This window comes from Rutidosis leptorrhynchoides, chromosome 4, assembly GCF_046630445.1.
Source record: "Rutidosis leptorrhynchoides isolate AG116_Rl617_1_P2 chromosome 4, CSIRO_AGI_Rlap_v1, whole genome shotgun sequence".
Classification (NCBI taxonomy): domain Eukaryota; kingdom Viridiplantae; phylum Streptophyta; class Magnoliopsida; order Asterales; family Asteraceae; genus Rutidosis; species Rutidosis leptorrhynchoides.
The window spans coordinates 444,826,469-444,898,557 of record NC_092336.1 but is presented as its reverse complement, the minus strand read 5'-3'; positions in this window follow the sequence as shown (position 1 = coordinate 444,898,557).

Here is a 72,089-nt window from a genome sequence, read left to right as displayed (position 1 = left end):
ACCTCAATATACTGATTCATAGAGATGATGTTTACGAGAGTGTCGCAATTAGCCGTGAAATATTGAGAGTAGAAACCTACCTAGTGCCTTTCCTAAAATGAGGTGACCACTGAGTATACCTCAGAAAACTGATTTATCGGCCCACGTTTTTGTCATGTCTAACCTTAAAAGGAACATTTTATGAGCGCAAAGACTCCCTAACAAATTTTATAAAACTGCCATCCAAAGTGGCTCAAGAGTTTTTAACAAAGATCTTAATGGTAAGTTTCATCCTTAACGGAGGGCGAGAAGGAGTGGTCCATACATGGTGTAGTCTAATACGAACACCTTTAATAAAATCAACCAAGAAAGTTTTGAAAAACCTTTAAACGTTTGATGTGACAACATAAACAAAACGAAGTTCTTTGTAAATTTTGAAGTATGTACACGTGTACCATTTTGCACAAAACTATTTGTCTTAAGTTAAACAACTCAATAAAGGAGCGATTTTTAAATAATTTGAAGGTATAACTTAGTACGTACTAACCAAAATAAGTAAAGGTAAATTTATTAGCTTAACTATATACATACATATATGATTTTATAAATCGCATAAGTGACAGAAAAATTTTATTACTTTCATTTGTCCAAAACTCTTGTGAGGACCGCACAAATAAACAACGTGTAAAAATTTTGATAAACATAGTTTTTCACGAGTTGAAAAAAATGATCGAGTGAAAAATCTTCCAATCGGGTGACATATCACTAGGTAATGAAACTTGTGAATTAAATGTAGTTTTGATAATTATCAGGACCTAAGTCTTTAGGTCAAAAATGTTCACGTGTGAAGCCGTCGCTAAAAAGTGAGGTATGAAGGATAGAGCATGAGGACGAGAAGTTAATCGCTTCTTGACTTTGCATGCCAAACAGGTTATGGCTAATATTAAAGTCGGAATACTGATGGTGTTAATATCACTAAATGAGAATCTCTTGGAATAAGTCAGGACATAGAGTTATGTAAGAAAGAGCATTGTTCCAACAGGTCTGGCAAATAAGATCATTGGGGTAACGCAATAATTTTGAATGGTTTAAGTGTTAGTGGATGCCCGAAGGCTCTGTGTGACGCCCCGTACAAAACCATCGTGTATGATTTGTCAACAACAGGATATTTACACGGTCAAGTACTACATGCTGTTTGAAAACCAGTTTGCATTCATAAAAACATAGTGTTTACAAAAGATAACGTGACACAGAGGTCATTACAAAGCCATTATTCAAATAACATAAGTCGCGAATGCAAAATAAAAGTTTCATGATTGAGACATCTCTAAGTTATGCAGCGGTTATCTAACACAGCAGGTCCTTAACATCAAGTCTAACAGCATGACAGCAAGTCTAACAACGGAAGCAACGAACCTCTAAACACCTGAGAAAACATGCTTAAAAACGTCAACAATAATGTTGGTGAGCTATAGTTTAAATTGTAACAGTAATATGAAATTGACCACGAGATTTCAATGTTTCAAAACAGTATGAAAAGCATATGTATAACTGTGGGCATATGGTAACTAGACTTAACGTAAATATAAATATCACCTCCTGAAAGTACACCTGGCGAGTGCGTATGTCCTCGAAGTATTAAACACCCATTAAATACTAGCGCGACTAGCCCGAGTGGGGATGTCAAACCCTATGGATCCATATCTAATATTCGCATCTACCGGTTCAAAAGCCAATAGTTAAACGTTACCGTGCTAAGGGGAATGTTTATGCCGTTGTATAACCCACACATATGTAAAGTTTAAGTACTCATGTCAAGTAAGTAAAACATAAAAAACACATGTATTCTCAGTCCCAAAAATAGTATAAGTAAAAAGGGATGCTATAACTCACAGTGATAAAAGCGGTAAAGTTGGTAATGAAAGTGTGCAAGTAGTAAGTCGGTCCGCAAGGTCGTCAACCTAAATCAAAGGTTACTAGGTCAGTAGGTTGTCTTTATAAGTTCTAATAGTGCATAAAATAAGTTTAAGTGTCACCATCATCATCATTCATCATCATAAAAGCTAAGTAAGTTTGACAAGAATAGAGATCGAAACAATAGGCTGAATTCGGTCAGATGTTACGACCTCTACGTAAATCGAAAACATGCGTAATCAGTGGCTATGGCTCCGTATGTGAGTCCCCTAGTTTCTGACCAATTTACAGAACTAAACTAGTCTTCGTTTGACCGTGGCGACGGTTTAAGTGCGAGTAGGTCAGAAATTTCAGCACAACGTTAATAGGGTGTAACGACTTTCGGAAGGCCATAAATCTTAAACCGTAACTTGGATTAAGACTAGGTCTAAACGGAAAATCATCTACTCGAACCGAAATAACTGAAAATCAAATTTCCAGTAGCCCAGCTTACAGATCAGATCCTAAAAAATAGTGAACAAGTGCTCCGGTGGGGTTCTTGGTGCTTGATGCTCATCACGGTTCTCATCCTTGATGCTTGTAGCTTCAAGTGTACAACTCGTTGATGGTTTAGCATCAATTTTGACCAAGATTCTACCATCAATACACAATATGTTAAGACCAAGTAATTACACAACTCATTTAAGAGTCTTAGATGAATGATGAACCAAGGTTACATCATATCCTTAGTCTTAACACAAATACAAGTCCTATTTACAAACAAAGTTACAAACTTTACATCAATCAAACAAGTATGAACATGATCTAAGTCAAATGAAGTGATGGAACCCTAAGCTAGAGAGATTGGATCCCTTTCACACAAGTTATAAGGTCACAAAGCTAGAAAGCTTGAACCTTTAGTGTTCTTGAAGATCTTGAAGCATAAAGCTTAGATCTTTAAGTTACATGAAGACCATAAACACAAGTTTTGATCTTTATAAAAAATTAATGAGATCATAAGTTAGAAAACTTAGATCCAATAAAAGATATGAAGATCCAAGCTAGAAAGCTTGCATCTTGATTGTTCTTGAAGATCTTGAAGCATAAAGCTTGGATCTTTAAGTTACATGAAGATTACAAACACAAGTTTGAACCTTTATAATAAAATAGCAAGATTAAAGTAAGAAAATATAGATCTACAAAGTAGGTGAAGATTCAAAGTTAAAAAGCTTGAATCTTCCATGTTCTTGAAAGATTCAAATCCATGTTTGAATCTATAAGATGTAATCAAGATCAAAAGCTAAAAAGCTTGATCTTCTAAAGAATGATGATGATGGTTCGAAAATGATGAAGAAAAGATCAAAAACTTACAAGTTTTAGAGTGAGAAAGACTAGAGAGAAGATAGGAGAATAAGTGTGTGTGAAATACAAATGAGAGCAAGTGTAAAATGAGATGCATAAGGCTAGTATTTATAGGGAAATGAGGGAGGGGATGGTGGTGGTGGTCGAAAATTTGAGGGGGGACAAGGGGGGACAAAAAGTTGCTTTTTGGTTAATGATTGTCTAAAGTTGGTGCTTATGTTGGGATCCCATGTAACATTAAGGATAATACTTGACATAAATGCTAGCATGTTCTCTCTAATAAATGGGCATTTGTCTTACTTATTATTGGGTCACTAGTAATTAATTAGTGGGCTAAATAAATGGGCTACTAGCTAGAGTAGGGTGGGCTTAAGTCCAATAAGGTAGAAAGTCCAACAAGACTAACTAGTTAGCATAATTAAATTACTACGCATAATTAAGCATCCATAAACCCAAATAATTATTATTATGAAATAATAATTAATATTACATAGTCATAATATTCCGATTACGACAAAGTTAAACGTGCGCGCAGTTCGCGGTTTAATCGAAACGTTAAGTGACACTAACGGTCATAAAGCATCCGGTGATCAAGTTAAGTATCCTACGTACTCTAAGGCACATTTTAACATATAAATGAAAGTAAACCATGTATATAAAGGTTCCAGAGTATAAAGTAGCACAGTACGCACAAATACGCAATTTCGTGAAAACACAAAGCACAAAAGCAAGTCGAAAAAGTCGGGTCGTTACATTACCCACCTGTTAATGGAAATTTCGTCCCAAAATTTAAGCTGAGATAGGTGTTGAAGTCGGGAAGAGGTGAGGATACTTTTGCATCATTTGATCCTCTCGTTCTCAAGTAAACTCAGGTCCTCGTTTGGCATTCCATTGAACTCGGAAGATCAGAATCTTGTTGTGTTTCAAAGTTTTGAGCTCACGGTCCATAATTTCGACAGATTCTTCCACAAAGTGGAGTTTGTCATCAATCATAAGTTCCTCCAGGGGTATGATAAGTTCCGGTGGAGCAAGACACTTCTTCAAATTTGATACGTGGAAGGTAGGATGAACTGCGCTCAATTGAGTTGGAAGATCTAGACGGTAAGCTACGGGTCCAACACGTTCCAAAATTTCAAACGGACCAATGTATCACGGGTTTAACTTTCCGCGCTTTCCAAATCGGATTACACCTTTCCAAGGTGCGAATTTCAACATCACACGGTCACCCACGTTGAATTCGAAGTCTTTACGTTTAAGATCAGCATAACTCTTTTGGCGATCACGGGCCGTCTTAACTCTCGCTTGAATCTGGGCAATCTTCTCCGTCGTTTCATAGACTATCTCGGGTCCGGTGATTTGCACTTCGCCTAACTCGGCCCAACAAATTGGAGAACGGCGCTTGCGGCCACACAACGCTTCAAAAGGTGCGGCATTAATACTCAAGTGATAACTGTTGTTGTAAGAGAATTCGGCTAATGGCAAATGCCTTTCCCAAGACTTTCCGAAGTTAATAACACAGGAACGCAACATGTCCTCTAAAGTCTGAATCGTTCGTTCGCTCTGACCGTCAGTCTGTGGGTGATATGCAGTGCTCATGTCGAGACGAGTTCCCAAGGCTTCTTGCAAAGTACGCCAGAATCTGGAAGTAAAATGGGGATCGCGATCTGAGATAATTGATAGAAGTACACCATGACGAGACACAACCTCTTTGATGTATAGTTGGGTGAGTCTCTCCATCGTATCCGTTTCCTTCATGGCTAAGAAATGTGCAGATTTGGTAAGTCGGTCAATGATAACCCAGATGGTTTCATAACCGCCTACCGTCTTTGGTAGCTTTGTGATAAAGTCCATCGTTATCCTTTCCCACTTCCATTGCGGGATTTCCGGTTGTTGTAGTAATCCAGATGGCCTTTGATGTTCGGCCTTAACTTTCGAGCAAGTCAAACACTTACCAACGTAAGTTGCAACATCCTTCTTAAGATTAGGCCACCAATACTATTCCTTGAGATCGTGGTACATTTTACCGGCTCCTGGATGAATCGAATATCTCTACTTGTGGGCTTCATCTAGTATAAGGCTCCGTAGATCTCCATAACTAGGTACCCAAATTCTTCCGACATAACATCAGAGTCCAGACTCCTTAACCTCGATTTTAGAGACGAGAATGTTCAAGTATTCACGGGATATGTTCTTCTTTTTGAGAGCCTCTTCTTGGGCTACTCGGATCTGGATGTTGAGGTTTGAATGAATGGTGATGTTCAGAGCCCGAACACGAAGAGGTACCGTTCTCTCCTTTCGACTCAGAGCGTCGGCTACAACATTGGCTTTGCCAGGATGGTAACAGAGTTCACAATCATAGTCATTCAGCATCTCGATCCATCGATGTTGTCTCATATTCAGCTGCTTCTGATCAAAGATGTGCTAGAGGCTTTTGTGATCGGTGAATATGGTACTCTTTGTCCTATAAATATAGTGTCTCCATAACTTCAAAGCGAAGACAACGGCTCCAAGTTCGAGATCATGGGTAGTGTAGTTTTGCTCGTGTATCTTCAGTTGACGAGAAGCATAAGCAATGACCTTCATTCTTTGCATCAATACGCAACTAAAACCATTTTTCAAAGCATCGCAGTACACAACGAAGTCGTTACTACCTTCAAGAAGCGACAAGATAGGTGCGGTGGTTAACTTCTGCTTCAGGGTTTGAAATGCCGATTCTTGTTCGTTCTCCCAAACGAACTTCTTCCCTTTGTGAGTTAGTGCGGTCAAAGGACGCGCAATCAACAAAAAACCTTCAATAAATCTCCGGTAATACCCGGCAAGGCCTAGAAATTGGCCAGTGTGAGTTGGAGTAGTGGGTGTCTCCCACTTGCTGATAGCCTCGATCTTTGCGGGATCAACTTTGATACCTTGATCACTCACAATATGACCCAGAAATTGGACTTCCTTCAACCAAAATTCACACTTGGAGAATTTGGCATAAAGTTGCTCCTGTCTCAAGAGTTCAAGCACTAGTCGGAGATGTTGCTCATGTTCTTCTTCGCTCTTGGAGTAGATGATAATATCATCTATGAAGATGATAACGAACTTATCCAGGTATGGCTTGCATACACGATTCATGAGATCCATAAATACGGCAGGTGCGTTGGTTAAACCGAACGACATCACGAGAAACTCATAATGACCATAGCGGATTCTGAACGCAGTCTTCATCACATCACTCCCCGTCACCCTCAACTGGTGATAACCAGATCGCAAATTTATCTTAGAGTAAATGCTTGATCCTTGCAGCTGATCAAAAAGATCGTCAATTCGGGGAAGAGGATATCGATTCTTGATCGTCAATTTGTTGAGTTCGCGGTAGTCGATACACATGCGAAAGGATCCGTCCTTCTTCTTCACGAATAAAATAGGTGCGCCCCAAGGCGATGAGCTCGGTTGGATAAACCCTCGGTCGAGCAATTCCTACAGTTGACTCTGCAACTCTTACAGTTCGGAAGGTTCTAGTCGATAAGGTGCGCGAGCTACGGGTGCAGCTCCCGGCACTAGATCGATCTTGAACTCCACGGCTCTCGGTGGAGGTAATCCAGGCAGTTCCTCCGAAAAGACATCGGGAAATTCGTTCACGATTCGCACATCATTCACGCTCTTCTCTTATGTCTCTAAAGCCTTCACGTGTGCTAAAACAGCAAGGCATCCTTTCTTCATGATCTTCTGTTCTTTCATACAACTAATGAGGTTCAGCTTCGAACTACATCTCTCTTCGTATATAACCAGTGGCTCACCATCTCCTTGTGGTATACGAAGAGCTTTATCTCCACAGATAACGTCGGCCCTCACTTTGGTCAACTAGTCCATGCCGACAATCAAGTCAAAGCTTCCCAATTTGATGGGTATCAAGTCAATTGCGAAATCCACACCAGCTATGTTGATAATAGCTCCTCGGCCAATTTGGTCGACTTTCTCAAGTTTCCCATTAGCTACCTCAACTAGCATACTCTCCTCTAAAGGCACTAACGACCAATCTATCTTAGAGCAAAAGTGTCTACAAACATAGCTCCTATCGGCACCAGTATCAAATAGGACAGAAGCTAATAGATTGTTGATAGTGAATATACCTATAACCAAGTCGGGGTTCTCACGGGCATCCCTTGCATTTACATTAAAAGCTCTTCCACGCGGGGGTCCGCCATCCTTTCGCTTGTTGGGACACTCATTCCTGAAGTGGCCCTGTTATCCACACTCATAACACTTTCTTGGTCCATTGGGGTTGGTCCTCACAGCTGGGATGGGAATCTTGCAGTCCTTGCCAATATGCCCGGTCCTTTTGCACTTTTCACAGACCACATTACAGTACTCGGTATGGTGCTTGTAGACCTCTTGCACTGCGGTAGAGTACCCTTGTAGTTGGGGTTCGAGCTAGGGGTCAGGTTGGGGTTCCTTCCGTCGTTATGCCTCTTAGAGGGGGTTTGATCATAGACTCTCCCCTTATTGTTGTCCCACTTACACTTCTCACCACTGGCTCCCGATTCGGATTTTGCCTTTTCCTATTCCTTGCTGATAATTTGGTTCATAAGGGTTTGCGCCATGCGCATAGCTGCCGGGACGTTGGGTGGATTAGAAGAGGTGACATTTCCTTGAATGGACTTGGGAAGTCCCCACAAGTATCGCTCCATTCTCTTAAATTCCGAAGTAACTATCGTGGGACACATCAGCGCTAATTCCAGATACTTACGGTTGTAACCATCAAGATCGTTTCCCACAACCTTCAACTCCCAGAACTCAGCCTCCATTTTCTGTATCTCTGCTCTGGGGCAGTACTCTTCGATCAGGGCTCCCTTAAATTCTTCCCACGTAGTGGCATAAGCCTCGTCAATACCCTTAGCTTGAGCCAGTATGTTCCACCAGGTTAGGGCGCCATCTGACAGCGTACATGAAGCATACTTGGTTTTGTTCTCCTCTGAGCAGTTGCTTACACGGAACACAGCTTCTAGTTTCTCAAACCACCTAGTCAGACAAACTGGCCCCTCAGTACCGCTAAAGTTGTGGGGCTTGCAGCTTTGAAACTCTTTGTATGTGCACCCGTTACGAATGGGCTGGTTAACTGGTGGAGCTTGTGGGTTGATTTCTGCAATAGCTGCAGCTACTCTCTCAGCGATCATTTCCTCAATCTGTGCTGCTGTGGGTGCTGCTCGTCCGTTTGCCATTGCTCTTCTAAACAGAAATTTTGACATAAGTCAAAATCCAGCATTTAATAAATAGTAATATAGTATATAGCAACCAACATGGAACCAAAGCAACACATGTTAACTAAGCAATGCAACCAGATATAGATACCACAGAAACAACATACAGTAACATAAGTAGAACACCTTACAAAAAGTAAACAACACTAAGTTCCATTCATTAATAATAAGTTGCATACATCCGCATAAGTTCGCACAATACATGAGTAAAACATGAAACTACAAACGAGAATACATAATGAAATCTACTACAATGCCCTATGGTGACGGTGGGTAAAGGATGTCCATTACGTGGGACATCTGGTCCTCAAGCTCAGTTACCCGAGCATGGAGGATCTCCACTTCCCTCGTCAGTTCCTTGACAAAGGGAGATGGTGGGGCAGGCGGTGCAGTCGGCACAGGTGGTACAGGTGGTCCAGATGGTCCAGCGCCAGAAGTAGATGCTGCATAGCGGTAAGGCTTACACACAAATGGATCCGCAGGGTAAGGCACAACCCACTTACGGGCGGTGACCCTAGTCCTCAGTCCATGTGTGCTAACGAATGGTCGACCTCCATTAACCACTGGAATAACGGTACCATCGAAACGATACCGCTTCTTCGGCGGGGTAGAGGGTGGCTGCATGGGCGTCTCCTCAGGGTCCTCGTCGGAATCATAATCACTGGAATCGTCGGAGGATGAGTCGTCGGATGATAAGTCATCGTAAACAGCTGGAGGTGGCGGCTCTCGGCGGCCTGTATTCATAATCCAGTATCTGAAAGGTGGGATCGGTATGACACGTCCATCAGGAAGGCGTCGGCACCAATGGTTATGCTCATTACGGAACGGAACGTCCCCGTATTCCATGGGAATCACAGCACCACCAGGATGAGGCTGTGGCTCTGGAGGTACTGGGATGAGTGGAGCTGGAACCTCCGGTGGATCCTCATGTTCGTCTGAAATAACCACTGGGTCAGGTACATGGCTACTGGCTCCGGAGGACGAAGCGCCAGGGTCACTAGAGTGTGTCGACGACGGGATCTGAGAATCGGCAACAATGGTAGGTGAGGTGGCGAATGTGTCTGAGTCGCTCTCCAAAATGACAACGGGTGGGATATCCGACATCTGAACAAGGAAAAATAACTTTTTCCGTGTCAGCAAGTCATAAAGCAAGCACGTATTATTCACTACATCAACCTAGGTTGTCTAAAACAGTATACATCATGGAAATAATAACAACGCTAAATAGAAATAACATGTGAAAGCGGATAGTAATCGTGCAATGGCGGAAATAAGCATACAGCAAGTTCGCATGGCAGTAAAGATAAGCAGTAGCATGCAGTAATATCACATAGCAGTAAAAGTAAGCAGCATCATGCAGTAAGTTTCGCAGAAACAAGTAAACTAGCAAGTTGTAGATTAGTTCTATTAGTGAATCCTACTTGGTCCGGTCTAGACTCACTAATGCAACCTAATTCCCTACAACCAATGCTCTGATACCAAATGTGACGCCCCGTACAAAACCATCGTGTACGATTTGTCAACAACAGGATCTTTACACGGTCAAGTACTACATGCTATTTGAAAACCAGTTTGCATTCATAAAAACATAGTGTTTACAAAAGATAACGTGACACAGAGGTCATTACAAAGCCATTATTCAAATAACATAAGTCGCGAATGCAAAATAAAAGTTTCATGATTGAGACATCTCTAAGTTATGCAGCGATTATCTAGCACAGCAGGTCCTTAACAGAAAGTCTAACAGCATGACAGCAAGTATAACAGCGGAAGCAACGAACCTCTAAACACCTGAGAAAACATGCTTAAAAACGTCAACAATAATGTTGGTGAGCTATAGTTTAAATTGTAACAGTAATATGAGATTGACCACGAGATTTCAATGTTTCAAAACAGTATGAAAAGCATATGTATAATCGTGGGCACATGGTAACTAGACTTAACGTAAATATAAATATCACCCCCTGAAAGTACACCTGGCGAGTGCGTATGTCCTCGAAGTATTAAACACCTGTTAAATGCTAGCGCGACTAGCCCGAGTGGGGATGTCAAACCCTATGGATCCATATCTAATATTCGCGTCTACCGGTTCAAAAACCAATAGTTAAACGTTACCGTGCTAAGGGGAATCTTTATACCGTTGTATATCCCACACATATGTAAAGTTTAAGTACTCGTTTCAAGTAAGTAAAACATAAAAAGCGCATGTATTCTCAGTCCCAAAAATAGTATAAGTAAAAAGGGATGCTATAACTCACAGTGATAAAAGCGGTAAAGTCAGTAATGAAAGTGTGCAAGTAGTAAGTCGGTCCGCAAGGTCGTCAACCTAAATCAAAGGTTACTAGGTCAGTAGGTTGTCTTTATAAGTTCTAATAGTGCATAAAATAAGTTTAAGTGTCATCATCATCATCATTCATCATCATAAAAGCTAAGTAAGTTTGACAAGAATAGAGATCGAAACAATAGGCTGACTTCGGTCAGCTGTTACGAACTCTACGTAAATCTAAAAGACGAGTAATCAGTGGCTATGGCTCCGTATGTGAGTGCCCTAGTTGCTGAACAATTTCTAGAACCAAAATCATCTTCATTTGACCATGGCGATAGTTTAAGTGCGAGTAGGTCAGAAATTTCAGCACAACGTTAATAGGGTGTAACGACTTTCGGAAGGCCATAAATCCTAAACCGTAACTCGGATTAAGACGAGGTCTAAATGGAAAATCATCTACTCGAACCGAACTAACTGAAAATTAACTTTACAGTAGCCCAGGTTACTGATAAGAACCCCTAAAACAGTGAACAAATGCTCTTGTGGGGTTCTTGGTGCTTGATGCTCATCACGGTTCTCATCCTTGATGCTTATAGCTTCAAGTGTACAACTCGTTAATGGTTTAGCATCACTTTTGACCAAGATTCTACCATCAATACACAATATGTTAAGACCAAGTAATAACACAACTCATTTAAGAGTCTTAGATGGATGATGAAACAAGGTTACATCATATCCTTAGTCTTAACACATATACAAGTCCTATTTACAAACAAAGTTACAAACTTTACATCAATCAAACAAGTATGAACATGATCTAAGTCAAATGAAGTGATGGAACCCTATGCTAGAGAGCTTATATCCCTTTCACACAAGTTATAAGGTCACAAAGCTAGAAAGCTTGAACCTTTTGTGTTCGTGAAGATCTTAAAGCATAAAGCTTAGATCTTTAAGCTACATGAAGACCATAAACACAAGTTTTAATCTTTATAACAAATTAATGAGATCATAAGTTAGAAAACTTAGATCCAACAAAAGATATGAAGATCTAAGCTAGAAAGCTTGCATCTTGATTGTTCTTGAAGATCTTGAAGCATAAAGCTTGGATCTTTAAGTTACATGAAGATTACAAACATAAGTTTGAATCTTTATAATAAAATAGCAAGATTAAAGTAAGAAAATATAGATCTACAATGTAGGTGAAGATTCAAAGCTAAAAGCTTGAATCTTCCATGTTCTTGAAAGATTCAAATCCATGTTTGAATCTACAAGATGTAATCAAGATTAAAAGCTAAAAAGCTTGATCTTCTAAAGAATGATGATGATAGTTCGAAAATGATGAAGAAAAGAAGAAGAAAAGATCAAAAACTTACAAGTTTTAGAGTGAGAAAGACTAGAGAGAAGATAGGAGAATAAGTGTGTGTGAAATACAAATGAGAGCAAGTGTAAAATGAGATGTATAAGGCTAGTATTTATAGGGAAATGAGGGAGGGGATGGTGGTTGAAATGTCCCGTTCTTATTGATTAAAAACGTTCCATATTAATTGATTTCGTTGCGAGGTTTTGACCTCTATATGAGACGTTTTTCAAAGACTGCATTCATTTTAAAACAAACCATAACCTTTATTTCATCAATAAAGGTTTAAAAAGCTTTACGTAGATTATCAAATAATGATAATCTAAAATATCCTGTTTACACACGACCATTACATAATGGTTTACAATACAAATATGTTACAACAAAATAAGTTTCTTGAATGCAGTTTTTACACAATATCATACAAGCATGGACTCCAAATCTCGTCCTTATTTAAGTATGCGACAGCGGAAGCTCTTAATAATCACCTGAGAATAAACATGCTTAAAACGTCAACAAAAATGTTGGTGAGTTATAGGTTTAACCTATATATATCAAATCATAATAATAGACCACAAGATTTCATATTTCAATATACATCCCATACATAGAGATAAAAATCATTCATATGGTGAACACCTGGTAACCGACATTAACAAGATGCATATATAAGAATATCCCCATCATTCCGGGACACCCTTCGGATATGATATAAATTTCGAAGTACTAAAGCATCCGGTACTTTGGATGGGGCTTGTTGGGCCCGATAGATCTATCTTTAGGATTCGCGTCAATTAGGGTGTCTGTTCCCTAATTCTTAGATTACCAGACTTAATAAAAAGGGGCATATTCGATTTCGATAATTCAACCATAGAATGTAGTTTCACGTACTTGTGTCTATTTTGTAAATCATTTATAAAACCTGCATGTATTCTCATCCCAAAAATATTAGATTTTAAAAGTGGGACTATAACTCACTTTCACGGATTTTTACTTCGTCGGGAAGTAAGACTTGGCCACTGGTTGATTCACGAACCTATAACAATATATACATATATATCAAAGTATGTTCAAAATATATTTACAACACTTTTAATATATTTTGATGTTTTAAGTTTATTAAGTCAGCTGTCCTCGTTAGTAACCTACAACTAGTTGTCCACAATTAGATGTACAGAAATAAATCGATAAATATTATCTTGAATCAATCCACGACCCAGTGTATACGTATCTCAGTATTGATCACAACTTAAACTATATATATTGTCTATGGTTGTTCCGAAATATATATAAATGTGTCGACATGATAGGTCGAAACATTGTATACGTGTCTATGGTATCTCAAGATTACATAATATACAATACAAGTTGATTAAGTTATGGTTGGAATAGATTTGTTACCAATTTTCACGTAGCTAAAATGAGAAAAATTATCCAATCTTGTTTTACCCATAACTTCTTCATTTTAAATCCGTTTTGAGTGAATCAAATTGCTATGGTTTCATATTGAACTCTATTTTATGAATCTAAACAGAAAAAGTATAGGTTTATAGTCGGAAAAATAAGTTACAAGTCGTTTTTGTAAAGGTAGTCATTTCAGTCGAAAGAAAGACGTCTAGATGACCTTTTTAGAAAACATACTTCCACTTTGAGTTTAACCATAATTTTTGGATATAGTTTCATGTTCATAATAAAAATCATTTTCTCAGAATAACAACTTTTAAATCAAAGTTTATCATAGTTTTTAATTAACTAACCCAAAACAGCCCGCGGTGTTACTACGACGGCGTAAATCCGGTTTTACGGTGTTTTTCGTGTTTCCAGGTTTTAAATCATTAAGTTAGCATATCATATAGATATAGAACATGTGTTTAGTTGATTTTAAAAGTCAAGTTAGAAGGATTAACTTTTGTTTGCGAACAAGTTTAGAATTAACTAAACTATGTTCTAGTGATTACAAGTTTAAACCTTCGAATAAGATAGCTTTATATGTATGAATTGAATGATGTTATGAACATCATTACTACCTTAAGTTCCTTGGATAAATCTACTGGAAAAGAAAAAAATGGATCTAGCTTCAACGGATCCTTGGATGGCTCGAAGTTCTTGAAGCAGAATCATGACACGAAAACAAGTTCAAGTATGATCATCACTTGAAATAAGATTGTTATAGTTATAGAAATTGAACCAAAGTTTGAATATGATTATTACCTTGTATTAGAATGATAACCTACTTTAAGAAACAAAGATTTCTTGAGGTTGGATGATCACCTTACAAGATTGGAAGTGAGCTAGCAAACTTGAAAGTATTCTTGATTTTATGTAACTAGAACTTGTAAAATATATGAAGAACACTTAGAACTTGAAGATAGAACTTGAGAGAGATCAATTAGATGAAGAAAATTGAAGAATGAAAGTGTTTATAGGTGTTTTTGGTCGTTGGTGTATGGATTAGATATAAAGGATATGTAATTTTATTTTCATGTAAATAAGTCATGAATGATTACTCATATTTTTGTAATTTTATGAGATATTTCATGCTAGTTGCCAAATGATGGTTCCCACATGTGTTAGGTGACTCACATGGGCTGCTAAGAGCTGATCATTGGAGTGTATATACCAATAGTACATACCTCTAAAAGCTGTGTATTGTACGAGTACGAATACGGGTGCATACGAGTAGAATTGTTGATGAAACTGAACGAGGATGTAATTGTAAGTATTTTTGTTAAGTAGAAGTATTTTGATAAGTGTCTTGAAGTCTTTCAAAAGTGTATGAATACATATTAAAACACTACATGTATATACATTTTAACTGAGTCGTTAAGTCATCGTTAGTCGTTACATGTAAATGTTGTTTTGAAACCTTTAGGTTAACGATCTTGTTGAATGTTGTTAACCCATTGTTTATTATAACAAATGAGATGTTAAATTATTATATTATCATGATATTATGATATATAATATATCTTAGTATGATGTATATACAGTTAAATATCATTACAACGATAATCGTTACATATATGTCTCATTTCGAAATCATTAAGTTAGTAGTCTTATTTTTACATATGTATTTCATTGTTAATACACTTAATAATATATTTACTTATCATTTAACATAATTAACCAAGTGTATCAATATCTTAATATTATTCATATGTACCTAGTAAGACGTTGTTATAACGATAATCGTTATATATATCGTTTTCGAGTTTCTTAAATTAATAGTCTCATTTTTATGTATATAACTCATTGTTAAAATACCTAATGAGATACATACTTATAATAAAAACATGTTAACTATATATATAACCATATATATGTCATCGTATAGTTTTTACAAGTTTTAACGTTCGTGAATCACCGGTCAACTTGGGTGGTCAATTGTCTATATGAAACATATTTCAATTAATCAAGTCTTAACAAGTTTGATTGCTTAACATGTTGGAAACATTTAATCATGCAAATATCAATCTCAATTAATATATATAAACATGGAAAAGTTCGGGTCACTACAGTACCTACCTGTTAAATAAATTTCGTCCCGAAATTTTAAGCTGTTGAAGGTGTTGACGAATCTTCTGGAAATAGATGCGGGTATTTCTTCTTCATCTGATCTTCATGCTCCCAGGTGAACTCGGGTCCTCTACGAGCATTCCATCGAACCTTAACAATTGGTATCTTGTTTTGCTTAAGTCTTTTAACCTCACGATCCATTATTTCGACGGGTTCTTCGATGAATTGAAGTTTTTCGTTGATTTGGATTTCATCTAACGGAATAGTGAGATCTTCTTTAGCAAAACATTTATTCAAATTCGAGACGTGGAAAGTGTTATGTACAGCCACGAGTTGTTGAGGTAAATCAAGTCGGTAAGCTACTGGTCCGACACGATCAATAATCTTGAATGGTCCAATATACCTTGGATTTAATTTCCCTCGTTTACCAAATCGAACAACGCCTTTCCAAGGTGCAACTTTAAGCATGTCCATCTCTCCTATTTCAAATTCTATATCTTTTCTTTTAATGTCAGCGTAGCTCTTTTGTCGACTTTGGGCGGTTTTCAACCGTTGTTGAATTTGGATGATCTTCTCGGTAGTTTCTTGTATAATCTCCGGACCCGTAATCTGTCTATCCCCCACTTCACTCCAATAAATCGGAGACCTGCACTTTCTAACATAAAGTGCTTTAAACGGCGCCATCTCAATGCTTGAATGGTAGCGGTTGTTGTAGGAAAATTCTGCTAACGGTAGATGTCGATCCCAACTGTTTCCGAAATTAATAACACATGCTCGTAGCATGTCTTCAAGCGTTTGTATCGTCCTTTCGCTCTGCCCATCAGTTTGTGGATGATAGGCAGTACTCATGTCTAGACGAGTTCCTAATGCTTGCTGTAATGTCTGCCAGAATCTTGAAATAAATCTGCCATCCCTATCAGAGATAATAGAGATTGGTATTCCATGTCTGGAGACGACTTCCTTCAAAGACAGTCGTGCTAACTTCTCCATCTTGTCATCTTCTCTTATTGGTAGGAAGTGTGTTGATTTGGTGAGACGATCAACTATTACCCAAATAGTATCAAAACCACTTGCAGTCCTTGGCAATTTAGTGATGAAATCCATGGTAATGTTTTCCCATTTCCATTCCGGGATTTCGGGTTGTTGAAGTAGACCTGATGGTTTCTGATGCTCAGCTTTGACCTTAGAACACGTCAAACATTCTCCTACGTATTTAGCAACATCGGCTTTCATACCCGGCCACCAAAAATGTTTCTTGAGATCCTTGTACATCTTCCCCGTTCCAGGATGTATTGAGTATCTGGTTTTATGAGCTTCTCTAAGTACCATTTCTCTCATATCTCCAAATTTTGGTACCCAAATCCTTTCAGCCCTATACCGGGTTCCGTCTGCCCGAATATTAAGATGCTTCTCCGATCCTTTGGGTATTTCATCCTTTAAATTTCCCTCTTTTAAAACTCCTTGTTGCGCCTCCTTTATTTGAGTAGTAAGGTTATTATGAATCATTATATTCATAGATTTTACTCGAATGGGTTCTCTGTCCTTCCTACTCAAGGCATCGGCTACCACATTTGCCTTCCCCGGGTGGTAACGAATCTCAAAGTCGTAATCATTCAACAATTCAATCCACCTACGCTGCCTCATATTCAGTTGTTTCTGATTAAATATGTGTTGAAGACTTTTGTGGTCGGTATATATAATACTTTTGACCCCATATAAGTAGTGCCTCCAAGTCTTTAATGCAAAAACAACCGCTCCTAATTCCAAATCATGCGTCGTATAATTTTGTTCGTGAATCTTCAATTGTCTAGACGCATAAGCAATCACCTTCATTCGTTGCATTAATACACAACCGAGACCTTGCTTTGATGCGTCACAATAAATCACAAAATCATCATTCCCTTCAGGCAATGACAATATAGGTGCCGTAGTTAGCTTTTTCTTCAATAACTGAAACGCTTTCTCTTGTTCATCCTTCCATTCAAATTTCTTCCCTTTATGCGTTAATGCAGTCAAGGGTTTTGCTATTCTGGAAAAGTCTTGGATGAACCTTCTGCAGTAACCATCTAGTCCTAAAAACTGGCGTATGTGTTTCGGAGTTTTCGGGGTTTCCCACTTTTCAACAGTTTCTATCTTTGCCGGATCCACCTTAAAACCTTCTTTGTTCACTATGTGACCGAGGAATTGAACTTCTTCCAACCAAAATGCACACTTTGAAAACTTAGCGTACAATTCTTCCTTCCTCAATACTTCTAACACCTTTCTCAAATGTTCACCGTGTTCTTGATCATTCTTTGAGTAAATAAGTATGTCATCAATGAAAACAATGACAAACTTGTCAAGGTATGGTCCACACACTCGGTTCATAAGGTCCATGAACACAGCTGGTGCATTAGTTAAACCAAACGGCATGACCATAAACTCGTAATGATTGTAACGTGTTCTGAAAGCAGTCTTTGGAATATCATCTTCTTTCACCCGCATTTGATGATACCCGGAACGTAAGTCAATCTTTGAATAAACAGACGAGCCTTGTAGTTGATCAAATAAGACGTCGATTCTCGGTAGTGGGTAGCGGTTCTTGATGGTAAGTTTGTTCAACTCTCGGTAGTCAATACACAACCTGAATGTACCATCTTTCTTCTTGACAAACAAAACAGGAGCTCCCCACGATGATGTACTTGGTCGAATGAAACCACGCTCTAAAAGTTCTTGTAATTGGCTTTGCAGTTCTTTCATCTCGCTGGGTACGAGTCTGTAAGGAGCACGAGCTATTGGTGCAGCTCATGGTACAAGATCTATTTGAAATTCAACGGATCGATGTGGGGGTAATCCCGGTAATTCTTTCGGAAATACATCGGGAAATTCTTTTGCAATGGGAACATCATTGATGCTCTTTTCTTCAGTTTGTACTTTCTCGACGTGTGCTAGAACAGCATAGCAACCTTTTCTTATTAGTTTTTGTGCCTTCAAATTACTAATAAGATGTAGCTTCGTGTTGTCCTTTTCTCCGTACACCATTAAGGGTTTTCCTTTTTCTCGTATAATGCGAATTGCATTTTTGTAACAAACGATCTCTGCTTTCACTTCTTTCAACCAGTCCATACCGATTATCACATCAAAACTCCCTAACTCTACTGGTATCAAATCAATCTTAAATGTTTCGCTAACCAATTTAATTTCTCGATTCCGACATATATTATCTGCTGAAATTAATTTACCATTTGCTAATTCGAGTAAAAATTTACTATCCAAAGGCGTCAATGGACAACTTAATTTAGCACAAAAATCTCTACTCATATAGCTTCTATCCGCACCCGAATCAAATAAAACGTAAGCAGATTTATTGTCAATAAGAAACGTACCCGTAACAAGCTCCGGGTCTTCCTGTGCCTCTGCCGCATTAATATTGAAAACTCTTCCGCGGCCTTGTCCATTGGTGTTCTCCTGGTTCGGGAAATTTCTAATAATGTGGCCCGGTTTTCCACATTTATAACAAACTACATTGGCATAACTTGCTCCGACACTACTTGCTCCGCCATTACTCGTTCCGACACCATTTGTTCCTTTCGTTCTATTAACCCCTGGTCCGTAGACCTCACACTTCGCCGCGCTATGACCATTTCTTTTACACTTGTTGCAAAATTTGGTGCAGAACCCCGAGTGATACTTTTCACACCTTTGGCATAGCTGCTTCTGATTGTTGTTGTTGTTGTTGCGGTTATTATTGTTGTTGGGATGATTGTTGTAGTTGTTGTTGTTGTTGTTGTTGGGCCGTTTGTTGTAGTTGCGATTGATGTTGCAATTGTTGGGATAATTGTTGCGATTATTGTTGTAATTGCTGTTGTTGTTGTATTGGTGATTCTTATCACCGTTTTCCTACCACTTTCTTTTGACTTGCTTCACATTGGCCTCTTCAGCAGTCTGTTCTTTAATTCTTTCTTCAATCTGGTTCACTAGTTTGTGAGCCATTCTACATGCCTGTTGTATGGAGGCGGGCTCGTGTGAACTTATATCTTCTTGGATTATTTTCGGTAATCCTTTCACGAACGCGTCGATCTTCTCTTCCTCATCTTCGAATGCTCCCGGACACAATAGGCAGAATTCTGTGAATCGTCTTTCGTACGTGGTGAGACGACCCGACCCAATCCATAGGGACGAATACAATAACATATGATAACATTGCGAGGTACTTGACCTCTATATGATACATTTTACAAACGTTGCATTTATTCTTAAAAGGCAAACTATCATTACATCAATATTTGACATTTTCGTCTAACATTTCATAATATCCAAATGACCTAATCTGTCATTTACTTATTTATATTCTCTATTGGACTCCAATGACTCGAATGCAACGTCTTTGTATCATGGCTTAAAAGGTCCCAAGTAGTATCCTTAACATGAGCTAATGCACAGCGGAAGACTTAATTCATACCTGAGAATAACATGCTTTAAAACGTCAACATAAAGTTGGTGAGATATATAGGTTTGATGCTAGCAGCGTTATAACAATGGAACACAAGATTTCATATATAAACATTTTAATAAAAATATTCTAAGTGGTTGAGCACTTGGTAACCATACTTAACATTTAATCACGTCGCATATTCCCTTTATTATGAAATCTTACTACACTGTACCAAGTGTAGTCACGAAACGAAGTACTGTGCAACCGTTGAATACTGGTCGTCCAGTCCGGTTGGGGTTGTCAGGCCCGATAGATCTATCAACAGGATTCGCGTTTACAATACCGCTGTAAATATTAGTTACCAAGCTACAGGGAAGTATGCCAGTGGTACAACTCAACGTAGAATATATTTTTCAGTTACTTGTGTCCATAGCGTAAAACATAAAATACATGTATTCTCATCCCGAAATATTTAGAGTTTAAAAGTGGGACTATATACTCACTTTTGTCTTGAAGATATGTAATTTCGACTTGGTCGCCGATTGATATCACGAACCTATCCATATATAATATATCAATACCTTTTCTTTTTAAACAATCGTCACATATATATACTTATAATACTTTTAATACTTTTAATAATTCCTTAGTCCGTAGTTAGCAGTCCGATGTTAGTAATTCAATTTTAATGGTTCATATTTAGTTGTTTAATAAACCCCCAATGAAATAAATAAAACCCCCATCGTATATGTATTGGTCGAGATTAATCTTGACCCATGGTACCGGTGTTGTCAAATGACGTGTTGCGTACATAAAGTACCGGTGTTGTCAAATGACGTGTTGCGTACAATCATGGGATCTTATGATTAATCTTCTCGTATTGTTTACGGGTGATCCTGAACCATATAAAATTAAATTATGAGTACATATATATAAAATATCATGTTATTTTAAAAAAATGTGATTTATATAATTTTTCCCCAATTATTTTCGTGGCTAAACTAGTCTTAGATATCCGATCTCGTTTTGGTCATAGTTTCTTCGTTACAACTCCGTTTTCGTTGGTTCAACTTGCCACTTTCTTGGATCGAGTCCCTCTTTAAGACTATGAACTGTAAATACCTTAGTTTGTATTCGAAATCACAGGTCATAGGTCAAACTTTAGTGAAACTTATGAAGTTAATCATTTTTGTTACAAAAATATCATTTAATAACCATTTTTCTAAAAATACTTATACTTTGAATTAAATCATGAAATTTTTATGTGTTAACATATTCATAAGAAATATCATTTTTCCAGAATATAAACCTCCAATTCAAAGTTCAAGATAGTTTTTAATTATCCAACCCAAAACAGCCCCCGGTTGCACTCCGACGTCGTAAAAACAGTTTTTAAGGTGTTCTTTTGAGAAACCAAGTTATACCTTGTTAAATTAGCATATATTTATGTTATATTACAGGTCTTGAAGTATTTTAAAAGTTAAGTTAGAAGGATCTATTTAGTTTGCAAACAAGTTTGAAAACATTCAAACTATGTTCTTGTTGTTAAAATTGTATACCATACAATAAGATAGCTATATATATATGAATCGAATAAGGTTATGAACAAAGTTACTACCTCAAGTTACTTGGACAAGATTGCTGTAAAAGAGGAGTAAAAACTTAGAACCAAAAGAGTGATGAAATTGGATGAAAGATTGGAAGCAACTTAAGACATAAATTTGAATTGAAAGTTGTATTTTTGTAGTGTTTTTGTTGATCTTTTTATGGTGGTGTTTAAGGTGATTCTTGAGAGGATTTTTGCTGGAGTTCTTAGAGAGACATGAGGCTAGTAAGTGTGTGTGTTTAGCTAGAGAAATGATGTTCCAAAAATTGAAAATGGATGCATGTATTTATGGTGGTGTAAAAGGTGTATAAATTTGTAATTTTGTGAAAAGATCTTTTAATCATGTGAAATTGTCATACTAAATAACAAAAGTAGTTACCTTATACATAAGGCATGAACAAGGGCTGGTTGGTGGTGATTTGATGTGTATATACCAATAGTAAATACGTATAGAAGCTAGGTATGATACGAGTACATATACTCTAGATATACGTATAGAAATCTTGTGAAAAATGGAATGAGGATTCAAATATAGCTATCTTTTGTGAATATACTTATATTGTTTTATGTATTTAAGTCTTTAAAAGTGATTAAATACATTATATATACGATATATGTATAAACATTATAGGTCGTAAGTATTTATGTCAAATAACGTTACGTATAGTTATCGTTTTGAAAGCTTAAGTTAGTAGTTTCAAAATATATTTATAACTTATTGTTATTAATACAAAATGAGATATTTAAACATCCTTAAATCATGTTAAATATGTATATATACATATATATACACAAACGTATAATTAACATATATTGTATAGTTCGTGATATCATCGGTCAAACTAGACGGTTAAACGTTATGTAAAACTCTTTTCAAAATCATAAATCTCAACAATTTAGATTGCTTATCATGTTGGTAAGTTTTAATTTATGTAAATATTAATCTTATAAGTGTAAAACGATCGGAAAAATCCGGGTCGTTACAGTACCCACCCGTTAAAGAAATTTCGTCCCGAAATTTGGTAGAGGTTGTCATAAATAACAATAGGAATGTTTTCATGACGAATATGAGGTATTAATAGAGTTTTATCATTATTGGAAGATATGGATAAAACGATTCGGTCATGTGAAGCGCACGAGTGAAGCTATCACAAAAGAATGAAATGAGTGAATATAGAATTGTTTTAACCGATGTCGAGATTAGGATTGATTTCCAGAATTTAAGGGATTTAAAGAAAATCTTATGTAATAAGATTTGGTTCTTCGATGATTTAGAAAACAGGATCTCCTTTGATTTAATGCGATAATCTGTTTCGATTTCTTTGTCGGATATTTCACTATAAATCCACCTCCTTCCCTTTCTTACTTCCATACCTCACATCTCTTACTCTTCCTCCTCTAATTCATACCTTAAGGTATCCTTTAAAATGCTTCATCCCGTTCTGATTTTTGTTATACTTCTAACTTTCATATCTTTCATTCTTCTCTTTCATCTACCGCTAGAAGAATCTATTCACTTTTATGATTTTCTTGGAATTATAATGTTTCTAATTCTCCCGTGTCTTTACGTCGCCATACGTATTGATACACACGGTTTGTAGTTTCTGGGTGGTTATTAGGTTTGATATCTTTCCTTATATTTCGATGCTCCTGCTTCTGTTTTCCATAATCATTGTCATCCATAGTTAATACTCTCTCCTATTTTCTGTAATCTATACCCCAATTTCTATTTTGGGACTTTGTCCCTTCGTTTCTTCTTCCCGTCCTTGAGTCAAGCGATCAATAGTTCGAAATTCGTAGGTATAAAATTCGGAATGAACATAGCTAATGCTCTAAGAAAGGAATGGTAATGGCACGATTTTGATTTGTCAAATTACCAGAATATCCAGGAAAATAGAACTATCAAGATGATTTGTTCTTAATATGTTTCGGAATTGGATAGAATGTAAAAGTCGTGTAACATGGCACATGATGACGGTACTGTGAATCATCATATTCCATTAGAAACTTAACATGACTTACTGTAATATAATGAAGTTGATCAAGTTTCATTATATTATACTAGTTCATGCATCAGTTCCCAACACTGCTTCAGAACATTCCTATTTTAAACTTGAAGGATTTAGAAACTAACACAGTTTCCTTTATATTGTAACGCAGATATTACAGAGAGATAAATGATTTCAGATAAGGATAGTGGTGAAAATATCTTCAGAAATATTGAGGATATTTATAATGAAAGATATGATAATATCTTGGAATTTCTAATGTCGAAGGATGATGATGAAGATTGACCCGTAAGGGTTTAGATTCAGAAGCAAGGTGTTTGCTACAGAATCGTCATAATTCTTTATGTACAAGTTTAGTCCTTGTAACTTGTTCAGAGTCTCCTTCATGGTTTGTTCAATCCGGTTTTCAGTACCAAATTTTCTATCGAGCGTTCCTAACACTTCCTTCTTTTATCATCAACATTTGGTCATTAAGACCTTCTACAACATGCTGCTTCGTCAGTATTTTCAAAGTTATCGGATCTGGGTCATTGGTTATCAAACCAAGATGGTTTAAGGAGAATTGTATTTTTAGATGATTAAACGCTAATGGTAATATGATGGAATATAAAAGGTTCTCCGGTAACGATGGCGAAAGAACAACGTATATATATATATATATATCGAGATTGTAATAAGAGTAGTCTTACTGAGATATCGAAGTGGAGCTGTGACAAAATTAGTTAATTGAAAAGGAATCGCGTGATTGTTTTTGCTAATGGATGATAAGGAATTCGATGCGGATACGTTTTAACTATAACTTCGAGTTCAAAAATTTTTAGGTGCATAACTGTATGCATAAATCTTTATTCCGTAGACGAGGTGCGGCTGGTTGAACTTCTCGATCGAGATGTTTTCAAGAATCATGAAAAGTTGTGAATGCGAATTGTAATCGTCAAGATACAAATGAGGTTTAAAATAGAATCAAGTGGCAAACTTGAAGGATTGTTTAGTTTCATATGTAATAATCATCATTTTAACTCATTTTTAATTGTCCAAAGTTAGCAGTCCAATAGTCCGATTGTCCAATGGTTCAATAAATTCATATATGAACTAAATATATAATATTCGAATTACTTAATACGTATCGTGACCCGTGTACTGGTCTCGGTGTCGATCACAACTCAAAGTATATATATATTTTGGAATCAACTCCGACCCTGTATAGCCAACTCCCACCTTCACATATAGAGTGTCTATGGTTGTTCCGAAATATATATATAGATGGATCAATATGATAAGTCGAAACCTTGTATACGTGTCCCGTTATTTAAAATGCGTAAAATAAATAAATATATATCATGACCCATTATACAACGTGTTGTCTCAGAATTAATCCGACGTGTTGTTGTACATGTGTCCCGACGGTATGTAAAGTACAGAAATTAAAATTGCAAGAATGTAAATTGCGATAAATTAAATATTAATCAGTTAGCTGGGAACAGTTAGCCGGAACAGTTAGCGTGTATTAATTCATCTGTTTCTAACAATTTTTATTTTGCCAATGTTTCTTCATTATGCCACTTGTTGGATTCGGATAGGTAAAAATCCAAATATGAAATTTAAATGGAAATGGTTAATTTTGGGTGAACGGATACGTATATCGGTAATTGTAAGTAGGATAATAAATGATCGTTGAATCAGATTCGAAGAATGTACAGTGTAACTTGTTAATGTGAATTCTAAATATTCCTTGGGTACTACCCACCCGTTAAAATATTTTCATCATTAACAGTTTGTACGAAAGAAATTTTTAATTACAATCTTTATGAAAATATATTTGCATATATATTTTCTTCGGATGTAACTATGAATTTAATGAGTCAATAAAATATTCAACTCATTTGATTTATCGTTATTACTAGGTTACATAATCTCCAAAACATTAGAGATTACATAATCGTCATGTCGAACGAAGAGCGATACGTAAAGAAGAGGTAATCGGTGTAGAATGATATGTAGAATAAAGATCATATTCGAAGTTCAGATGATGATGTTGAGGTACGTGGTGCGGATGTGATTGTTGGTGGTGGTAATGATACGGTTGGTGTTGATGCTGATGATGCTGTTGACGTCGATGATGCTACTGGTACTTAAGATTGCGAGGTTGATGTTGTTAACGGTACTGGTTATGCTGCTGGTGCTGCTGCTGGTGTTTGTAACCTTCGCACCGTGTTCTCCAAAGCCGTCACACGAGCGCGAAGTTCGTTAATTTCTGCTAGTACACCAGGATGATTGGCGGTTGGAGTGAGCGAATGAACAAGATCCGAAATATGGGATAGGATATAATCGTGACTAGATACTCGAGAAATGAGAGAGAAAATGGTTTCTCGAACAGGTTCGCCGGTAAGTGCTTCAGGTTCGTCGCCAATGGGGCAATTCGGTGGGTGAAAGGGATCACCTTCTTCTTGTCTCCAATAATTTAGTATACTACGAACCCATCCCCAATTCATCCAGAATAGATGATGAGAAATTGGTTGATCCATTCCAGTGACGCTGCCTTCGGAGCCCGAATGGAAATCCATATCAGCGTAGCTGTCGGAGTCGGAGGAATTCGAACTGGACGCGGAGTTCATCTTGTACAGTCGGGGAAATGAATTTTTGGTTTGGAATAGATTATAGGAGTTGGGTTTGGTATTCTTCAATACATAATTTACATATGTATTTATAATACTCAAAATCCCGTGAATTACGGAGAATCTTTGAAATTCGTCAGGCAATGTCTATAGCAACAGATACGCTAGGATACGAATTTTGTCTATACACTATCGATGCACCAAATGCAGTAAGACGTGTCTAGACTTAAGAATACTAAGCAGGCAATTCTTAAGGATGATAAGCAGATGATTTTCGACTAGATATGATAAGCAAAACTTTTGACATGTAGACACGGTCAAAGTCCAGACTCACTAATGCATCCTAACAACTACCAGTTAGACACACTAATGCAAGGCCTGGTTCGCTAAGACCAACGCTCTGATACCACATGAGACGACCCGACCCAATCCATAGGGACGAATACAATAACATATGATAACATTGCGAGGTACTTGACCTCTATATGATACATTTTACAAACGTTGCATTTATTCTTAAAAGGCAAACTATCATTACATCAATATTTGACATTTTCGTCTAACATTTCATAATATCCAAATGACCTAATCTGTCATTTACTTATTTATATTCTCTATTGGACTCCAATGACTCGAATGCAACGTCTTTGTATCATGGCTTAAAAGGTCCCAAGTAGTATCCTTAACATGAGCTAATGCACAGCGGAAGACTTAATTCATACCTGAGAATAACATGCTTTAAAACGTCAACATAAAGTTGGTGAGATATATAGGTTTGATGCTAGCAGCGTTATAACAATGGAACACAAGATTTCATATATAAACATTTTAATAAAAATATTCTAAGTGGTTGAGCACTTGGTAACCATACTTAACATTTAATCACGTCGCATATTCCCTTTATTATGAAATCTTACTACACTGTACCAAGTGTAGTCACGAAACGAAGTACTGTGCAACCGTTGAATACTGGTCGTCCAGTCCGGTTGGGGTTGTCAGGCCCGATAGATCTATCAACAGGATTCGCGTTTACAATACCGCTGTAAATATTAGTTACCAAGCTACAGGGAAGTATGCCAGTGGTACAACTCAACGTAGAATATATTTTTCAGTTACTTGTGTCCATAGCGTAAAACATAAAATACATGTATTCTCATCCCGAAATATTTAGAGTTTAAAAGTGGGACTATATACTCACTTTTGTCTTGAAGATATGTAATTTCGACTTGGTCTCCGATTGATATCACGAACCTATCCATATATAATATATCAATACCTTTTCTTTTTAAACAATCGTCACATATATATACTTATAATACTTTTAATACTTTTAATAATTCCTTAGTCCGTAGTTAGCAGTCCGATGTTAGTAATTCAATTTTAATGGTTCATATTTAGTTGTTTAATAAACCCCCAATGAAATAAATAAAACCCCCATCGTATATGTATTGGTCGAGATTAATCTTGACCCATGGTACCGGTGTTGTCAAATGACGTGTTGCGTACATAAAGTACTGGTGTTGTTAAATGACGTGTTGCGTACAATCATGGGATCTTATGATTAATCTTCTCGTATTGTTTACGGGTGATCCTGAACCATATAAAATTAAATTATAAGTACATATATATAAAATATCATGTTATTTTAAAAAAAATGTGATTTATATAATTTTTCCCCAATTATTTTCGTGGCTAAACTAGTCTTAGATATCCGATCTCGTTTTGGTCATAGTTTCTTCGTTACAACTCCGTTTTCGTTGGTTCAACTTGCCACTTTCTTGGATCGAGTCCCTCTTTAAGACTATGAACTGTAAATACCTTAGTTTGTATTCGAAATCACAGGTTATAGGTCAAACTTTAGTGAAACTTATGAAGTTAATCATTTTTGTTACAAAAATATCATTTAATAACCATTTTTCTAAAAATACTTATACTTTGAATTAAATCATGAAATTTTTATGTGTTAACATATTCATAAGAAATATCATTTTTCCAGAATATAAACCTCCAATTCAAAGTTCAAGATAGTTTTTAATTATCCAACCCAAAACAGCCCCCGGTTGCACTCCGACGTCGTAAAAACAGTTTTTAAGGTGTTCTTTTGAGAAACCAAGTTATACCTTGTTAAATTAGCATATATTTATGTTATATTACAGGTCTTGAAGTATTTTAAAAGTTAAGTTAGAAGGATCTATTTAGTTTGCAAACAAGTTTGAAAACATTCAAACTATGTTCTTGTTGTTAAAATTGTATACCATACAATAAGATAGCTATATATATATGAATCGAATAAGGTTATGAACAAAGTTACTACCTCAAGTTACTTGGACAAGATTGCTGTAAAAGAGGAGTAAAAACTTAGAACCAAAAGAGTGATGAAATTGGATGAAAGATTGGAAGCAACTTAAGACATAAATTTGAATTGAAAGTTGTATTTTTGTAGTGTTTTTGTTGATCTTTTTATGGTGGTGTTTAAGGTGATTCTTGAGAGGATTTTTGCTGGAGTTCTTAGAGAGACATGAGGCTAGTAAGTGTGTGTGTTTAGCTAGAGAAATGATGTTCCAAAAATTGAAAATGGATGCATGTATTTATGGTGGTGTAAAAGGTGTATAAATTTGTAATTTTGTGAAAAGATCTTTTAATCATGTGAAATTGTCATACTAAATAACAAAAGTAGTTACCTTATACATAAGGCATGAACAAGGGCTGGTTGGTGGTGATTTGATGTGTATATACCAATAGTAAATACGTATAGAAGCTAGGTATGATACGAGTACATATACTCTAGATATACGTATAGAAATCTTGTGAAAAATGGAATGAGGATTCAAATATAGCTATCTTTTGTGAATATACTTATATTGTTTTATGTATTTAAGTCTTTAAAAGTGATTAAATACATTATATATACGATATATGTATAAACATTATAGGTCGTAAGTATTTATGTCAAATAACGTTACGTATAGTTATCGTTTTGAAAGCTTAAGTTAGTAGTTTCAAAATATACTTATAACTTATTGTTATTAATACAAAATGAGATATTTAAACATCCTTAAATCATGTTAAATATGTATATACACATATATATACACAAACGTATAATTAACATATATTGTATAGTTCGTGATATCATCGGTCAAACTAGACGGTTAAACGTTATGTAAAACTCTTTTCAAAATCATAAATCTCAACAATTTAGATTGCTTATCATGTTGGTAAGTTTTAATTTATGTAAATATTAATCTTATAAGTGTAAAACGATCGGAAAAATCCGGGTCGTTACACGTGGTAATATCAAATCCTTGGGTTCGTAACCCTCTAAGTTCTGTCTTGAGCTTATTGACCTCGGTTCTGGGACGGTATTTCTCGTTCATCAAGTGCTTGAATGCTGACCACGGTAGTGCATACGCATCGTCTTATCCCACTTGCTCTAGATAGGTATTCCACCATGTTAACGCAGAACCTGTGAAGGTATGCGTAGCGTACTTCACTTTGTCCTCTTCAGTACACTTACTTATGGCAAACACCGATTCGACCTTCTCGGTCCACCGTTTCAATCCGATCGGTCCTTCGGTTCCATCAAATTCCAAAGGTTTGCAGGCAGTGAATTCTTTGTAGGTGCATCCTACACGATTTCCTGTACTGCCAGATCCAAGGTTATTGTTGGTATGTAGCGCAGCCTGTACTGAGGCTATGTTTGAAGCTAGAAAAGTACGGAATTCCTCTTCATTCATATTCACGGTGTGTCGAGTAGTCGGTGCCATTTCCTTCAAAATAGTCAAATGGAACAAGTTAATCATACAGAATATTAAGAGTAGTTAATAGTATTTCGTAGCATAATATGAACTCATTTATAAAAGCTTTTTCTTCATATTAGCGTTTTATAAGTTTAAATTAGGGTAGTACCTACCCGTTAAGTTCATACTTAGTAGCTAATATACAATTCAACTACTACAATTCTATATGAAAAACTGATTGTAATAATATTTCGCGTTCAAACTTTTATACAATATTTTACAAACTTACAATACCGCTTATTTTACATAAAGCATGAAATATAGCACACAATAACTTTGATACAAGATAGTTGTGAAGATAATTCTAGCTAGTACACAAGTCGTTCAGCAAAGGCAATAAAGACATGTAATTCATACGTCCAGAAACAAGTCATGCATTCTGGTTTTACTAGGACTACTTCCCATCCTTGGTCTTGTGGAACATAACCGTTATGGCCATTGATAAGACAGCGTGTTGCAACGTCGTCAAAGGGATGAGGGTTACGTAATGTCCAACAGTCCCGTAACAATCTAAAAACCTCATTTCTTACCCCAATTACCGACTCCGTCACTTGTGGAAACGTCTTGTTTAATAGTTGTAGCCCGATGTTCTTGTTCTCACTTTGGTGAGAAGCGAACATTACTAATCCGTAAGCATAACATGCTTCTTTATGTTGCATGTTAGCCGCTTTTTCTAAATCACGAAGTCCAATATTCGGATATATTGAGTCAAAATAATTTCTTAACCCGTTGCGTAAAATAGCATTTGGGTTCCCCGCAATATATGCGTCAAAGTAAACACATCGTAACTTATGGGTTTCCCAATGTGATATCCCCCATCTTTCAAACGAAAGTCTCTTATAAACCAAGACATTCTTGGAACGTTCTTCGAATGTCTTACAAACTGATCTCGCCTTAAATAGTTGTGCCGAGGAATTCTGACCGACTCTAGACAAGATTTCATCAATCATGTCTCCGGGTAGGTCTCTTAAAATATTGGGTTGTCTATCCATTTTGTGTTTTTAAACTGTAAAATAGACAAGAGTTAGATTCATAAAAAAATACTTATTAATACAAGCAATTTTTTTACATATATCATAAAGCATAAGCACACTATATTACATATATTACACCACACGAATACAACTATCTTATTCCGACTCTCTCGTTTCTTCTTCTTCGGTTTTGGTTTGTTTTGCCAAGTTTCTAGGGATATATGATGTTCCCCTAATACGAGGCATCGTTATCCACATTGGTTTAGAAAAACCGGGTGGTTTAGAGGTTCCCGGGTCATTGTTACAACTTAAGGACTTCGGGGGTTGACGATACATATAAAGTTCATCGGGATTGGAATTAGATTTCTCTATTTTTATGCCCTTTCCCTTATTATTTTCTTTTGCCTTTTTAAATTCAGTTGGGGTAATTTCTATAACATCATCGGAATTCTCGTCGGAATCCGATTCATCGGAGAATTTGTAATCCTCCCAATATTTTGCTTCCTTGGCGGAAACACCATTGACCATAATTAACCTTGGTCGGTTGGTTGAGGATTTTCTTTTACTTAACCGTTTTATTATTTCCCCCACCGGTTCTACTTCTTCATCCGGTTCCGATTCTTCTTCCGGTTCCGATTCTTCTTCCGGTTCCGACTCTTCTTCCGGTTCCTCTTCGGGAACTTGTGAATCAGTCCACGAATCATTCCAATTTACATTTGACTCTTCATTATTATTAGGTGAGTCAATGGGACTTGATCTAGAGGTAGACATCTATCACATAATATCAAACGCGTTAAGAGATTAATATATCACATAATATTCACATGTTAAAAATATATAGTTTCAACAAAATTTGTTAAGCAATCATTTTTCAAGTAAACACGGTCGAAGTCCAGACTCACTAATGCATCCTAAAAAACTCGATAAGACACACTAATGCAAAATTCTGGTTCTCTAAGACCAACGCTCGGATACCAACTGAAATGTCCCGTTCTTATTGATTAAAAACGTTCCATATTAATTGATTTCGTTGCGAGGTTTTGACCTCTATATGAGACGTTTTTCAAAGACTGCATTCATTTTAAAACAAACCATAACCTTTATTTCATCAATAAAGGTTTAAAAAGCTTTACGTAGATTATCAAATAATGATAATCTAAAATATCCTGTTTACACACGACCATTACATAATGGTTTACAATACAAATATGTTACAACAAAATAAGTTTCTTGAATGCAGTTTTTACACAATATCATACAAGCATGGACTCCAAATCTCGTCCTTATTTAAGTATGCGACAGCGGAAGCTCTTAATAATCACCTGAGAATAAACATGCTTAAAACGTCAACAAAAATGTTGGTGAGTTATAGGTTTAACCTATATATATCAAATCATAATAATAGACCACAAGATTTCATATTTCAATATACATCCCATACATAGAGATAAAAATCATTCATATGGTGAACACCTGGTAACCGACATTAACAAGATGCATATATAAGAATATCCCCATCATTCCGGGACACGCTTCGGATATGATATAAATTTCGAAGTACTAAAGCATCCGGTACTTTGGATGGGGCTTGTTGGGCCCGATAGATCTATCTTTAGGATTCGCGTCAATTAGGGTGTCTGTTCCCTAATTCTTAGATTACCAGACTTAATAAAAAGGGGCATATTCGATTTCGATAATTCAACCATAGAATGTAGTTTCACGTACTTGTGTCTATTTTGTAAATCATTTATAAAACCTGCATTTATTCTCATCCCAAAAATATTAGATTTTAAAAGTGGGACTATAACTCACTTTCACGGATTTTTACTTCGTCGGGAAGTAAGACTTGGCCACTGGTTGATTCACGAACCTATAACAATATATACATATATATCAAAGTATGTTCAAAATATATTTACAACACTTTTAATATATTTTGATGTTTTAAGTTTATTAAGTCAGCTGTCCTCGTTAGTAACCTACAACTAGTTGTCCACAATTAGATGTACAGAAATAAATCGATAAATATTATCTTGAATCAATCCACGACCCAGTGTATACGTATCTCAGTATTGATCACAACTCAAACTATATATATTTTGGAATCAACCTCAACCCTGTATAGCTAACTCCAACATTCACATATAGAGTGTCTATGGTTGTTCCGAAATATATATAGATGTGTCGACATGATAGGTCGAAACATTGTATACGTGTCTATGGTATCTCAAGATTACATAATATACAATACAAGTTGATTAAGTTATGGTTGGAATAGATTTGTTACCAATTTTCACGTAGCTAAAATGAGAAAAATTATCCAATCTTGTTTTACCCATAACTTCTTCATTTTAAATCCGTTTTGAGTGAATCAAATTGCTATGGTTTCATATTGAACTCTATTTTATGAATCTAAACAGAAAAAGTATAGGTTTATAGTCAGAAAAATAAGTTACAAGTCGTTTTTGTAAAGGTAGTCATTTCAGTCGAAAGAACGACGTCTAGATGACCTTTTTAGAAAACATACTTCCACTTTGAGTTTAACCATAATTTTTGGATATAGTTTCATGTTCATAATAAAAATCATTTTCTCAGAATAACAACTTTTAAATCAAAGTTTATCATAGTTTTTAATTAACTAACCCAAAACAGCCCGCGGTGTTACTACGACGGCGTAAATCCGGTTTTACGGTGTTTTTCGTGTTTCCAGGTTTTAAATCATTAAGTTAGCATATCATATAGATATAGAACATGTGTTTAGTTGATTTTAAAAGTCAAGTTAGAAGGATTAACTTTTGTTTGCGAACAAGTTTAGAATTAACTAAACTATGTTCTAGTGATTACAAGTTTAAACCTTCGAATAAGATAGCTTTATATGTATGAATCGAATGATGTTATGAACATCATTACTACCTTAAGTTCCTTGGATAAACCTACTGGAAAAGAGAAAAATGGATCTAGCTTCAACGGATCCTTGGATGGCTCGAAGTTCTTGAAGCAGAATCATGACACGAAAACAAGTTCAAGTAAGATCATCACTTGAAATAAGATTGTTATAGTTATAGAAATTGAACCAAAGTTTGAATATGATTATAACCTTGTATTAGAATGATAACCTACTGTAAGAAACAAATATTTCTTGAGGTTGGATGATCACCTTACAAGATTGGAAGTGAGCTAGCAAACTTGAAAGTATTCTTGATTTTATGTAACTAGAACTTGTAAAATATATGAAGAACACTTAGAACTTGAAGATAGAACTTGAGAGAGATCAATTAGATGAAGAAAATTGAAGAATGAAAGTGTTTGTAGGTGTTTTTGGTCGTTGGTGTATGGATTAGATATAAAGGATATGTAATTTTGTTTTCATGTAAATAAGTCATGAATGATTACTCATATTTTTGTAATTTTATTAGATATTTCATGCTAGTTGCCAAATGATGGTTCCCACATGTGTTAGGTGACTCACATGGGCTGCTAAGAGCTGATCATTGGAGTGTATATACCAATAGTACATACCTCTAAAAGCTGTGTATTGTACGAGTACGAATACGGGTGCATACGAGTAGAATTGTTGATGAAACTGAACGAGGATGTAATTGTAAGCATTTTTGTTAAGTAGAAGTATTTTGATAAGTGTCTTGAAGTCTTTCAAAAGTGTATGAATACATATTAAAACACTACATGTATATACATTTTAACTGAGTCGTTAAGTCATCGTTAGTCGTTACATGTAAATGTTGTTTTGAAACCTTTAGGTTAACGATCTTGTTGAATGTTGTTAACCCATTGTTTATTATAACAAATGAGATGTTAAATTATTATATTATCATGATATTATGATATATAATATATCTTAGTATGATGTATATACAGTTAAATGTCGTTACAACGATAATCGTTACATATATGTCTCATTTCGAAATCATTAAGTTAGTAGTCTTATTTTTACATATGTATTTCATTGTTAATACACTTAATAATATATTTACTTATCATTTAACATAATTAACCAAGTGTATCAATATCTTAATATTATTCATATGTACCTAGTAAGACGTTGTTATAACGATAATCGTTATATATATCGTTTTCGAGTTTCTTAAATTAATAGTCTCATTTTTATGTATATAACTCATTGTTAAAATACCTAATGAGATACATACTTATAATAAAAACATGTTAACTATATATATAACCATATATATGTCATCGTATAGTTTTTACAAGTTTTAACGTTCGTGAATCACCGGTCAACTTGGGTGGTCAATTGTCTATATGAAACATATTTCAATTAATCAAGTCTTAACAAGTTTGATTGCTTAACATGTTGGAAACATTTAATCATGCAAATATCAATCTCAATTAATATATATAAACATGGAAAAGTTCGGGTCACTACAGTGGTGGTGGCCGAAAATTTGAGGGGGGACAAGGGGGGACAAAAAGTTGCTTTTTGGTTAATGGTTGTGTAAAGTTGGTGCTTATGTTGGGATCCCATGTAACATTAAGGATAATACTTGACATAAATGCTAGCATGTTTCCTCTAATAAATGGGCATTTGTCTTACTTATTATTGGGTCACTAGTAATTAATTAGTGGGCTAAATAAATGGGCTACTAGCTAGAGTAGGGTGGGCTTAAGTCCAACAAGGTAGAAAGTCCAACAAGACTAACTAGTTAGCATAATTAAATTACTACGCATAATTAAGCATCCATAAACCCAAATAATTATTATTATGAAATAATAATTAATATTACGTAGTCATAATATTCCGATTACGACAAAGTTAAACGTGCGCGCAGTTCGCGGTTTAATCGAAACGTTAAGTGACACTAACGGTCATAAAGCATCCGGTGATCAAGTTAAGTATCCTACGTACTCTAAGGCACGTTTTAACATATAAATGAAAGTAAATCATGTATATAAAGGTTCCAGAGTATAAAGTAGCACAGTACGCACAAATACGCAGTTTCGCGAAAACACAAAGCACAAAAGCAAGTCAAAAAAGTCAGGTCGTTACACTCTGCATGACGTGGTAGTAAGTGCCTTCATCACATACACACACATGAATCTCTCAATTTCAACGGTTGTGAAGTCTTCATATGACTTGGATACGAATAACACGAAAATTTTATATAACAAGCAACACAAATTTTATAGAAATCGTTTAAGGTGACAATGTAAGAAAGGAAACGAAGTTCTTAGTAAACATGTACTATTCTAAGTAAAATATCTTTTGAATAAAAGAATTGATTCGTTAAAGTGAAAGTAAAATTTCATATGTAATAGTCGAAAATAATTAATTATTTACTTTATTATATATAACATATACGGTTTCTAAAATTTGTACGAATGGCAATAAAATAAATTTATTTTTATAAAACTTTGAGAGGATCGCACAGTAAAATAGTATGTGTAAAATTTTGGCAAACAAAATTTTCATATATCGGAGGTTACAAGTTGGAACAAGATTGATGAGGATCGAGTAAAAGATTTTTGAAAATTTCGGGTGATATTTGAGCAAAAATGTTACGAGGTAATGAAACTATTGATTTTAAATGTGGTTGGTGACTATTAGTAGGGCATAAGTCCTTCGACCAAAAATGCTTAAGTGTGAAGTTGTTTCTTATAAGTGAGATACGAATGGGAGAGTATGAGGATGAGAATTAACCACCCATTGATTTTGGAAAATTTCGAACTGGTATGACTAATATTGAAGTAAGAAGGATGATGGTGTGATTATCATCGATTAAGAAATCTCTTGGAATAAGTTAGGATTCAGAGTCGCATAAGAATGAGTATCAAATAAGATTCTTGGGTAGTCTTTAATATAGAATCTGAATTACTGAAGTGACAGGATACAATTTCCTTTATGTATCGTTGTGAAAGTTTATCCATTGCATCGGTTTCTTTCATGGTTAGAAAGTGAGCAGTTTTGGTGAGGCGGCCAACAATAACTGATGTGCTAGCAGAGGAGTAGGAAATACACTATTATTTTTAATACGAAATACCGTACAATTTACACAAGTTTTAATTATTTATATAGATGGAATATACCTAATCCTTGCTACAACACTATAGGTAGTGTACCTAATCGTAGAGTAGTGTAGTTTTTAGTAAGTCCGGTTCGTTCCACAGGGAGCTAGTTGATTACGTACTATATTTTTATACAACTATATTTATACAAAATATATATAATTATATATAGTAATAATATTATATAAAAGGGGGTTTTTACCGTTTAATGACCGGTTTGTCGATTTTAAATAAAGTGTAAAGATAAATGACGGTAATTAAAATGCGCAAAATAAATAACAATATTTAAATGACGTTAAATAAAATTTCGATAATTAAAATTGGGTTAAATAAAATGACGGTAAATAAAGGTACGATAAAATATGAAATAAAAGTATTATGCTTATTTAAACTTCCGTAATCATGACGTTTGACGTTTTGATTTAATTTTTTACTCTGGATTAATTGTCCTTTGTCCTGGATTGTTTGATACGTCTATCTGATTTTTGTCCATAATAGTCCATCATTCATAAATATAAATTGCGAGTATCCTCGTCAAATTACCCTTATACCCGAAGTCAAATAGTCCAACTAATTAAGGATTTAAACTGTGACGCAGTTATCACTTCTGTCAATAATTACACCAGTTATTACTGTATGTAATCTACCCCTGTTTTGATTAGATATGAATATTAATTTACCCACTTGATCAGTTTGAATAATCAATTACCCAACCCGAATAATTAATTAAATGATTATAATAGATTCCTTATGAACGTCACTAAATAGGACAACCATAATCATTATTAATTATTAGGTTTATTAATTTGAAGATAGGTTCGATAGACTCCAATGAGTTGTCACTCAATTATACAATACCCCCCATCTATTAATAGTCCATAGTCCAATGTCCACATGTGTCGGTCTTTTGTCCAAACCCTAATTATGGTCTAAAGTTCAATAACCTCGTCTTAATATTTAGTCCAACATCACGATTACTTCGGCTCAAATAAGCATAATAATAACTTAGTTACGAGACATTAATTTAAAAAGGTTGAACATAACTTACAGTGATTATTTATAGCGTAGCGTTACACGGACAGAGTTTCGACTTTAAAACTCGTAAAACATTTCTTACAATAACCCAATTATTATTAAACTTAAATTAAAATTAAAATTATAATTATATATATATATTACATATAGAGAGGAAGTAAAATAAGAGTGAAGGTGTACATAATTCGTCCGAAAACTGGCCAATTTATAGAACATTTTGTGATCCTGTAGCCCATGCGATCGCATGGGCTTTGTGTGTGATTGCCATGCGATCGCATGGCCAGCCTGGCATGCTCCCATCTTCGATTAAAACGTGGGCTGCTCGATTTATTTAATATATATAATATAATATATATAATTTTATATAATTATATATATATATATATATATTATATTCTTGTGCATAGTTGACTTGTAATTTTAGCTCCGTTGTCTCGTACGTTTACGCCCGGTTTATGTCTCGGTTCTGGATTTTTGAACGTCTTTTTGTGTGCTTAGATATCTTGTACTTTGCTTTTTGCAACTTGTAATTTGCACAAAAATAATTTTCCTTAACTCCCAAAATCCGTGCAAGTCTTTAACTCACTTTTAGTGGCACTTTTGAGTGCACTATGGCTTTAGTGGCACTTTTCCAGCTTTAGTGGCACTTTTTCTTCAATTCTTTAATCTTATTACTTCGTCTTCATATTTATTTATTCAAACTATTACAACTTAAAAATAGAATAATTACAACTAAAAACTTTACATATTGGGATGATATTGCGACTAAATATATGTTCGTTTGGAGAAATATCAATAACCCAGATAGTGTCATAACCGCCTAGCTTCGTGATGAAATCCATTTTTATTCCTTCCCATTTCCATTGTGGGATTTCAGATTGTTGAAGTAACCCAGATGGCCTTTGGCTCACCATTCTCGCGAGTTATACGAATAATCTTCTCACTATAAATAACTTTCGCTTCCATCCTTGAAAGCCAGTCCGTTCCAACTATTTCATCAAAGCTTCCTAACTTGATAAGTATTAGGTTAATCCTAGAGTCCATTCCAACTATTGCATCAAGCTTCCCAAATTGATGGGTGTTAGGTTAATCTTAAGGTTAATTCCAACCAAATCTTATTATACTACCGTGAAAAATTCTATTAATCTCCTCAAATAACATCTGCTTGTGCGTAGGTAACTAATCCTTTCCAACTATTACTTAAAAACTTCCAAGTTTTGTTGACATGAGGTCATCTCCAAATGACCCACCTGTTAATTTTAAGGTACTACCTTAAATTATTCCTCTATTTCTGCCAGCTTACCATTAGCTTGTCCTATAGAATACTTAACTCTCATGGTTGTTAATGGCTTATTAGTCATAACACTAAGGTTCTTAGATATAAGGTTTCTATCGCTCTAGTATTTAAACAATTTCGAGACAATAAAACGTTGTGGCGAAATGTACCCTAACTAAAATCAGGATCCATGCGAGCCTCTATAGCTGAGATAACGATTGCTCTACCAGAAGTAAGTCCAAAGTTTTTCCTATTGAGAACTTTTTCCTTAAGTGTTCAGGGTGTCTATATCTGTAACAAATTTTCAGGTTATCAATTCTGCAATCAAGGCCCTTCTTGTACAATATCTGGGCTAAGTGGTTATTCTTTCCCTACCTCTAACAGACCATAATTCGTATACTCAAGTGGTTCCTACCAAAATTTTCTTTGAATCACTTCATATTCCTTATATAGTAACATTGGGACTTCTGCATGATTTACTTCAATATAATCACGCTGGCCTGGCATCATTATATTGTACTAAATCGTACGTTCATTTCAATATCACTCCATATGGTCAATGTAACGTGATCACTTCAAGTTCTACTCAATTTCATCTAACGGTGCCTTATCTATGCTATCTCAAAACAAAATCTACATAATTAATCTCACGGCTTCTCGGTGTGGGTTCGTAGGTTCCGTAGGTCATGCATCAATGCCTAAATATCCCGAAATTTCTTCTAAATGTCCGGGTTCAGGTAACGTCGTTAGGTTCCTTTCTAGAAATTCAATATGGATCTTGCGTCAAGTTGTACGTGTAGCAAGTAGTAATACGATATGTTTTGAGGTGACACCCAAGTCTTTGGGTATGGCTGAGCATTAGTGGAAGACACTATGACCTTGTGGAAGGAGATGCCTTCCTGACTTCTCCAATGCCTAAGAGTGTTAGGGACCTAAGTCTAGAAGTGTCGTTAGATCGTCGAGCAGTGGTGAAGGATGAAAGAGATAAGTGACGGTCATGAAAGCGTACGGGATACGAGTCAACTTGCGGTAACTGAACAACCTTCAAATGTTCATACATTGTGCGTGGCTAACTAGGGTGAGCTCGGAGGGTGGAGCGAGGTGCGGTTACTCCGACAAGTCTTCACATATCTCCTCCTCCAAGGATCAACTTTAGTGGGTATGTAATCCGAGGGGTACTCTTCCTGGATTGCGTGAAGTAATGTTTCCATCTCTGGAACGTTGGAACTGTAGTAACAGGTGGATTACAATACTGGTCCTCAGGATTAGACGAGTGGGGAAAGGGTTTAGAAAAATATCTGAACGAGGAAAGATAAATTTTCCAAGTCGGTATAGCCAATATAGCAGACATGTAGCAAGAATGTAATCAGGCATAATAACTACAACAGCCTAGATCGTCTACAGCAGTACATAGCATGGCAATAATAACAGTATTAAGCAGAAGTAACATGCAATCAAAAGCAGATGGTAGCATGCAATAGCGAGAATAAGCAGTAGCATACAGCAAGATCATATAGCAGTAAAAGTAAGCAGTAGTATGCAGCAGGTTCATATGGCAGTAAAAGTAAGCAGTAGGATGCATCAGATTCCGCAAAAACAAGTAAACGAGCAAGTTGTAGATTAGTCCTATTAGTGAATCCTACTCGAATCGGTCAAGACAAATGATAGTGCTCAAAATGATCATATATTTAGTCGCAATATCCTTCCAATATGTAAAAATTTTAGTTGCAATTGTTCTATTTTTAAGTTGTAATTGTTTATATTAAATAAGTGCGAAGACAAAAGAAGAAAACGAAGATTTGAAGACCCAAACATCCAAAATACTCAAACGTACAAGTTACAATCCAACTGGTTCAATTTATTGATGATCAACGTCTAAATATTGATAAGAGTACAAGTATCGGAACGCAAAGTACAAGATATTAAATCATACGAAAAGACGTTCAAAAATCCGGAACCGAGACATAAACCGAGTAACAACGTACGAGTCAACGGACCTAAAATTACAAGTCAACTATGCACAAGAATATAATATAATATTTATATAATTATGTAAATTATATATATATATATATATATATATATATATATATATATATATATATATATATATATATATATATATATATATATATATATATATATATTATATATATATTTATCTATGTCGACGAGCTAGGAGTTAAAAGAACATGAGCTGGAAACCAAGCCCATGCAAGTGCATGGCAAATACACTAAAACCTCATGCACTTGCATGGGGATCAAAAACTCAAAACTCCTATAAATAGCTCCAATTTCTGAACGAAAAAATTACACCATCCATTCTCAATTTCTCCCTCTGTTAAAATATTATATATATATATATATATATATATATATATATATACACATATACATATACATATATATATAATATAGTTTAGTTTTATATTAGTTAGTTTGGGTAATGTAACGGTTATTTTATGGGTTTTAAAGTCGAAGTTCTGTCCATGTAAAGCTACGCGATTAATAATCACTGTAAGCTAAATTCTCCTTTTTAAATTAATGTCTCGTATTTAAGTTATTATTATGCTTATTTGAGCCGAAGTAATCGTAATGTTGGACTAATTATTAAGATGGGGTTATTGAACTTTGGACCATAGTTGGGGTTTGGACAAAAGACCGACCCTTGTGGAAATTAGACTATGGGCTATTAATGGGCTTTATATTAACTAAATGATATCTCGTTAATTTAATATAAAGATTTATAATTTGGCGTATTTATATATAACCACATATGCTTGATCGGGTAAGGTGAGCGGGATATTTATAAATACTAATAATTGTTCATTTGACCGAACACGGGGATGGATTAATAGTCAATGGACTCATTAAAACAGGGGTAGATTACATACAAGGGTAATTGGTGTAATTGTTAACAAAGTATTAAAACCTTGGATTACACGCAGTCGATAACCTGGTGTAATTATTAACAAAGTATTAAAACCTTGTTACAGTTTGAATCCCTAATTAGTTGGAATATTTGACTTCGAGTATAAGGTTAATTTGACGAGCATTTTATAATTATGATCGATGGACTATTATGGAAAAAAACCAGATAGGTATCAAATAATCCAGGACAAAGGACAATTAACCCAGGGTAATAAATTAAAATCAAAACGCCGGACATCATGATTACGGAAGTTTAAATAAGTATAATTATTTTATTTCATATTTTACTATTCGCAATTTTATATATCGTCATTTAAATATCGTACTTTAAATTTTACGCACTTTAAATATCGTCATTTATCTTTACGCTTAAAATATAAAATCGACAAACTGGTTTAAATGGTAAATCCCCCTTTTATATATTATTACTATAAATAATTATATATATTTTGTACAAATATAGTTGTTTAAAATATAGTGTAAAATAAGTCGTCTCCCTGTGGAACGAACTGGACTTACTAAAAACTATACTACTCTACGATTAGGTACACTGCCTATAGTGTTGTAGCAAGGTTTAGGTATATCCCATCTGTAAATAAATAAATAAAACTTGTGTAAAATTGTATCGTATCTAATAGTATTTCGTATACACCGCTGCACACATCAAGTTTTTGGCACCACTGTCGGGGAGCGCAAAACGCTATATTTTTAATCTATATTTGTAAAAATATAATTATATACTAGTTTAAGAAAAGAACGAGTGCAATTAAAATTGTTTATTGGTTGGTCTGTGTGTGCGTGTACTGTTATGCTTTCAATGGTTACAACCTTCTATAGCTTATATAAATAATTAACATACTTAATATTATTAAAAATTAATATTGTTATTATATTAATATTAATATTAATTAAGGTTGTATGTTTTTGTTCTTTTTTATCTTTTTGACTTGTTAAAAACAAAACACAAGACTGGATCCAACACCCTTTATTCAAATAAATATTATTATATGTCAAATGGTTAAAACTTGCCTCCAAAACTATTATTATATAATTAGAAATTATTGTGCGTGTGTAGTGACCCGAACTTTTCCATGATTATATATTATATGAGATTAATATTTACATGAATAAATGTTTCTAACATGTTAAGCAATCAAACTTGTTAAGACTTGATTAATTGAAATGAGTTTATGTAGACAATTGACCACCCCGTTTGCCTGATGATTCACGAACGTCATAACTTGTGATAATTATATAATCGTTTTATTTTTTATGATGTAAGTTTTTATTTTATATATATATGAAGACATACAATTAAATCAAAGATGTACAACTAAAACACTATTTGCTAAAGTAAATTTTCGCTTTGCTACAGTAAAATACTATTTGTTACAGTAAAATACTATTCGCTACAGTAAAAATACTATTTGCTACAGTAAAATACTATTTTCTACAGTAAACACTATTTACTATAGTAACACTATTTACTCGTATTCAATCCGTATTAGTACTCGTACAATACACAACTTTTAAATGTATATACTATTGGTATATACACTTCAATGATCAGCTCTTTGCAGCCTTAATGAGTCACCTAAACATGTGGGAACCATCATTTAGCAACTAGCATGAAATATCTAACAAAAATACAAACTAATGGAACCTTATATTCAAGGGTAGGATCACATTTTTCTTCACCAACCATAAACACATTTTCATTCCAACTTTTATGCATCAAATTACTCTCTCTCAATTCTTCTCTTATTGTTCTAAGTGTTCTTCATTATTTTCTTCATAATCTAGCTCAATCTAGTTAACCTAGATCAACATACAAAACAACTACTCAAGAACACTTCATAAACACTTTAAAGTTTACAAGTTTACTTCCTAGCTTTCTAATCCATTCCAAGCAATCATCTAAGATCAAGAAACCTATGTTATTTATAGTAGGTTATCATTCTAATTCAAGGTATAATTCATATTCAAACTTTGATTCAATTTCTATAACTATAACAATCTTAATTCGAGTAGAAATCTTACTTGAACTTGTTTTCGTGTCATGATTCTACTTCAAGAACTTTCAAGCCATCCAAGATCCTTTGAAGCTAGATCATTTCTTGTCACTTCTAGTAGGTTTACCTACTAAAGTTGAGGTATTAATGATGTTCATAACATCATTCGATTCATATATATAAACTATCTTATTCGAAGATTATAACTTGTAATCACTAGAACATAGTTTAGTTAATTCTAAACTTGTTCGCAAACAAAGTTAATCCTTCTAACTTGACTTTTAAAATCAACTAAACACATGTTCTATATCTATATGATATGCTAACTTAATGATTTAAAACCTAGAAACACGAATAACACCGTAAAATCGGACATACGCCGTCGTAGTGAAACCGGGGGCTGTTGAAGGGTTAGATAATTAAAAACTATGATAAACTTTGATTTAAAAGTTGTTCTTCTGGGAAAATGATTTTTCTTATGAACATGAAACTATATCCAAAAATCATGGTTAAACTAAAAGTGGAAGTATGTTTTTCAAAATGGTCATCAAGACGTCGTTCTTTCGACTGAAATGACTACCTCTTACAAAAATGACTTGTAACTTATATTTTTGAATATAAACTTATACTTTTTTCTGTTTATATTCATAAATTTTAGTTCAATATGAAACCATAGCAAATTGAATCACTCAAAATGGATTTAAAACGAAGAAGTTATGGGTAAAACAAAATTAGATATTTTTACTTGTTGTAGCTACGTGAAATTTGTAACAAATCTATACAAATCATAACTTAACTAACTTATATTGTATTATACAGGTATTCTAACATATATTATGTAATCTTGGGAATACCATAGATACGTATACAATATTTTGATATATCATATCGACCCATCTATATATATTATTTGGGAACAACCATAGACACTCTATATGCAGTAATGTTCGATTTAGCTATACAGGGTTGAGGTTGATTCCAAAATAATATATATACTTTGAGTTGTGATCTAGCCTGAGACTTGTATACACTGGGTCGTGGATTGATTCGAGATAATATATATTGATTTAATTCTGTACGTCTAATTGTGGACAACTAGTTGTAGATTACTAACGTTTGACTGCTAACTTAACAAACTTAAATCGTTAAAACGTAATAAAACATATTGTGAATATATTTTGATCATACTTTGATATATATGTATATATTTGTTATAGGTTCGTGAATCAATCAGTGGCCAAGTCTAATTCTCAACGAATTAAGAATCTGTGAAAGTGAGTTATAGTCCCACTTTTAAAATCTAATATTTTGGGATGAGAATACATGCAGTTTTATAAATGTTTTAAAAAATAGACACAAGTATGCGAAACTACATTCTATGGTTGAATTATTATTACCGAATATCACCCTTTTTAGTCTGGTAATCTAAGAATTAGGGAACAGAAACCCTAATTGACGCGAATCCTAAAGATAGATCTGTTGGGCCTAACAAACCCCATTCGGGTTACGGATGCTTTAGTACTTCGATTTTATCATGTCCGATGAGAGTCCTGGAATGATGGGATATTCTAGACGCGTTCTTTTAATGTTGGTTACCAGGTGTTCACCATATGAATGATTTTTATCTCTATGCAGTTTATGCGAAATGCTTGATATGAGATGGATGTTTATGAAAAATGAAATCTTATGGTCTATTATTACAATTTGATATATGTAGGTTAAACCTATAACTCACCAACATTTTTGTTGACGTTTTTAAGCATGTTTATTCTCAGGTGATTATTAAGAGCTTCTGCTGTTGCATGCTAATTAAGGACAAGAATTGGAGTCAACATGCTTGTAATATATTGTTTAAAAACTGCATTCGGAGATTTAAAATGATGTGTAATATTATTGTAAACCATTATGTAATGGTCGTGTGAAAAATGTTATCTTTTAGGTTATCATTACTGGATAATCTACGTTATGATTTTAAAACCTTTAACGATAAAATAAAGGTTATGGTTTGTTTTAAAAACGAATGCAGTCTTTGAAAAATGTCTCATATAGAGGTCAATACCTCACAAGGAAATCAATTAATATGAAACATTTATAATCGATATGAACGGGACATTTCAGTTGGTATCAGAGCGTTGGTCTTAGAGAACCAAAAATTTGCATTAGTGTGTCTAACCGAGTTTGTTAGGATGCATTAGTGAGTCTGGACTTTGACCGTGTTTACTTGAAAAACGATTGCTTAACATATTTTTTGTTGAAAACTATATATTATTAATATGTAAATATTATATGATATATTAATCTCTTAATGTATTTGATATTGTGTGATAGATGTTTACCTCTAGTACAAATCCCATTGACTCACCTAATAATAATGAAGAATCGAATATATATTGGGACGACTCACAAATTCCCGAAGAGGAACCGGAAGAAGAGGAACCGGAAGAAGAGGAACCAGAAGAAGAGGAACCGAAAGAAGAGGAACCGGAAGAAGAAGAGGTTCCGGTAGAGGAAATATTAGAAACCACTGAAAACAGATAAATAAAAGAAAACCCTCAACTAATGGACCAAAATTAATAATGGTCAATGGTGTTTCCGCCGAGGAAGCAAAATATTGGGAAGACTACCAATTTTCCGATGAATCGGACCCCGATTAGGATTCCGATGATGTTATAGAAATTACCCCGACCCAATTTGAAAAGGCAAAAGAAAATAATAAGGGAAAAGACATCAAAATAGAGAAACCTAATTCCAACCCCGATGACCTCTATGTTAACATGAAATATCCCGATGGAAAATACCGTCAACACCCGTATTTCTTAAGTTTTAGCTATAACCCGGGAACATCTAAGCCACCAGGTTTTTCTAGACCATTTGTGAAAAGAACGACTCGTATTAGGGGAGCACCATATATCCCTAGGAAATTAGCGAAACAAACCAAGTCCGAAGAAGAAGAAACAAATGAGTCGGAATAAAGAGTTGTAATCATGCGATGTAATATATGTAATATAGTGTGCTTGTTCTTTTATGATATATGTAAAAATTGTTTGTATTGTTTGTTAAGTATCTTTTATGAATCTAACTCTCGTCTATTTTTACAGTATAAAAACACAAAATGGATGTTAAGGATAGACAACCAAAAATTTTAGAAGACCTACCCGGGGATATGATTGATGAAATCTTGTCTAGAGTCGGTCAGAATTCGTCGGCACAATTATTTACCGAAAAATTAGTTTGTAGAACATTTGAAGAACGTTCCAGGCATGCCTTAGTTTATAAAAGGCTTTCTTTTGAAAGATGGGGTATATCACATTGGGGAGACCTTAAGTTACGCCGTGTTTTCTTTAAAGCGTTAAATGCAGAGAACCCAAGTGCAATTTTACGCTACGGGTTAAGAACCTATTTCGACTCAACATATCCCAACATAGGACTTCGTGCTTTAGAAAGAGCTTCTAACATGCAACATAAAGAAGCATGTTATGCTTACGGGTTAGTGATGTTCGCTTCTCACCAAAGTGAGAAAAAGAACATCGAATTACAACTTTTAAATAAAACCTTCCCACAAGTGACGGATTTGGTAGTTGGGGTGAGAAACAAGGTTTTTAGATTGTTACGGTGCTGTTGGGCATTACGAAACCCTCGCCCTTTTGACGACGTTACAACATGCTGCCTAGCCAACGGTCACAATGGTTATCTTCCACATAACCAAGGATGGGAAATAATATTAGTACAACCAGAATGCATGACTTGTTTCTGGACCTATGAATTACGTATCTTTATTGCTTTAGCGGAACGACTTGCATTAAACTAGAATTGTCTTCGCAATTGCCTTGTATCAATGTTATTGTGTGCTATATTTCATGCTATATGTAAAATATCGGTATTGTAAGTTTGTAAAATATTGTATAAAAGTTTGAACGTGAAATATTATTGCAATCAGTTTCTCATATAGAATTGTAGTAGTTGAATTGTATTTTAGCTATTAAGTATGAACTTAACGGGTAGGTACTACCCAAATTAAAACTTATAAAATCCTAATATGAAGAAAAAGCTTTTATAAATAAGTTCATATTATGCTACGAAATACTATTGACTACTCTTAATATTCTATATGATTAACTCATTTCTTTTGGCTATTTTTGAAGGAAATGGCACCGACTACTCGACACACCATGAATATGAGTGAAGAAGAATTTCGTACCTTTCTTGCTTCAAACATAGCTGCAGTGCAGGCCGTAATGCAAAATAACAACAATAACTCTGGTTCAAGCAGTGGAACTAATTCCACAAGAAATCGTGTAGGATGCTCCTACAAAGAATTCACTGCCTGTAAACCTCTAGAATTCGATGGAACCGAAGGACCAATCGAATTGAAACAGTGGACCGAGAAGGTCGAATCGGTGTTTGCCATAAGTAAGTGCACTGAAGAAGGCAAAGTAAAGTATGCTACGCATACCTTCACAGGTACTGCGTTAACATGGTGGAACACCTATCTCGAGCAGGTGGGACAAGATGCTGCTTACGCACTACCGTGGTCAACATTCAAACACTTAATGAACGAGCAGTACCGTCCCAGAAACGAGGTCAATAAGCTCAAGGTAGAGCTTAGAGGGTTACGAACACAAGGGATTGATATTACCACGTACGAACGACGATTCACAGAATTGTGCCTATTGTATCCGGGAGCGTTCGAAGATGAAGAAGAGAAGATCGACGCATTTGTAAAAGGGTTACCAGAAAGAATTCAAGAAGATGTGAGTTTACACGAGCCCGCCTCCATACAAAAGGCAAGTCGAATGGCTCATAAACTCATAAATTAAATTGAGGGAAGAATTAAAGAGCAGGCGGCCGAAAAAGCGAACATGAAACAAGTCAAGAGGAAGTGGGAAGAAAACAGTGACAAAAGTCACCAACACAACAACAGTAACTATCGCTTCAACAATCAACACAACAATCACAACTACAATCGCACCAATTTTCGCAACAAAAAATGCAACAACAATAATCCCAACAACAACAACCACTACAAACACCGTCCTAACAATAATAACAATCGCAACAACAACCATCTCAATAACAACAATGGCAACAAAAACCAGAAAATTCCGTGCAAAAGGTGTGAAGGGTACCATCCGGATATTTATTGTTCGGTAACATGTACCAAGTGTAATAGAATGGGGCATAGTGCAGCAAAGTGTGAAGTTTACGAACCAGGGAATAAAGGAACAGAAAATGCCAACATTATTTGTTTCGGATGCGAAAAGAAGGGTCACTACAAAACTAGGTGCCCAAATCAGGAAAATAAAAATGGTCAAGGACGAGGAAGAGTCTTCAACATTAATGCAATAGAAGCGCAAGAAGATCCGGAGCTTGTTACGGGTACGTTTCTTATTGACGATAAACCTGCTTATGTTTTATTTGATTCAGGTGCGGATATAAGCTATATGAGTAGAGATTTTTGTGCCAAATTAAGTTGTCCATTAACGCTTTTGAATAATAAGTTTTTACTCGAATTATCAAACGGTAAGTTTATTACGGCGGATAAAATATGTCAAAACCGAGAAATTAAACTGGTTGGCGAAACATTTAAGATTAATTTGATACTATTAGAGTTAGGAAGTTTTGATGTGATAATTGATATGGACTGGTTGAAAAAGGAGAGAGTAGAGGTTGTATGTTACAAAAATGGGATTCGCATTGTACGCGAAAAAGGAAAACCTTTAATGGTGTACGGAGAAAAGAGCAACGCGAAATTAAATCTTATTAGTAGTTTGAAGGCACAAAAACTAATAAGAAAAGGTTGCTATATCATTCTAGCACACATCGAGGAAGTCAAACCCAAAGAAAAGAACATCAGTGAGGTTCCCGTTGCAAAAGAATTTCCCGATGTATTTCCAAAAGAATTACCGGGACTACCTCCACATCGATCCGTTGAATTCCAAATAGATCTTGTACCCGGGGCTGCACCGATAGCTCGTGCGCCGTACAAACTCACACCCAGTGAAATGAAGGAACTCCAGAGCCAATTACAAGAACTTTTAGAGCATGGTTTCATTCTACTAAGTACATCACCGTGGGGAGCTCCTGTTTTGTTTGTCAAAAAGAAGGATGGTACATTCAGGTTATGTATCGACTACAGAGAGTTGAACAAACTTACCATGAAAAATCGTTATCCACTATCGAGAATCGACGACTTATTTGATCAACTACAAGGCTCGTCGGTTTATTCGAAGATCGATTTACGTTCCGGGTATCATCAAATGCGGGTGAAGGAAGATGATATTCCAAAGACTGCTTTTAGGACGTGTTACGGTCATTATGAGTTTATGGTTATGTCGTTTGGATTGACTAACGCACCAGCTGTATTCATGGATCTCATGAACTGAGTGTGTGGGCCATATCTAGACAAGTTTGTTATTGTTTTCATCGATGACATCCTTATCTACTCAAAGAATGAGCAAGAGCACGAAGAACATTTAAGAAAAGTGCTAGAATTATTGAGGAATGAGAAACTGTATGCTAAATTTTCAAAGTATGCATTTTGGTTGAAAGAAGTTCAATTCCTCGGTCACATAGTGAGCAAAGAAGGTATTCAAGTTGATCCGGCAAAGATTGAAACCGTTGAGAAATGGGAAACCCCGAAAACTCCGACGCAGATACGCCAATTTTTAGGATTGGCTGGTTACTACAGAAGGTTCATCCAAGATTTTTCCAAAATAGCAAAACCCTTGACTGCATTAACGCATAAAGGGAAGAAATTTGAATGGAAGGATGAGCAGGAGAAAGCGTTTCCATTGTTGAAGAAAAAGTTAACTACGGAACCTATATTGTCATTGCCTGAAGGGAATGATGATTTTGTGATATATTGTGACGCCTCAAAACAAGGCCTTGGTTGTGTATTAATGCAACGAACAAAGTAATTGCTTATGCATCCAGACAATTGAAGATTCACGAGCAGAATTATACGACACATGATTTGGAATTAGGCGCGGTTGTTTTTGCATTAAAGACTTGGAGACATTACTTATATGGGGTCAAAAGTATCATATATATCGACCACAAAAGTCTCCAACATATATTTGATCAGAAACAGCTGAACATGAGGCAACGTAGGTGGATTGAACTATTGAACGATTATGACTTTGAGATTCGATACCATCCGGGGAAGGCGAATGTGGTAGCCGACGTTTTGAATAGGAAGGATAGAGAACCTATGCTGGTAAAAGCTATGAATATAATTATTCGTACTAACCTTACTACTCAAATAAAAGAGGCGCAGCAGAGAGTTTTAAAAGAAGGAAATTTGAAGAATGAAATACCCAAAGGATCGGAGAAACATGTTAATATTCGGGAAGACGGAACCCGATATAGGGCTGAAAGAATTTGGGTACCAAAGTTTGGAAATGTGAGAGAAATGGTACTTAAGGAAGCACATAAGACCAGATATTCAATACATCCCGGAGCGAGGATGATGTACAAAGATCTCAAGAAAAACTTTTAGTGGCCGGGTATGAAATATTGCTAAATACGTAGGAGAATGTTTGACGTGTTCTAAGGTCAAAGCTGAACATCAGAAACCATCAGGTTTACTTCAACAACCTGAAATTCCGGAATGGAAATGGGAAAATATTACCATGGATTTCATTGCTAAATTGCCAAGGACTGCAAGTGGTTATGATACTATTTGGGTAATAGTCGATCGTCTCACCAAGTCAGCACACTTTCAGACAATGAGAAAAGATGATAAAATGGAGAAGTTAGCACGACTATACTTGAAGGAAGTTGTCTCCAGACATGGAATACCAATCTCTATTATCTCTGATAGGGATGGCAGATTTATCTCAAGGTTTTGGCAAACGTTACAACAAGCATTGGGGACTCGTCTAGACATGAGTACTGCCTATCATCCACAAACTGATGGGCAAAGTGAAAGGACGATACAGACCTTTGAAGACATGCTACGAGTATGTGTTATTGATTTTGGAAACAGTTGGGATCGACATCTACCGTTAGCAGAATTTTCCTACAACAACAGTTACCACTCGAGTATTGAGATGGCACCGTTTGAGGCACTTTATGGTAGAAAGTGCAGGTCTCCAATTTGTTGAAGTGAAGTGGGGGATAGAGAAATTACGGGTCCAGAAATTATCCAAGAAACTACCGAGAAAATCATTCAAATTTAACAACGGTTGAAAACCGCCCAAAGTCGACAAAAGAGCTACGCGGACAGTAAAAGAAAAGATATAGAATTTGAAATTGGTGATATGGTCATGCTTAAGGTATCACCTTGGAAAGGTGTTGTTCGATTTGGTAAACGGGAGAAACTGAATCCAAGGTACATTGGACCATTCAAAATTATAGATCGTGTCGGACCAGTAGCTTACCGACTTGAATTACCTCAACAACTCGCCGGCGTACATGATACTTGTCACATATCGAATCTAAAGAAATGCTTAGCCAAAGAAGATCTCACTATTCCTTTAGACGAAATTCAAATCAATGAAAAACTTCAATTCATTGAATAATTAGTCAAAATAATGGATCGTGAGGTTAAAGGACTTAAGCAAAACAAAATACTAATCGTTAAGGTTCGATGGAATGCTCGTAGAGGACCCGAGTTCACCTGGGAGCGTAAAGATCAGATGAAGAAGAAATACCCGCACTTATTTCCAGAAGATGTGTCAACACCTCCAACTGCTTAAAATTTCGGGACGAAATTTATTTAACGGGTAGGTACTGTAGTGACCCGAACTTTTCCATGATTTTATATAATATGAGATTAATATTTACATGAATAAATGTTTCCAACATGTTAAGCAATCAAACTTGTTAAGACTTGATTAATTGAAATGAGTTTATGTAGACAATTGACCACCCCGTTTGCTTGATGATTCATGAACGTCATAACTTGTGATAATTATATAATCGTTTTATTTTTTATGATGTAAGTTTTTATTTTATATATATAAGAAGAAATACAATTAAATCAAAGATGTACAACTAAAATACTATTTGCTACAGTAAAACACTATTTGCTACAGTAAAACACTATTTGCTACAATAAAATACTATTTGCTACAGCAAATTTTTGCTTTGCTACAGTAAAAAACTATTCTCTACAGTTAAATACTATTTACTACAGTAAAACTATTTGCTACAGTAAAAGTACTATTTGCTACAGTAAAACACTATTTACTACAGTACACTATTTACTCGTATTTAATCCGTATTCGTACTCGTACAATACACAACTTCTAAATGTATATACTATTGGTATATACACTTCAATGATCAGCTCTTAGCAGCCTTAATGAGTCCCCTAAACATGTGAGAACTATCATTTGGCAACTAGCATGAAATATCTAACAAAAATACAAACTAATGGAACCTTATATTCAAGGGTAGGATCACGTTTTTCTTCACCAATCATAAACACATTTTCATTCCAACTTTTATGCATCAAATTACTCTCTCTCAATTCCTCTCTTATTGTTCTAAGTGTTCTTCATCATTTTATTCATAATCTAGCTCAATCTAGCTCAATCTAATTAACTTAGATCAACATACAAAACAACTACTCAAGAACACTTCATAAACACTTTAAAGTTTACAAGTTTACTTCCAAGCTTTCTAATCCATTCCAAGTAATCATCTAAGATCAAGAAACCTCTCTTATTTATAGTAGGTTATCATTCTAATTCAAGGTATAATTCATATTCAAACTTTGATTCAATTTCTATAACTATAACTATCTTAATTCGAGTAGAAATCTTACTTGAACTTATTTTCGTGTCATGATTCTACTTCAAGAACTTTCAAGCCATCCAAGATCCTTTGAAGCTAGATAATTTCTTGTCACTTCCAGTAGGTTTACCTACTAAACTTGAGGTATTAATGATGTTCATAACATCATTCGATTCATATATATAAACTATCTTATTCGAAGATTATAACTTGTAATCACTAGAACAAAGTTTAGTTAATTTTAAACTTGTTCGCAAACAAAGTTAATCCTTCTAACTTGACTTTTAAAATCAACTAAACACATGTTCTATATCTATATGATATGCTAACTTAATGATTTAAAACCTGGAAACACGAATAACACCGTAAAACCGGACATACGCTGTCGTAGTAAAATCGGGGGCTGTTTTGGGTTAGATAATTAAATACTATGAAAAACTTTGATTTAAAAGTTGTTCTTCTGGGAAAATGATTTTTCTTATGAACATGAAACTATATCCAAAAATCATGGTTAAACTCAAAGTGGAAGTATGTTTTTTAAAATGGTCATCAAGACGTCGTTCTTTCGACTGAAATGACTACCTCTTACAAAAATGACTTGTAACTTATATTTTCGACTATAAACTTATACTTTTGCTGTTTAGATTCATAAATTTTAGTTCAATATGAAACCATAGCAACTTGAATCACTCAAAATGGATTTAAAACGAAGAAGTTATGGGTAAAACAAAATTGGATATTTTTACTTGTTGTAGCTACGTGAAATTTGTAACAAATCTATACAAATCATAACTTAACTAACTTATATTGTATTATACATGTATTCTAACATATATTATATAATCTTGGGGATACCATAGACACGTATACAATGTTTTGACATATCATATCGACCCATCTATATATATTATTTGGGAACAACCATAGACACTCAACGTTCAAGTGATTCGAGTGAAGTGTGATTTTATTTCAAGTTCTGTATTGCTTGAGGACAAGCAACATTCAAGTGTGGGGATATTTGATAGTGCTCAAAATGATCATATATTTAGTCGCAATATCCTTCCAATATTTAAAGTTTTTAGTTGCAATTTTTCTATTTTTAAGTTGTAATTGTTTATATTAAATAAGTGCGAAGACAAGAGAAGAAAACGAAGATTTAAAGACGCAAACGTCCAAAATACTCAAATGTACAAGTTACAATCCAAGTGGTTCAATTTATTGATGATCAACGTATAAATATTAATAAGAGTACAAGTCGCGGAACGCAAAGTACAAGATATTAAATCATACGAAAAGACGTTCAAAAATTCGGAACCGAGACATAAACCGAGTATCAACGTACGAGTCAACGGACCTAAAATTAAAAGTCAACTATGCACAAGAATATAATATAATATTTATATAATTATGTAAATTATATATATATATATATATATATATATATATATATATATATATATATATATATATATATATATATATATATATATATATATATATATATATATATATATTATACATATTTATCTGTCGACGAGCTAGGAGTTAAAAGAACATGATCTTGAAACCAAGCCCATGCAAGTGCATGGCAAATACACTAAAACCTCATGCACTTGCATAGGGATCAAAAACTCAAAACTCCTATAAATAGCTCCAGCTTCTGAACAAAAAAATTACACCATCCATTCTCAATTTCTCCCTCTGTTAAGATATAATATATATATATATATATATATATATATATATATATATATACACATACATATATATATATATACATATATATATATACATATACATATATATACATATATATATACATATATACATATATATATATACACATACATATATATACATATACATATATATATATATATATATATATATATATATATATATATATATATAATATAGTTTAGTTTTATATTAGTTAGTTTGGGTAATGTAACGGTTATTTTACGAGTTTTAAAGTCGAAGTTCTGTCCGTGTAAAGCTACGCGATTAATAATCACTGTAAGCTAAATTCTCCTTTTTAAATTAATGTCTCGTATTTAAGTTATTATTATGCTTATTTGAGCCGAAGTAATCGTAATGTTTTACTAATTATTAAGACGGGGTTATTGAACTTTGGACCATAATTGGGGTTTGGACAAAAGACCGACACTTGTGGAAATTGGACTATGGGCTATTAATGGGCTTTATATTAACTAAATGATATCTCGTTAATTTAATATAGAGATTTATAATTTGACGTATTTATATATAACGACATACGCTTGATCGGGTACGGTGAACGGGATATTTATAAATACTAATAATTGTTCATTTGACCGGACACGGGGATGGATTAATAGTCAATGGACTCATTAAAACAGGGGTGAATTACATACAAGGGTAATTGATGTAATTGTTAACAAAGTATTAAAACCTTAGATTACACGCAGTCGATAACCTGGTGTAATTATTAACAAAGTATTAAAACCTTGTTACAGTTTGAATCCCTAATTAGTTGGAATATTTGACTTCGGGAATAAGGTTAATTTGACGAGCATTTTATAATTATGAACGATGGACTATTATGGAAAAAAACCAGATAGGTATCAAATAATCTAGGATAAAGGACAATTAACCCAGGGTAATAAATTAAAATCAAAACGTCAGACATCATGATTATGGAAGTTTAAATAAGTATAATTATTTTATTTCATATTTTATTATTCGCAATTTTATATATCGTCATTTAAGTATCGTACTTTAAATTTTACGCACTTTAAATATCGTCATTTATCTTTACGCTTAAAATATAAAATTGACAAACCGGTCATTAAACGGTAAATCCCCCTTTTATATATTATTACTATAAATAATTATATATATTTTGTACAAATATAGTTGTTTAAAATATAGTGTAAAATAAGTCGTCTCCCTGTGGAACGAACCGGACTTACTAAAATCTATACTAATCTACGATTAGGTACATTGACTATAGTGTTGTAGCAAGGTTTAGATATATCCCATCTGTAAGTAAATAAATAAAACTTGTGTAAAATTGTATCGTATTTAATAGTATTTCGTATACACCGCTGTACACATCAACACACTAATGCAACCTAATTCCCTACAACCGATGATCTGATACCAAATGTGACGCCCCGTACAAAATCAACGTGTACGGATCATCAACAACAGGTCCATTACACGGTACAATACTACATGCTGTTTTAAAACAAGTTTTGTATTCATGAAAAGGTGACGTCTTTACCAACATCAAATGTTTTACAAAGATAACGTGCTTCTAAGAATAGAAAGCATTAACATAAGTACGTGACACAAAGGTCATTACAAGCCATTGTTCAAATGTAACATAAGTTGTGAATGCTGAAATGCCCCGTTCATATACATTATAAACGATTCACAATAGTTGATTTCATTGCGAGGTATTTGACCTCTATATGATACATTTTACAAACATTGCATTCATTTTTAAAAAGACAAACTTTCTTTACATCGAAAGTTGACGGCATGCATACCATTTCATAATATATCCAACTATAATTGACTTAATAAAAATGTTGATGAACTCAACGACTCGAATGCAACGTCTTTGAAATATGCCATGAATGACTCTAAGTAATATCCTTAAAATGAGCTAATGTACAGTGGAAGATTTCTTTAATACCTGAGAATAAACATGCTTTCAAGTGTCAGCCAAAAGGTTGGTGAGTTCATAAGTTTATCATAAACAATAAAATTCATCATTTTGATAGACCACAAGATTTAAATACAGTACACCTATCTCGTGTACAAAATCCATTTTTCATAATGCTTAGCAGAGTAGGTTCATATCCTTTTCTCCCCCGTAGGTTGCCTCGCAAATTTTAAATAATCGTGCACATATCTCGTGCACAAAACTAATACACATAACCTGTGTATAAAAATCATTCTCTCGATACATAACATTCACTTTGCTTTCATAGCTTGGCTTGGTAATCGACCTTAACATTTATTGTGCATCAATAATATCTCCAAAACAGAACATCTCGTCTGTATAATATATAAACTTCGAAGTACTAAACACCACGCTCACTAGCTCTTCCGTCTAGTGAACATTCTGGGTGGGGATGTTAAACCCGGTAGCTACCTTTAGGATTCGCGTGAATTAGGGCCATACCCGATTCTAATTCTTAGGTTACCAAGTAATAATAATCAGGGGAAAAATATTCACAATAATTAGTGGCAATTATAACGTCCAACTAATTCAATAATAATCCACAGAACTTCTGTCTGCATAATAATTCATTCGAGGAATATTTTGCTTGTGTCTATCTCGTCAAACATTTATAAAAGCATCTCATGTATTCTTAGTTGTCACACCCCCAAAATAGGGCCTAGGGTATTTGTGACTAATTATATCAAATCACAGTTGTATAAACGAGAACGACTCTATATGAGACGTTTTGAATAAAACATTTATTAATAAAACAGCGGAAGCATTAAAAGTTTTACATCAAATTTAAACTGAAATAATAATAATAGTCTTAATGCAAAGTAAATGTAATGAAATGAAGACTCCATGTAGCAGCATTCAATTCATCAGGTAGCAATCATGGCAATCATCTTATTCGTCACCTGAGACAAAACATGCTTAAAGTGTCAACCAAAAAGGTTGGTGAGTTTATTAGTTTATCAAAATCAATCATTTCCGTTATAATAATAGGCCACAAGATTTCAGTTTCATAAATATCCGTACACTAGCAAGTGTATAAAAGCATTCTATAAGTTGCGGGCACCCGGTAACTAGCCTTAACAAGAGTGTGTACCCCTGAGTTATAATAATATTTGCACCGAATCAAGTGCATTACGTTAACCTCGAAGTACTAAACACCCGTTCTTCTAGTTTAGTAATGACTAGAACAACATCTGGGTGGGGGTGTAAGACCCGATAGATCTATCTCTAGGATTCGCGCCTACCGGTTCATAAACCAATAGTTAAAGTTACCAAGCTAGGGGATTTTTGATTCTAACCCATGTAGAATTAGTTTTAGTACTTGTGCCTATTTCGTAAAACATTTATAAAACATCGCATGTATTCTCAGCCCAAAAATATATATAAAAAGGGAGTAATGAAACTCACGCATATAATTATTGTAAAACAGTTAATAAAACATTTGCATGTATTCTCAGCCCCAAAAATGTAAAGAGTAAAAGGGGAGCAAATGAAACTCACGCAAAATCAGTTTTAGTGTTTGTATTCATTTCATAAAACAGTTATAAAACAGCGCATGTATTCTCAGCCCAAAAATGTAAATTGCAAAGCAATTAAAAAGGGAGCAAATGAAACTCACCTTAAATAGTAGTTGAAGTATTCCACGCAAGAAAGGAAAGTAAAGCAAGTAAGTGATCGAGATATCAACTAGAAGTAGTTCTTTAAGAGAGAAATGAGAGATTAAGGTGTAAGTTTGAAATGAGAAATGTATGTGGTATTTATAGTTGAAAATGTTAGGTAAAAAAAAATTAAAATAAAATAAGTAAATCTTAAAAGTTAAAATAAGAAAAAGTAGTTTGTATTTTTATTAAAAGTAAAATCTTAAAAGTTAAAATAAGAAAAAGTAGTTTGTATTTTTATTAAAAGTAAATCTTAAAAGAAAAGTAGTTTGTATTTTTATTAAAAGTAAATCTTAAAAGAAAAAGTAGTTTGTATTTTTGTATTTATTTATTAAAAGTAGATATAGTTTTGATTTTTTTTTTGTATAAAATTCTAAAAAAAAAAAAAATTTGTTTAATATATTTCTAAGAACATTTAACATTTTATTTCTATATTTGTTTAATTATTAAATACGAATTTTATATAAAAATTATTATTATATTTAGTTTTTATAAAAATTAAAATTTATGATTATTAATTTATAGTTTTTATTAGTTTTATAAATGTTATAATATTATTTATTATTTAGTTAATTATATATTCTATTAACTAAATAACAAAAGTAATATAAATATTATATATATATTCATTGATGTAATTATGTTATATTATATATCATAATCTTATTTATAATATTTATAATTATATTATTTACTTTAAGCGTACGTTTATTCGGTCAACGTTAAATTTATTCGTATATAACAACTCTAGGTATTTTAGTAAAATCGGAAGTCGAAAAGTGAGGGTTGTTATAGTACCTACCCGTTAAAAGAAATTTCGTCCCGAAATTTAGTTTTTGCCATCAATCGGCGTTGTTCGTACCTAGACGAGGATATTTACGTTTTATCTGGTCTTCACATTCCCAGGTAGGTTCGGGGCCTTTCGTGAATTCCAACGGATAGAATATTGTTATGTTTCATGCATTTAAATAATACGAACCCTAATTTCTTACAGGTTCTTCTATAAAGTGCATTTTATCATTAATGCGGAGGTTATCTAAAGGATTAATAAGAGTGTCATTTGACTAGGTTATCCTCAAAAGGGATGATGGTGTTATATGAGCATTTTAGTAAACTGAACACATGAAATGTGTTATGAATAGTATTGAGCTTATTTAAAACTTTGAGTGTTTATGTCACAATATTAGGGTAGACAAAACAGAGAGTAGTTTATGAAAATTATAGTCATGAAGTTTGATAGAGATCATCATTGTTTACAACAAGAATATTGTAATGATGAATATAAGTTGAAAAAATAAAGTTTTATCACTACTGAATAATATGGATAAAACGATTTGATTATAGGAAGCGTATAAACGAATCTATTGTAAAAGAGTGAATGAGAAATTAAATGTTCGCCTTAACTTTTGACGTAGTCACGATTGATTTCCGGAATTCAAGGGATTAAAGGAAATCTTCATAATCCATAAGATTTGATTCTCCGGTAATTAAGGAATTTGAAATTTTCTTTGATTAAATGAGGTGAATTGCTTCAATTACTGTGTTTGGAATTTTGCTATAAATTAGCTTCTTCCGTTTCATTATCTTCACCACTTCTATACTTTCTTCCTCAATTCATACTTCCAAAGATTGTGAGAATGCTCCATCCAGTTCTTATCCTGGATATTTTTCTGACTATCATTTCAGTCATTCTTCTTTTTCATTTACCACCAGAGGAATTTGTTTTCTTCTACTATTACCTTGGGGTTATAGTGTTTTTAATTCTCCCATGTCTTTACGTTGCAATACGTATTGATATACACGGTTTCTAATTTCGGTATCGTTATCGGGCTACATATTTTCCCTTATATGTCGGAGCTCTTTGCCTTTTTATTCTCCTCTCGACTCTAAGTAAAGCGAGTAATGATCCAGAATTTGTAGGTATGAAGTTTCGAATGGACCTACTGTTCTAAGCGTAATATCACGATTTGATTTGGTAAATTACCAGAATTACTGAGGATAGAACTATCAAGAATATATTTTCTTGATATGTTCATAGATTAAGTAGAATGTAAGAGTCGTGTAACATGGCAAATGATGATTATAAAGTCTATGAATCATCATCTTCCATTAAAAATTTAGCATGACTTACTGTAATATAATCATGTTGGCCTGACGTCATTATATTATACTAACTCATGCTTCAATTCTCAACACTACTTTAAATCATTCAAAATTTGAATTTAAATTTTACGGAATATAGAAACTTAAACAGTTTTCCTTTATGATGTAATAAAGATATTGCAAAGAGATAATTAATTGCGGACAAGAATCGTTATGAAGATATCTTTAGAAATATCGAGGATATTTATAACGAAAGATACGATGATATTTTAGAATTTCTAAAATCGATGGATAATGAAGAAATTCTTCTGTAAGGATTTAGAATGCGTAAAAAGATCTTCTGTGATTTCCTTTAGAAATCGAATCATCTAGATTCTTTGGTTATAGGTTTAGTCCTTGGGATTTGTCCTTGGTCTCCTTCATGTTTTGCTCAATCCGTCTTTCAATACCAGATTTTCTTTTGAGCTTTTCCAACACTCAATTCTTTATTATCAAGCTTCTGGTCATTAAGGCCATCTACAGCTTTTGCTGCTTCATCAGCATTCTCAAGGTTAACTGATCTGAATCATTGATTATCAATCCGATATGTTTTCAAGGATTTTGAAGAATGTACAATGTAATATATTAATGTGAATGTTAGATATTTCTTGGGTATTACCTACCCGTTAAAATATTTTCACAATCAACAGTTTGTACAAAAGAATTTTTAAATACAATCTTTATGAAAATATACATACATATATATTTTCTTCAGATGTAATTATGGATTTAATAAGTTAATATAATATTAAACTCATTTGATTTACGGTTGAAACGAGAATAAATAATCTCCAAAACTTTAGAGATTACATAATCGTCGCGGAATATTTCTTTAATGAAGTTATGAATCAATACTTCATCGTTCATTGTTATTAATATATCTCAGTATATGATGTTGATGCTCGTGGATTTCTTGTGAAATTCATAAGGCACAAATGATGTTTTCGAGAAATTTTCGAGTACATCAAAAATAGGAGTGTAAAATCACACATGCATTTGAATAATACACTTAGTTTATTATGAAATGGAGTTTATTGTACTGAAGCAGTGATTAATGATTGTTAAGTCATTAATGAAGGATGTACATCATAGCGTATTAGTGATATGAATTAACCAAGTAGTACATACTAGTTAAGATTCACACGTAATAGTTTAATACGAAAAGATTTATTATTGTTCCAAACCATATATATATATAAAGTATACATATATAATTCTTCAAGAAGAATGAGTCAATACATCTTAACTCATTATTACTAATATTCCTTAGTATCTATGGGCATATGATGTCGATGTTTGAGGTACCGATTATGATGTTGAGACGTGGGATGCTGATGTTGTTGTTGGTGAAGCTGATGCTGTTGGTGGTGATGCTGATAGTACTGGTGGTACTGGTGCTGCTGCTGGTGCTGCTGTTGGTGCTGCTTGTGGTACTTGGTTAGTAAGTGTGAGCCTAGCTACCAAATCGCGCACTATTTCCTCCAGGGTTTCTACTTTACGCTCGAGTCTATGGATTTTTTCTACCCATTCCTCTGTAAGGTTTGTCAATTCTTTCTATTTAGTTCGAAGTCTTCTAACTTCTTCTAATAACCCTTTCTGGTTAGAATTCGGGAGTAGAGGACGAATATTGTCGTTGGTTACATCGAGTCGACCTTCGAGGCGGAAAATCCTTGCGAAAAGAGTGAAAACAGTATTGCGAACAGGTTCGCCGGTAAGCAGATCGAGTACTCCGACGTTTGGTGGTAAGTTTGGCTCGTGATAAGGAGTACCTTCTTTATTTCTCCATATGGTGAGTATTTCACGAACCCATCCCCATTTTCTAAAGAAATCACGGTAATTGATCGGTGGGTGTGCTCCTGTCACGCTATCTTTGGAGTTAGAAGAACTTGAGGAATCAGGTGAGAAATCCATATTATGTGTTTGGAATAGGGTTTGATATGAAATGGGTGTTGAATATTGAATGATATATTCGTCTCCTTGAATACGTATATATAGCAGAAAGATTTCCGTAATTTACGGAGGAAATTTAGGAAAAGTGTTAGACAAGGTCTATTGGGAATAGATATGCTAAGATATGATTTGTCTATACTCCAATAATGGCAGTATGACGTGTCAAGATTATAAAATGATAAGTATGTAATCTAATAATCTTTCGATTAAATACTTTCAATTCGTATACTGTGATAACCCAATGACATTTCCCGGTTCGCAAACCGATGCATAAAGGCATAAGGCATATAGTTACGTGATATAACAGGGATTTATATACGTTTGAGTATGAATTATAGGAGTTTCAAAAATCTTGGATAATATTTCATGTAATACATATGTAATACACAAAACCAGGATAGATGACTAAGTGAGTTGTTCTTAATAAGTTCACCACTTATTAAGTGCGTAAGTGACTAAGTGTTGTATGATCACTATAGTCAGGTTTGATATTGTGCACCATACCCAAACATCTATGTCACCGCTGAGTCACTTGAATGATCAATTGTTACCGGTTGGCCCAGGAATTCTCGACCAAAATCTAAGTTTGGCATTCGAAATCCACAAGCGTCCCATAGTGGTACCAAGGATTGTAGTGACCCGAACTTTTCCATGTTTATATATATTAATTGAGATTGATATTTACATGATTAAATGTTTCCAACATGTTAAGCAATCAAACTTGTTAAGACTTGATTAATTGAAATATGTTTAATATAGACAATTGACCACCCAAGTTGACCGGCGATTCACGAACGTTAAAACTTGTAAAAACGACATGACGATATATATATGGATATACATATGGTTAACATGAGATTATGATAAGTAAGTATCTCCATAAGTATATTAACAATGAGTTATATACATATAAACAAGACTACTAACTTAAGGATTTCGAAACGAGACATATATGTAACGATTATCGTTGTAACGATATTTAAATGTATATATATCATATTAAGATATATTAATATATCATAATATCATGATAATATAATAATTTAACATCTCATTAGATATAATAAACAATGGGTTAACAACATTAATTGAGATCGTTAACTTAAAGGTTTCAAAACAACACTTACATGTAACGACTAACGATGACTTAACGACTCAGTTAAAATGTATATACATGTAGTGTATTTAGATGTATTAAAATACTTTTGGAAGACTTCAAGACATATATCAAAACACTCATACTTAACGAAAATGGTTACAGTTACTTTTCCATTCTTTTCTTTCATCAAGAATTCTAGTCGTATTCTTACCCGTATTATACACAGCTTCAAAACGTACTTACTATGAGTATATACCAATAGGAACTAGCATGGGATTCCACTCTTGATTATGCCATGTATGACTAATCAATTTTAACTTTTACCATGAGCTAGTCAACTAACTAGAACTCCTTTTAACCCCACTCACCACTCACCAATTACCACTCATCATTCACTCCATTTCACTTCCAATTCTCTTTCTAATTCTCTCTCAACACACACACACTATTATGAACGTATTTTTCCAGTAGTTAATCATTATCTTCATCAAAAATCACTTCAAGAATCAAGTTATAATCATCATAGGAAGAACACTTCAAGAACACTTCAAAAATCCCTTCAAGTTTACTAATTTACTTCCAAGCTTTCTAATCCATTCTAAGTAATCATCTAAGATCAAGAAACCTTTGTTATATATAGTAGGTTATCTTTCTTATTCAAGGTAATATTCATATTCAAACTTTGATTCAATTTCTATAACTATAAACTATCTTAATTCGAGTAAAAATCTTACTTGAACTTGTTTTTGTGTCATGATCCTACTTCAAGAACTTTCAAGCCATCCAAGATCCTTTGAAGCTAGATCATTTATTGTCACTTCCAGTAGGTTTACCTACTAAACTTGAGGTAGTAATTATGTTCATAGCATCATTCGATTCATATATATAAAACTATCTTATTCGAAGGTTTAAACTCGTAATCACTAGAACATAGTTTAGTTAATTCTAAACTTGTTCACAAACAAAAGTTAATCCTTATAACTTGACTTTTAAAATTAACTACACACATGTTCTATATCTATATGATATACTAACTTAATGATTTAAAACCTGGAAACACGAAAAACACCGTAAAACCGGATTTACGCCGTCGTAGTAACACCGCGGGCTGTTTTGGGTTAGTTAATTAAAAACTATGATAAACTTTGATTTAAAAGTTGTTATTCTGAGAAAATGATTTTTATTATGAACATGAAACTATATCCAAAAATTATGGTTAAACTCAAAGTGGAAGTATGTTTTCTAAAATGGTCATCTAGACGTCGTTCTTTCGACTGAAATGACTACCTTTACAAAAATGAATTGTAACTTATTTTTCCGACTATAAACCTATAATTTTTCTTTTTAGATTCATAAAATAGAGTTCAATATAAAACCATAGCAATTTGATTCACTCAAAACGGATTTAAAATGAAGAAGTTATGGGTAAAACAAGATTGGATAATTTTTCTCATTTTAGCTACGTGAAAATTGGTAACAAATCTACTCCAACCATAACTTAATCAACTTGTATTGTATATTATGTAATCTTGAGATACCATAGACATGTATACAATGTTTTGACCTATCATGTCGACACATCTATATATATTTCGGAACAACCATAGACACTCTATATGTGAATGTTGGAGTTAGCTATACAGGGTTGAGGTTGATTCCAAAATATATATAGTTTGAGTTGTGATCAATACTGAGATACGTATACACTGGGTGGTGGATTGATTCAAGATAATATTTATCGATTTATTTCTGTACATCTAACTGTGGACAACTAGTTGTAGGTTACTAACGAGGACAGCTGACTTAATAAACTTAAAACATCAAAATATATTAAAAGTGTTGTAAATATATTTTGAACATACTTTAATATATATGTATATGTATATATTGTTATAGGTTCGTGAATCAACAGTGGCCAAGTCTTACTTCTCGACGAAGTAAAAATCTGTGAAAGTGAGTTATAGTCCCACTTTTAAAATCTAATATTTTTGGGATGAGAATACATGCAGGTTTTATAAATGATTTACAAAATAGACACAAGTACGTGAAACTACATTCTATGGTTGAATTATCGAAATCGAATATGCCCTTTTTATTAAGTCTGGTGATCTAAGAATTAGGGAACAGACACCCTAATTGACGCGAATCCTAAAGATAGATCTATTGGGCCTAACAAACCCCATCCAAAGTACCGGATGCTTTAGTACTTCGAAATTTATATCATATCCGAAGGGTGTCCCGGAATAATGGGGATATTCTTATATATATGCATCTTGTTAATGTCGGTTACCAGGTGTTCACCATATGAATGATTTTTATCTCTATGTATGGGATGTGTATTGAAATATGAAATCTTGTGGTCTATTGTTACGATTTGATATATATAGGTTAAACCTATAACTCACCAAGATTTTTGTTGACGTTTAAAGCATGTTTATTCTCAGGTGAATACTAAGAGCTTCCGCTGTTGCATACTAAAATAAGGACAAGATTTGGAATCCATGTTTGTATGATATTGTGTAAAAACTGCATTCAAGAAACTGATTTTGATGTAACATATTTGTATTGTAAACCATTATGTAATGGTCGTGTGTAAACAGGATATTTTAGATTATCATTATTTGATAATCTACGTAAAGCTTTTTAAACCTTTATTTATGAAATAAAGGTTATGGTTTGTTTTAAAAATGAATGCAGTCTTTGAAAAACGTCTCATATAGAGGTCAAAACCTCGCAACGAAATCAATTAATATGGAACGTTTTTAATCAATAAGAACGGGACATTTCAGTTGGTATCAGAGCGTTGGTCTTAGAGAACCAGAAAATTTGTATTAGTGTGTCTTATCGAGTTTGTTAGGATGCATTAGTGAGTCTGGACTTCGACCGTGTTTTCTTTAAAAATGATTGCTTAACATTTTTGTTGGAAACTATATATTTTTAACATATGAATATTATGTGATATATTAATCTCTTAACGTGTTTGATATTATGTGATAGATGTATACCTCTAGAACAAGTCCCATTGACTCACCTAATAACAATGAAGAGTCAAATATAAATTGGAATGATTCGTGGACTGATTCACAAGTTCCCGAAGAGGAACCGGAAGAAGAGTCGAAACTGGAAGAAGAATCGGAACCGGAAGAAGAATTGGAACCAGAAGAAGAAATAGAACCGGTGGGGGAAATAATAAAACGGTTAAGTAAAAGAGAATCCTCAACCAACCGACCAAGGTTAATTATGGTCAATGGTGTTTCCGCCAAGGAAGCAAAATATTGGGAGGATTATCAATTCTCCGATGAATCGGATTCCGACGAGAATTCCGATGATGTTATAGAAATTACCCCAACTGAATTTAAAAAGGCAAAAGAAAATAATAAGGGAAAGGGCATAAAAATAGAGAAATCTAATTCCAACCCCGATGAACTTTATATGTATCGTCAACCCCCGAAGTCCTTAAGTTGTAACAATGACCCGGGAACCTCTAAACCACCAGGTTTTTCTAAACCAATGTGGACAACGACGACTCGTATTAGGGGAACATCATATATCCCTAGAAACTTGGCAAAACGAACCAAAACCGAACAAGAAGAAACGAGCGAGTCGGAATAAGATAGTTGTATTCGTGTGGTGTAATATATGTAATATAGTGTGCTTATGCTTTATGATATATGTAAAAATTGCTTGTATTAATAAGTTTTTTTTTTTATGAATCTAACTCTTGTCTATTTTACAGTATAAAAACACAAAATGGATAGACAACCCAATATTTTAAGAGACCTACCCGGAGACATGATTGAGGAAATCTTGTCTAGAGTCGGTCAGAATTCCTCGGCACAACTATTTAAGGCGAGATCAGTTTGTAAGACATTCGAAGAACGTTCCAAGAATGCCTTGGTTTATAAAAGACTTTCGTTTGAAAGATGGGGGATATCACATTGGGAAATCCATAAGTTACGATGTGTTTACTTTGACGCATATATTGCGGGGAACCCAAATGCTATTTTACGCAACGGGTTAAGAAATTATTTTGACTCAGTATATCCGAATATAGGACTTCATGATTTAGAAAAAGCGGCTAACATGCAACATAAAGAAGCATGTTATGCTTACAGATTAGTAATGTTCGCTTCTCACCAAAGTGAGAACAAGAACATCGGGCTACAACTATTAAACAAAACGTTCCCACAAGTGACGGAGTCGGTAATTGGGGTAAGAAATGAGGTTTTTAGGTTATTACGAGACTGTTGGTCATTACGTAACCCTCGTCCCTTTGACGACGTTACAACACGCTGTCTTATCAACGGCCATAACGGTTATGTTCCACAAGACCAAGGATGGGAAGTAGTCCTAGTAAAACCAGAATGCATGACTTGTTTCTGGATGTATGAATTACGTGTCTTTATTGCCTTTGCTGAACGACTTGTGTACTAGCTAGAATTATCTTCACAACTATCTTGTATCAAAGTTATTGTGTGCTATATTTCATGCTTTATGTAAAATAGGCGGTATTGTAAGTTTGTAAAATATTGTATAAAAGTTTGAACGCAAAATATTATTACAATCAGTTTTTCATATAGAATTGTAGTAGTTGAATTGTATATTAGCTACTAAGTATGAACTTAACGTGTAGGTACTACCCGAATTTAAACTTATAAAATGCTAATATGAAGAAAAAGCTTTTATAAATGAGTTCATATTATGCTACGAAATACTATTAACTACTCTTAATATTCTGTATGATTAACTTGTTCCATTTGACTATTTTGAAGGAAATGGCACCGACTACTCGACACACCGTGAATATGAATGAAGAGGAATTCCGTACTTTTCTAGCTTCAAACATAGCCGCAGTACAGGCTGCGCTACATACCAACAATAACCTTGGATCTGACAGTACAGGAAATCGTGTAGGATGCACCTACAAAGAATTCACTGCCTGCAAACCTTTGGAATTTGATGGAATCGAAGGACCGATCGGATTGAAACGGTGGACCGAGAAGGTCGAATCTGTGTTTGCCATAAGTAAGTGTACTGAAGAGGACAAAGTGAAGTACGCTATGCATACCTTCACAGGTTCTGCGTTAACATGGTGGAATACCTATCTAGAGCAAGTGGGACAAGATGATGCGTACGCACTACCGTGGTCAGCATTCAAGCACTTGATGAACGAGAAGTACCGTTCCAGAACCGAGGTCAATAAGCTCAAGACAGAACTTAGAGGGTTACGAACCCAAGGATTTGATATTACCATGTATGAAAGACGATTCACAGAATTGTGCCTATTGTGTCCGGGAGCATTTGAAGATGAGGAAGAGAAGATCGACGCGTTTGTGAAAGGATTACCAGAAAGAATCCAAGAAGATATAAGTTCACACGAGCCCGCCTCCATACAACAGGCATGTAGAATGGCTCATAAACTAGGGAACCAGATTGAAGAAAGAATTAAAGAACAGACTGCTGAAGAGGCCAATGTGAAGCAAGTCAAAAGAAAGTGGGAGGAAAACAGTGATAAGAATCACAAATACAACAACAACAACAATTACAACAATAATCGCAACAATTATCCCAACAATCGCAACATCAATCGCAACTACAACAAACGGCCCAACAACAACAACAACAACAACAACAGCAACTACAACAATCATCCCAACAACAATAATAACCGCAACAACAACAACAATCAGAAGCAGCTATGCCAAAGGTGTGAAAAGTATCACTCGGGGTTCTGCACCAAATTTTGTAACAAGTGTAAAAAAAATGGTCATAGCGCGGCAAAGTGTGAGGTCTACGAACCAGGGGTTAATAGAACGAAAGGAACAAATGGTGTCGGAACGAGTAATGGCGGAGCAAGTAGTGTCGGAGCAAGTTATGCCAATGTAGTTTGTTATAAATGTGGAAAACCGGGCCACATTATTAGAAATTGCCCGAACCAGGAGAACACGAATGGACAAGGCCGCGGAAGAGTTTTCAATATTAATGCGGTAGAGGCACAGGAAGACCCGGAGCTTGTTACGGGTACGTTTCTTATTGATAATAAATCTGCTTACGTTTTATTTGATTCGGGTGTGGATAGAAGCTATATGAGTAGAGATTTTTGTGCTAAATTAAGTTTTCCATTGACGCCTTTGGATAGTAAATTTTTACTCGAATTAGCATATGGTAAATTAATTTCAGCAGATAATATATGTCGGAATCGAGAAATTAAACTGGTTAGCGAAACATTTAAGATTGATTTGATACCAGTAGAGTTAGGGAGTTTTGATGTGATAATCGGTATGGACTGGTTGAAAGAAGTGAAAGCAGAGATCGTTTGTTACAAAAATGCAATTCGCATTATACGAGAAAAAGGAAACCCCTTAATGGTGTTCGGAGAAAAGGGCAACACGAAGCTACATCTTATTAGTAATTTGAAGGCACAAAAACTAATAAGAAAAGGTTACTATGCTGTTCTAGCACACGTCGAGAAAGTACAAACTGAAGAAAAGAGCATCAATGATGTTCCCGTCGCAAAAGAATTTCCCGATGTATTTCCGAAAGAATTACCGGGATTACCCCCACAGCGATCCGTTGAATTTCAAATAGATCTTGTACCAGGAGCTGCACCAATAGCTCGTGCTCCTTACAGACTCGCACCCAGCGAGATGAAAGAACTGCAAAGCCAATTACAAGAACTTTTAGAGCGTGGTTTCATTCGACCAAGTACATCACCGTGGGGAGCTCCTGTTTTGTTTGTCAAGAAGAAAGATGGTACATTCAGGTTGTGTATCGACTACCGAGAGTTGAACAAACTTACCATCAAGAACCGCTACCCACTACCGAGAATCGACGACTTATTTGATCAACTACAAGGCTCGTCTGTTTATTCAAAGATTGACTTACGTTCCGGGTATCATCAAATGCGGGTGAAAGAAGATGATATTCCAAAGACTGCTTTCAGAACATGTTACGGTCATTACGAGTTTATGGTCATGCCGTTTGGTTTAACTAATGCACCAGCTGTGTTCATGGACCTTATGAACCGAGTGTGTGGACCATACCTTGACAAGTTTGTCATTGTTTTCATTGATGACATACTTAATTACTCAAAGAATGACCAAGAACACGGTGAACATTTGAGAAAAGTGTTAGAAGTATTGAGGAAGGAAGAATTGTACGCTAAGTTTTCAAAGTGTGCATTTTGGTTGGAAGAAGTTCAATTCCTCGGTCACATAGTGAACAAAGAAGGTATTAAGGTGGATCCGGCAAAGATAGAAACTGTTGAAAAGTGGGAAACCCCGAAAACTCCGAAACACATACGCCAGTTTTTAGGACTAGCTGGTTACTACAGAAGGTGCATCCAAGACTTTTCCAGAATAGCAAAACCCTTGACTGCATTAACGCATAAAGGGAAGAAATTTGAATGGAATGATGAACAAGAGAAAGCGTTTCAGTTATTG